The 71,497-nt window shown below is 43.8% G+C and overlaps 6 protein-coding genes and 1 pseudogene across 6 annotated transcripts; all 7 read right to left on the bottom strand.

The window, feature by feature from the left end:
• Nucleotides 1-3,154: 3,154 nt before the first annotated feature.
• On the bottom strand, nt 3,155-4,090 carry LOC132251601 (olfactory receptor 4N2-like). The gene has a single exon (XM_059731538.1). The coding sequence runs from the start codon at nt 4,088-4,090 to the stop codon at nt 3,155-3,157; it is 936 nt and encodes a 311-aa protein (XP_059587521.1).
• Nucleotides 4,091-11,299: 7,209 nt separating this feature from the next.
• Nucleotides 11,300-12,235, bottom strand: LOC132251600 (olfactory receptor 4N2-like). The gene has a single exon (XM_059731537.1). It carries the CDS (start codon nt 12,233-12,235, stop codon nt 11,300-11,302), a length of 936 nt encoding a protein of 311 aa, XP_059587520.1.
• A 9,342-nt stretch (nt 12,236-21,577) lies between these two features.
• Nucleotides 21,578-22,513, bottom strand: LOC132251496 (olfactory receptor 4N2-like). The gene has a single exon (XM_059731326.1). The coding sequence runs from the start codon at nt 22,511-22,513 to the stop codon at nt 21,578-21,580; it is 936 nt and encodes a 311-aa protein (XP_059587309.1).
• Nucleotides 22,514-28,278: 5,765 nt separating this feature from the next.
• On the bottom strand, nt 28,279-29,453 carry LOC132251495 (olfactory receptor 11A1-like). Its single transcript, XM_059731325.1, has 2 exons — nt 29,430-29,453; nt 28,279-29,274 (listed from the first exon to the last, which is right to left on the bottom strand). The coding sequence occupies exons 1-2, from the start codon at nt 29,451-29,453 to the stop codon at nt 28,279-28,281; spliced, it is 1,020 nt and encodes a 339-aa protein (XP_059587308.1).
• A 9,335-nt stretch (nt 29,454-38,788) lies between these two features.
• On the bottom strand, nt 38,789-42,013 carry LOC132251494 (olfactory receptor 10A4-like; annotated as a pseudogene).
• A 12,840-nt stretch (nt 42,014-54,853) lies between these two features.
• On the bottom strand, nt 54,854-55,858 carry LOC132251493 (olfactory receptor 10A7-like). The gene has a single exon (XM_059731324.1). It carries the CDS (start codon nt 55,856-55,858, stop codon nt 54,854-54,856), a length of 1,005 nt encoding a protein of 334 aa, XP_059587307.1.
• An 8,553-nt stretch (nt 55,859-64,411) lies between these two features.
• Nucleotides 64,412-65,407, bottom strand: LOC132251492 (olfactory receptor 8A1-like). Its single transcript, XM_059731323.1, has one exon. It carries the CDS (start codon nt 65,405-65,407, stop codon nt 64,412-64,414), a length of 996 nt encoding a protein of 331 aa, XP_059587306.1.
• Between the last annotated feature and the right edge of the window lie 6,090 nt (nt 65,408-71,497).

The raw sequence follows: 71,497 nt of genomic DNA, 5'->3' as shown, positions 1-71,497 counted from the left end.
GAATTTGGGTGAATTTGATATGGTCCTCCACAGCATTCTTGTGAACAAATTAAGGATGTCTGGGTTGTAAGATGGATAGAAAGCAGAGTGGATTGTCAGGCTCAGAGGGTAGTAATCAAAGGCTCAATGTCTAGTTGGCAGCCAGTATCAAGTGGAGTGCCCCCAGGGGTTGGTCCTGGGACTGGTGCTATTCAATATCTTCATCAGCAACCTGGGAGATGGGATGGGGAGCACCCTCAGCAAGTTTGCAGATGACAGCAAGCTGGGGGGAGTAGTAGATGCACTGGAGGGTAGGGCTAGTATTCAGAGACCTCAGCAAATTGGAGAATTGGACTAAAAAACATCTCATGAAGTTCAATAAAGACAAGTGCAAAGTCCTTTACTGAGGCTGGAACAACCCCATCCACCAGTACAGGCTGGGGAACAACTGGCTAAGCAGCAGCTCTGCAGAAAAGGCCCTGGGGGTTACAGTGGACAATAAGCTGGATATGAGCCAACAGTCAACCCATGTTGCAAACAAGGCTAATGGCATACTAGATGCATGAGTAGGAGCATAGCCGGCAGATCAAGGGATGTGATTCTTCCTCTCTATTAAGCGCTGGTGAGGCCACATCTGGAGTACTGTGTCCAGTTTTGGGCCCCCCACTACAGAAAGGATGTGGACAACTTGGAGAGAGTCCAGTGGAGGGCAGTGAAAATGGTTATGGGGTTGGGGTACATGACATATGACAAAAGGTTGAGGGAACTGGGCCTATTTAGTTAGGAGAAGAGAAGACTAGGGGAGAGATTTAATAGCAGCCTTCAACTCCCTGCAGAGGGGCTCCAAAGAGCCTGGGGCTGGACTGTTCTCAGTGGTGGCAGATTTCAGAACAAGGAGCAATGGGCTCAATTTGCAGCAAGGGACGATTAAGTTAGATATTAGGAAAAACTTTCTCACTAGGGGGGTAGTAAAGCACTGAAACAAGTTACCCAGAAACATTGTGGAGTCTCCATACTTGGAGGTTTTGAAGACCAGGCTAGACAAAGCCTTGGCTGGGATGATCTATTCAGGGATGGTCCCACTTTGGACTAGGTGACATCCTGAGGTCCCTGCCAACCCTAATTTTCTATGTTTCTAGGCTTCTAAGATAAATGACAAAAGTCCCCAAAGAGCTAGCTCAGGGTCTGGGAGCAGTAAGCTGTTGTGATCAGGATAAAGGTCCCTGGGCACAGCATCATGCTAGCATGGCTAGCCTGTTTCCAGTACATGGGCTAGCTCTTTTAGAGTAAGTTTGGCTACCACACCACAAGTATTGTGCAGAACAGGTAGGGTCAGAGTAGCATCAGACACAGTTATGTCCAGATCATATTTGGGGTTTGTACAGTGGCCAGCACAAAGAGGCACCATGTTGGCTGGGCCCTTTAGGTCATCTTATACTACAAGCACTAGTTTCAATGGAAACTGGATATTTTGCACAGCTTGAAGATTGGTGTCTATCATAATATTCCCCATGAGTGAGTTATCCAAAGGTGCCAGCCAATCGCATTTAAATTCCTAGAGGCCAAGTAGCCAAATCCATTAGGAGGTCATGAAGAACTGAGCCCAGGGGTACAGAGGGAGGATGTCCAGCTTCAGAGCCAGTCTCCTTGGACTGCGTGCACAGCTGGACAACACCTAGCGTTTTCATATCTGGGCATTGAATAATTTGCTTTCCTTCCAAATTGGAACAACTCTGACTATTTTTAAAGTTTACTAGGGGATGGAAACTCTTAATTTTGTCTTTATCAAATTCCAGGGTGACCCTGCCCTTCCACAGAGAACTCAGAGTCATTTCTTACTATAAAATACTTACATACTTGTTGGAGCGGGAACTTAAGACACATGAATTGAGGTGTCTCCATGTTTTCTGGTGAGCACCCTAGTTACAAGGCTGTAAAGTGAAGTCATATTGCTCATCAATTCTTTTTTCTCTCCCATCTAATGCCTATAGAAATATTCCCTGCAAATGAAGAGCTTCAAGAGAAAAGAATAATTTAGGTGTCTTTACACGTGCTCTGGGGTGGGGCAGAGGGCACTTTAATTAGAGCAGCTCTTGGAAGCTGCTCTAATTAAAGCACCTGCAGCCTCTCATGTATTCAGCATCTTGCACCTTGAAATGGCAGCAGGAGCATTTTAACTAAAGCTCGTTTGACAATTTTTGGTTAAAGCACCCCCACCGCCATTTTGAAGTGCAGGGACACTGAATACACATGATGCTAATTAGCATGTTCCAGAAGACTCGATTAATTGAGCCCACTTCAACGTGTGCTAATTAGCACACATTGGAGCAAGCACCAGACATATGTATAGGTGCCCAATGTAAGTCCAGGGCCAGGCCAGGGCATCATTTCACCTTGCCTTTGAAGCTTGGGCTGTGGTGAGTTCATATCCTCTGAGGTAGAGAATGAAACTAATTTCTCCCCCATCCTAAATGAGAGCTATAACTGTCAGGTCATTGAGAGACCCCTTTTTCTTCAATGTCAATCAATCGCTAGCTGGCCTTTTCCTGTGACTAACAGGCTTTTTGGTAAATGCAATAGACTCAGTGCACAGGTGGGAACAGGATCTGAAATAAGTAAGCTACACAAATGCCCCATACACAACTACTTTTAAAGGTGTAAGTAGCACTTGGGTGCCTTGGGGTAAAATCTGATTTTGACTCGCATGTCTAGTCCACAGCTATTACAGCTATTTACACCTTCCCCCGCCCCATACTGTAGATTTACTCCACAGTTACTACTGTGAAGTCACTGCATGGCTTATATAGACTTAGCATATAGCTCTACTCAATAGATACTAAAGAGTTACTGTTAGGTTCGTCATCAAATACTGTAGAGACACTGTGCATATTACAGAGATGCTCCAGAGGTACTCCAAGGAATTCTGTCAATAGGTTATACAAAATAATTATATACAAAGATACAAATCACAGCAAAATTACACTATGGATATTACCAGGTTAGTCCCCAGAAATTACCAAGTTGCTACACCATTACTCCATACATGCTCCACTGTTTTACTTCACAGACTTTACACCATAGCTAGAAGGCAACTCTGGAGCAACTCCAACCACAGCTTTTTTTTCCTGGACTTCAACAATATTCCATTCCTAACACATCGCATTCGGACACACTTCTATTTCCTTCTCCAGAGCCCGTATCTACCCAACATCCTCTTCATGGCACTGAGGATCTCCCTGTTCCTTAATGTGTAGATCGTAGGATTGACGAGGGGAAAGACCACGGTGTGGAAGACGGCCACCACCTTGTCCATGGGGAAGCTACGGAAAGGCCGGCAGTAGATGTAGATGGCTGGGCCGAACATGACAAAGACAATGATGATGTGGGTGACACAGGTGGAAGCTGCTTTGCTCTTCCCATGGGACGAGCCTGCCCTCAATCGGACCAGCAGGGCCCCATAGGAGATCAGCAGAAGTAGGAAGCACACCAATGTGATGACTCCACTGTTGACAAACATCACAAACTCGATCTGGTAGGTGTTGGTACAGGCCAGCTTAACCAACTGGGTGATATCACAGAAGAAGTTGTCCAGCTCATTAGGGCCACAAAAGGGGAGATGGACAATAAGAATGACTTGGATGATGGAGTGAATGAAGCCTCCTGCCCATGAAGCTCCCACCAGGGCCCAGCAGAACCCCTTGTTTACCATGGTGCTGTAGTGCAGGGGCTTGCAAATGGCCAAGTACCTGTCAAAGGCCATGCCCATGAGGAGGTTGATCTCAGACCCCCCTAGGAAGTGGAGGAAGAAGAGCTGGGCTATGCAACCTTTGTAGGAGATGACTTTGTGGTGCGAGAAGAAATGGACCAGCATCTTTGGAGGGGTGACAAAGCAGTAGCAGAGGTCCAGAAAGGCCAGATTGGCCAGAAAGAAATACATGGGGGAGCCCAGGTGGTGGTCCCAATGAATGGTGAGGATGATGAGGACATTCCCAGGCAGAATAACGACATAGAAGAGAAAGAAGAACATGAAGAGGGAGAGCTGGACCTCTCTGGTCTGTGCTAACCCAAGCAGTACAAACTCTGTCACCTCTGTGCTGTTCCCATCTGCCATCCGTATCAGTGCCGAGCCCTGTAACAATACAGAGAGGTTATTGCCATAATTTATTAGGCCTGAGAATGTCGAGTCAAATGTCAGGCATAGATGGGTTCCATCGTTTGAGGGTTGCACAGATCCTGACAAAGTAGAGGGTCCCTTGTATGCACGGTGCTGCACAGACCCTAACTGAGACTGGCTCTGCATTATACCAGGAGTTCCAGACTCCACCGTAATTGCATCTGGGTTGGGGGGGCGCAGAATCTGGCTGACTTCAAACACCGAGGGAGATGCAAGGTTTGTCTTACTCACCACTTGGAGATGTGTCTACACAAGTGATCCTCACTGCAGGGAAAGCACCATAGGGAAAACTGTGATTTGAATTCTTCTCTCTCATTCCCTTTTTGTGTTATGCTTTCAGTTATTATTGCCATCGGCTATTCATTTGTTATTCATTCATGTACTAAAGTAGTCATTTATGTATGCATGGATTTATCCATTAAGTAAGGAAGGGGTCTTAAACTCGGCTCATGCACTAGGCCAGATCCAGACCGCAGGGCTCCTTGCTGGCAAGATCCAGCCCAAAGCATGCGGCAGCACCTCCAGCTCCAGCCCCAGCAGCAGCCGCTCTGGTTTCTGCAATGTGCTGTCTGCCAGAGCTGCCACTGCCGCCACCACCACATACCCTGTGCTGCAGTGCCAGCTCTGGCTTTGCTACGAAGCATCAAGAGGTGATGGCTCCACCGTAGGGTAGCTGAGGAGATAGGGCCATGGCACTAGTGATGGGTAAACCAGTTGGAAAGTGACCAGGACTGTATCAGCCCTCACCTGCCCTCCTGCCACGTCCATGTCCACCAGGGCCCAAGGTCCCCGGATTCTGTGGCAGGCCATACCCCTGAAGGCTGATCCAGCCCATGGGCCCTATGTTTGACACCCCTAAAGTAAAGCCTCTTCCTTTCTTCCTTCCTGGGTGAATTTCTGCATTGGGTCCTGCATATTTAATGTCATATTTATGGCATGCAGTCTTTTAATACACCATCTTCTTCTATATTCAACTCATTCATTTGTTTTAAGTATAACATTTGTATTCCTTTGTGTATTGATTCCTTCACATATTTTTCTCTAAACCCATTACCGGGCACCGGAGGGGTTCAAGGTACTGGGGACACCCTCCATTCTCTCCTGCTCTTTTCTGGTGGCATTTTTTTGTAGATCTATGGACTGTGTACTAAAGATGCTAAGTTTGCTGTTGGATCTCATGGGTGTTCTTGTGGATATTTGAATTACATGGTTGCCTGCAACTGCAAGGAACTGGACTCTGTGTAGGTCAGTCTTTCCTTCATATACGTATGTATGTATTCTTGTATTGATTCCTAGAGATATTCATTCCTCTTGTATTCATTTCTTTGGGGATGTGCTGAATTAAGGATTTATTAATTCTGATTTAGTCCTTACCACTTGTGTTCATTCAGTCAATTATTCCCATATATACCCATTAACTTTTAAACCATTTCTCTTTCCAATCATATATCTCTCACTTATTTATATATTCATGTATTTATTTCTTCATTTATTATATTATATAATTTATTTACTTGCAATAACTGTCAGTGCACCTTTATATGTGTGTGTGTGTGTGTGTGTGTGTGTGTGTGTGTGTGTGTGTATATATATATATATATATATATATATAAAATTTATAAATGTATTCAGACAAGGTTCCTTGGGTGAATCTGATATCTTTTATTAGACCAACCCAAAGGAACCTTGTCTGCCTATGTCCTTAGACCAACACGGCTACAACCTACACCCCTATAAATTTATTCATGTATATATAATTTATGTATTATATACAATTACAGGTAAAGAAATATTCAATATTCCTTCCTCTGTAATGGTATATATTCCTTTATTTCTTAGATATATTCACCACTCCTTCATTTGCAATTATAGTATTTTGGCCATGTTTTCATTCATTCATTCATTCATTTAAACATTAATTTCAATAAATGAAATTGAAAATTAAGATTTAAAGAATTAAAGGATTCAACATGAGATAACAATGTAATGAGCCTGAGCGAGTCAGTGGAGACAGAGGCTGGAGCAGAGCTGGGAGCTGTCCTTATCCCCCAAATGGTTTAAGTTAGAGGGTATTTCTGATGTTTGCAGCATTGTGCTTGGTAGTTGTGTAGGAAGGTTGCTCATTAGGTTTTTAAAAATAGATTATACAGAGACTTTTGTAGCATGGGCAGGGGGCTGGACTAGATGACCTCCTGAGGTGCCTTCCCCCTCTACTTTTCTATGATTCTCTGAATAATAAGAATGCAGATAAACCCTTGCAGCTTCAGGCCCTTATACAACTGGAAAATTATGCACCGTGGTATAGTGCATATAATGGAGTAGAGGCAGGTGAGGAGCAGATGTTCTGGTTGTCACCATTGAAACTTAAGTAAGAAAAAATAGAGTTCTGATTCCGGATGAAAATCAAAGCCGTATCTTAACAAATACATTGGAAGGAAACTCCTTTGTGAACATTGTGGGTTTTTTTTCCCACTTGGAAAATCTTTTATTTAAAAATCGAAATAAAAGAAATCTATCAGTAAAAAGTTGTTGCAAAGTAAACTATCATGTATTTTGCTTCAGAATTATTACAGTTGGCAACTTGGATTTTGAAGACATGTTAAACCTTTTAAAGTGGCTAGTAAAACTGACCTGCAGGCATGAAACATTTTGGTATCTGAAGCTCCCTTTTTTCCAGCCAAAAAAAAAAAAAAAAAAGATAATATATTCCCTGCTTTCATTGTGATATTAGAGCTACTCCTCACTGTCACAGTCAACTTCAACCCTTTCCTGACCAAGTCTATGCATCTGTTAGAAAGTGGAGTAGCATGGAGGCTGCAAGAGGGGACGGAGTGGCACCGGGGACCAGCCAGAGGGAGGAGGATAGTGGAGAATGAAAGGAAGGAGGACAGAAAAGAACTAGAAAGAAAGAAATCCTGGGAAGGGCAGGACCAACAGAGACTTAATACCTTGTGCTGCCTTTAGCAGCATGGGGCACCCTCAAGAAGGTCCCATCTCCATCCTGGCCTGCCTTGTAGCTCCCTTCCACTGGTACCCACTGCTCTATTCTTTCTGGTATGGAGAAGATACAGGCTTGGTCTTCCTGCGCTGGTGAGGCCCCAGGGAACACAACAACAGTTCAGCACTGAAGGACTTGTTATCTATTAGGACCCAAGACCTGTAGGAGTAACCTCAGGGACATGAGAATGACAACAGGAGGAAGGGGAAGAGGCCAAGGCTGGCCATGGGACCCACAAGTCCTAACTTCCTGGCCCCCCAATCCCAATCCTTTGAGAACCAACCAGTGTTGTTTTAATTAAGGCTTTTCCAGTTACTTTAAAATCAAAGACCTTTTCTGAATTAAGTAACACAGCTCAGCGTAGCATGCTAACAAAACTGAAATGTTTCCACATACATAGTCTAATGTGCATACATTTACACACTTGACATAGTACAACAACAGGTTAGGAAATTATTAGGATAATGAATAATTGCTAAGAGTAATAGATGCCGTTATAATGGAGCATCATGTGTGGCTATCGTATTAATTTTATGATAATGTAAGACACCATTTTTGTGATACTCAAGACCCAAAGAATTAAAAGGAGTGGCTACAACTGACAACATTAAGACATCTAATAATAATTAGCATATTATTAAGATTAGTAACAAAGAGCAAGATAAAACACTCAAACATAATAAACCGCGAGTGTGATTATATCATCCACATTATAAGATTAATTAATTACTTTGATAATAAACTACCGAAAAGTGAATTACAAATAAAGATGAGAGCTAACAAATGTTAACTAAAATCATAGTGACAATGCATAATGACAAAAAACCCCTAGGCATAAATGAATCAGGAATCAATGTATTAATAGTTCAAAAGAGAATGAACTGATTAATAACGCATAGCTTTCACTTGCATACATTTTTAACATGTGCAGGATGAGGATAAATAGTTTAATGATAAAATATGATCACCATACCTTATTAAAATAGTAATGCCATTTCATTTTGGATAATTGTAATCCCCCCCCCCCCTTAACTCATTATCAGAAGCAAAGTGTCCCCACTAATTAACAAACACTAAATGGGACACAACCCTGCCTTACCAATAAATACAATACCTACCAACTCATCTCTATTGCCACAACAACTAACACTGCACCTGCAAGGAAACCATGGATCCTACACAGGTCTATAGTGTGGTATCCAGTCTACCAAATGCCTTCATGGAAGCCATGTGGATAAAACTAGATAAAAGTCAGGCCTGGGAACAGAAATTCATTAGTTTAGTGGATACTAAAATCAGGAACTTTGCACAGAAATTGGCGTCAGGACCCACTGTGACTTTCCTGATCCCAGTCTGCAGGCAATAACTACACTCTTGAGTGATCTTACTCTTCCACTTATCAGATTGTCCTTTCTACTTCAATTCTCTTGTCTGCTCTCTACCTGATAATATCATTTATATTCTGTTTTTATCTATGTATCGAGCTTTGCACAGGCCTTTTGTTCTGTCTGCTGTATAGCTCAAGCTGTGTCTGCCTTTTTCTTAGTGATCAGAGAAAGGGTAACTTTGGTATCTGAAAGCTTTCTCTATATCCCTCCCAGCTATACAGTTCATCCAGTAAAAGATACCCACAGAAATTATTAGCTTTCACATGTTTTTTGTGCCATCGCAGCTACAAAAGTACCCCAACACTACCACATTCATTTATTTCATAGATATGACATGGTGGATGCCATTCTACAGAAGGAATGCTATAGGTTTCTTTTATGGCTACAAAACAACACATCCATAGGCACTACCTCCTTAGTGAATAGCAATTCCAGAATTACTCCATGGATATTACAAAATTACCCTACAGATACTGTAAACTTCTTCCTGTGGATTTATTATGTAATTGTTCTATAGGTATTATAGACTTGCTATTGGGTTTCACCATGTGCTGCAGAGTGATTCTATATATATTATAGAGCATGGGCGACTGGTGCCTCCTGAGTCTGGGGGGGCACCAGATTGCTGGGGGGGGGTCCCCCAGTGGCCAATTGCCAATAGGGGGGGTCCCCCCCAGTGGCCAATAGCTGAGCCAGGGGCAAAACCAGGAGTGCACTTCTGGTTTCACAGCTGGCGATTCTAGGGGGTGCATGACTGATCTCAGGGGGTACACATTGCCAATGCTACAGAGTTACTACAGTGTTACTGTACTGCTCTCAATGGACGAGAAAAAATATTTTGCTGGTACTATAAAATGGGTTTTTGAACTCGAAAGCTTGCTTAATAACTATTCTCCAACTATTTGGGTTGGTCTAATAAAAGATATCAAATTCACCCAAGGAACTTTGTTTGCAGGCAGCCTGGAAGCTATTTAAAATCGCCATAGTCAAGGCTCAGCAAAAGTGCATAATGCAAATCAAAAGTTTAAGAGGCTTTCAAAGGCAAAAAGTCATCATTCCAGGGAGTCAACGCTCAAGCTTACAGAGAGGAGGTGCAGAAAGATCTCACCAACCTGTGCGGGCAAAGAAGTGGCAGACGAACTTCAGCATCAGAAAGTGCAAAGTAATGGGCACGGGGAAAAACAGCCTCCGTTATGTTTGTGCAATGCTGGCTTCTAAACTAGCTGCTGAAACTCAGGAAAGAAATCCTGGAGTCACTGTAGACAGTTCTCTAAAAATATCAGTTTAATGTTCAGCAATGGCCCAAAAAGTGAATAAGGGCATCATTAAGAAGGGGACTGAAAACAAAATGAAAAAAACATCAAGGAATTTCACCCCATAGTCAGATTGGTATAGACTGTGGGGGTTTTGCCTTCCTCTGCAGTGAGTGCCACGGCCCTCTCCTTGGATCTTTCAAGTGTATTTTAACAGTGCTCACAGCAGCAGGACACTGGCTACCTTTGTCCCCGTGCTTTACCTTTGGCAGGTTAGGTTGCTATGCCTTGCGGCTGTGTGTCAGGGCTGACTGTGTAGTTTTACTCATAGGTTAGACAAGGATTTGTATAAAATGGTTTGGATAGGGGGTTGACATGGGGTTGGACAAGATGTCCTCCAGAGGTCCTTTCTAGTCCTACTTTTCTGTGGTTCTGTGATCATGTCACTATACAAATCCACGGTGCACCAACTTTGTGCACTGTCTGTCTTTCTGGTTTCTGCATCTCAAAAAGGATGTAGTGGAATGAAAAAAGGTTCACAGAAGTTCAGCCAAGATGATCAAGTGTTTGGAGCAGGTGCCATACCAGGACAGGCTAGAAAGACTAGGATGCTTCAGTTTGGAAAGGAGAAGGCTAAGGGGGGATATTATAGAGGATTATAAAATAATGAAGGGTGTGGGCAAAGTGAGCAGGGAGCTAATCACAGAATCATACAAAGTTAGGGTTAGAAGGGACCTCAGGAGGTCATCTAGTCCAAGCTACAAGCTAGCATTTTCTGAAGGGGGCCTTGAGGATAAGGAGGGCTCCTGCCCACGGACGCTGGCTGACTTCTTTTCCCAACACAGGAGGCGTTCACTGAGTCTAAAAAGGATGAGGAGCACTGTTACAGATATTGCAGTTAATCTATAGATCAGGCATGTGGCTTTTGGTTATCTCTGTACCATGCAACTGCTCCAGGACCAAGGGCTACAGGATTTCTAGACTCCCAGGTCCGGTGGGCACAAGTCTATCCAGGCAGCATACAGAAACAGCTGCCGTGGGATCTGTAAGCTGAGGCCCTCACCTAGGCCAGCCCATATGAGAGAGCTTTCTTGAAGCTGCTAGTTTTGAAAGACTGTCCAAGGATTTACAGGATCGTGCCAAGGAGTCTAGAAGCCCGGAGACCTCTCAAAAACTTAGATTCACAACTTCCAAGTTTCCTTCAGCAGCCATAATAGCCTCCCAACACCTCCACATTTCTTGCTCTACAGCCTGAATGTTATGGTCTGGCAAGGCAGCCAAGGACAAGCTCCACAAATGTAATTGCGACTGGATGAAGCTTTCATTGAAGCCACAAAATTGAGCAGAACCTAAGAAATGAGCTTTTTCCATTTAAACTCTCTCTCTCTCTCAAGTTCATAAATCCTACAGTAATAGTACAGTACGTCTACAATGTCACTCAAATCAAAATCAGGCCCTGCATGTCAAAAATATCTCAGACCCGATAGATTTTTATTCTGACTCTATTCTATTCTTTTCTCCAGACCCCATATGTAGACAATACCCTTGCTGCGGCACTGAGGATCTCCCTGTTCCTCAGCGTGTAGATCATGGGATTCATAAGGGGGAAGACCACGGTGTGGAAGACGGCCACCACCTTGTCCATGGGGAAGCTACGGAAGGGCCGGCAGTAGATGTAGATGGCTGGGCTGAACATGACAAAGACAATGATGATGTGGGTGACACAGGTGGAGGCTGCTTTGCTCTTCCCATGGGAGGAGTCTGCCCTGAGCCGGACCAGCAGGGCCCCGTAGGAGATCAGCAGTAGGAGGAAGCATGCAAAGATGACTAGGCCACTGTTGATGAACATGACAAACTCCAGCTGGTAGGTGTCAGTGCAGGCCAGCTTGATCACCTGGGTGACATCGCAGAAGAAGTTGTCTAGTTCATTGGGGCCACAGAAAGGGAGAGGAACAATGAGGACAACCTGGATGATGGAGTGAATCAGCCCTCCTATCCAGGCAGCCACCACCAGGGCCCAGCAGACCCCCCTGTTCACCACAGTGGTATAGTGCAAGGGCTTGCAGATAGCCACATACCTATCAAAGGCCATGGAGATCAGCAGGAAGATCTCAGCCCCTCCTAAGAAATGGAGGAAGAATAGCTGGGTTATGCAAGCCCCATAGGAGATAGCCTTGTGTTGGGCAAAGAAGTCAGCCAGCATCCTCGGAGGGGTAATGGAGCAGTAGCAAATATCCAGGAAAGCCAAGTTGGCCAGGAAGAAATACATGGGGGAGTCCAGGTGGGGGTCCATCCAGATGGTGAGTATGATGAGGATGTTAGCCAGGAGGATGAATGAGTAGAAGATGAGAAACAAAATGAAGAGGAAGAGCTGGACCTCTCTGGTCTGGGCCAGCCCCAGCAGCACAAACTCTGTCACCTCCGTGCCATTCCCATACTCCATTGCACCAGCGCAAACTCCTGTAACAACAACATGTGAGTCAGTGATAGTCTTCATTAGGTGTCATAAGGAAGTATTGGAGGGCAGCTAAAAGCAGGGCACTGTTGTACCAAGTGCTGTACAGACCCTGACCAAGACTGAGTGCAGGACTGGGCTGGCACACAATTGCATACAGCTATTAAACTGGCACACCATTGCAGTAAGGCACAAACAGGATGCCTGGCAAATTTTAAAGAGTTGTCCATGGGGCACCACTATTAAATATGGCATTTTTAGTGGAGTGCCACAGGGTTTGTTGCTTAGCCTAAATATCTTTAATATTTTCATTAAGACATGCGTTTCTGTAGACCACTTTCAGGGGCCAGATCAGGGGCAAATTGTCACTTCTGTCTGCACCTGAAGAGGGTGAAGAAGACCCTTTTCAGAATGGGGAGCAGCTCAGTTGGTTCATTTTATCAAAAAGAAGAGCAATAGGTGATTTGATTACAATTCAAAGATGAAAATACAAGATGCCAAAGAGCCATTTAATGATTGGCAGAGAGGCAAGACAAAAAAAAAAATGGTAGGAAGCAAAAGCCAAGCCCATTCCAATTGAAAATAAGGATTGCATTCTCAACCATGGGGGAGATTGACCATTGAAACCAACAGCCAGGGGATGTTGTGCATCTTGTCATGTCTTCATGTTGAATAGACTTTAGTCAAACACTGGGTATTGAAATCAAGCTAGAGGAAAGGGGGCCTGTGATATGCAGGAGATCAAATTTACATGCTCTTAATATCCTTTTGGGGTGTCAGGTATGGTGGAAGACACTGTCACACTTGGTTTTCCACCGACAACAGATGAGGTAGCAATGCCATGCCGCTGGGCTCTGCAGAGAACCCAAATCAGGACAGAGGCCTCTACTGTACTGCTGAGAGCACAGACCCCAACTAAAACCAGGATGCTGCCATACGCCATCTGTTTATATTTTCTATTTTCAATGTATTTCTGAAAGGCAGGCAAGGATTTCTTAGGGTGAGATCCTTTATTGGCCCAGCTATGGAGCTGGAATAAAGTTTGACAAGCTTGTGAATGTAACACATTCTTTGTCAGGTCTTTTGTCAGGTACTTCTTATACTTCCATTTATTGGTTCTTTCATTTCCACCCCCCATCCATATCTATTTATGCCATAATTTCTCTTTATCTGTGTTGACTCCAAATACCCACTTCTCCGGTGTTTATTTAGGACCAGATTCCATTCCCGTTCACACATATAAATGACAAATATGTAGCTATATAGCTGCTGTTTTTCCATTTATGCAGAGTTTGCAATTCAGCATGGCCTACACTCGCTTACTGAGCATGCTCAGCAGGGCTGTACTCAGCTGTGTGGTTCCCCAGGCAAACAGAATCACTCAGGTACCTGCGTACGGTCAGGGCAAGTCCGGAAATTTTGCTTGGAAAAAACCACAACTAGCAGGTGTTAGTTGCCAGAGGAGGCGGAAGGTATCCCCCACCTTTCAGGTTAATAGCCTTATGGTTAGGACATTGGCCAAGGAGAAAGATGCCCTTCCTTTTGGGACTGGCCCACTGCACCTTGCATTTTATAGTCATTGGATGAAATGGTTAAACAGCTCTGGGCAAATACCTGGCCCACTGTGAGCAAGGGTCCTGGCTAGATCCCAGTAGTCCTGTGCTATGCATAGCAGCATCCAGCTCCCTGAGCTATGCTCCCTCTAGCTGGCTGCTTTCCTGCTGACCCCTGGTACCCACTTTGTTGGGTCCTCAGTAGTACTTACCCGCTTTGTAAGAAAACTGGAGAGCATCCTTCATGCTGGACGCAACAGGCACAGACAAACCCTAGGATTATGCCCGTCACATGTTTAAACTAGAAGAAAAAGGGAAAGAAAAGGAAAGGAAACAAACAGAGGAAAACCACAGCCAACCCATGCAAGGTGTATCCACATCATAACGATGAAGCTCCTTGCATACAAAGACAAGCAAAAGATCTGAAGGAGAAATTGGAGTGGGAAAAGCAGTGGAAGGGTAAGTTAAAACAGGAAGCAGCTTGTCACGGTTCCTCCGCTCCTCGTGTAGAGGAGCCCAAGGCGTGCCAGCATGCGCTCAAAAAAGGCAGAATTGCAAAGACAAGTGAGGACTCCTAAGGTAGAAACCAGGTGGTTCAAGAATATCTAAGGCACTGCAGGAAGACATGCTTGGTGTTGGAAATCAGGGAAATGCTTAAGGAAATGGGGTCCAGTGTGGGGAGGACAGGTGGCTGCATTAACTCCTGGAGCCCAGGTTAGTGCTCCCACTGCGCTGCATGTTACTGAAAGTAAGGAGGCCAGTGACCAGGAATATGATCAGACAATCATTCAAGAAACGCTTGGATGCTTATCTTGCTGGGAACCTTTGACCCTCGCTGCCTTTGGGGCAGAGGGCTGGACTTGAGGTCCTTTCCAGCCCTAACATCTACGAAATCATAGAACAGAAGCATAGAGAAGTAGGACTGGAGCCTCGGCAGGTTTTCTCGGCCATCTCCATGCCAGAGGCAGGATCATCCCTAGCCAAACCATCCCATGCAAATCATTCTCTAACCCATAAACAAGCCTGACCGGACAGCCTTGCCCCACAACTACAGGCATTGCATCCTGACCTGCCAGAGGTAAAGCAGGGGGACGGTGGTGGTCGGTGTTCTGCTGCTGCAGCGGTTGTTAAAATACATTTAAGAGATGTAACCAGGAGGGCCGTGTCCTTTGCTAGAGGAAGGAAAAGGACCCCACCGTCTGCAACCATCTGACCACCGGGTAAAATTCCTCCCTGGCCCTAAAGCATGATGAGTCTAGACTGGGGAAAGCAGAGCAAGAAAAGGCTGTCTCATGGCAGAAGACCCAAGAGAATCAAGGAAGAAACACGGAGCTCCTAAAATCCAAACTCTTCCACGTGCCGCAGATTAGCAATGCATTTATTTAGAAAAGGCAACGCTGTCACACTGTGCGACACCAGAGTTAAATCTAATGGCAAATTGCACCGTCTCAGTAAAGAGGATTTAAAACAAGCAATTGGGAACAGTCTGAAGCAACCTACCTGATGCTCACAGAGCGCGGCAACAACTTTTTAATAAATTCTCCAGATTACAAAATATTGTAACAGAGCAGAAGCCCAAGGCTTGAGGCCCCAAGATCCAAAGGAAAATTCACCGCTTGGCAAAAGTTTTAGTAAATTGGATGCCAGCACGAAAGACCGCATCAAATTAATTAGCAAGCAGAAAGGGCTTGATCAGCCAAACCTTCATCTTCAGCGGGGAAGTCCATATGACAAAATACCTCCCTCTCGCTGACAATCCTAGTAACAGATAAATGCAAAGTGGATATTAAGAGTAGTTCTTGGGGCTAATTTCATCATACTTATCACCTCCTCAAGCACCTCTCCCCAATTTAGGGAAGACCCAGTCAAGATATTCAGGACCAGCCTTAGCCTGAGGAGCTATCAAGCAGGCTGGGTTGACGAGCATGAAATGACCCATGTTGTGTCAAGAAGCTGATATTAAACGGTGCTTTAAAAAGTGCCCAGCACAACATCACAGCATGGTTTTTATATACTAAAATACAAATCTGGGTAAGGAAGGACGGAAGATCTTTTTAAGACTTCCAAGGCAAGTACAAATTAAAGTCCGAATTCAAAATACCTAAGCATAATATCCATGTCTATTGTGAGACATATCTTGTTACAGGGCTGGCATCTTATGTGCAATCCCTGGGCCAAAAAAACTGGGGATTCAGCTAACACCCAAAAACCTGACTTGATCTAGGGAGGGAGGGAGGTGGAGACTCACCCTGCACTGTTTTTAGTGAAGCAGTGGCTCTGCAGACAATCCCATTTCCATCCTGTCCCGTGCCCAGCCTCCTCCACTCTCAGCTGTCCCCAGCTATAGCCCCTCTGCCTCAATGCTGTTCTTGTGTCTGGAAAGGGTGGAGCTCTGAGGCCAGGGGAGTGCATTGCAATTTGGCACCGGGGGACTCGTTAGCAAGGCAGTGCCAAGCTGGGAAAGCCATGACTGTGACCCCTCTGGGAGGGACAAGCTAGGCTCTTGGTCACCAGGCCAGCAGGAGGAGGACTGGGTCTACTGGGGCTCCAACCAAACAAGGTCCTCCCAGCAAGGAGCATTGCAGAATCCCTTCTGCAAGCCGATGAGAACGAAAACCCTTCAGACAGGATTACTTCTGGGAAGTACGTCTCTACTGGGAATATAGTCTCACGTGCCTATCTGGACTTTTAGGAGCCAAACTATTTCTGTAACTTGGTTCTAAGTAATAAGAGAAAAGTCCATGGCTCTTTTTTTCCCATTCTGAAGTACAAACACATGCTTTGTACTTGCAGATGCTGCACAGCAGGGAGGCGGATGATCTGTGGAAGTCTTCATGGTTTTTTGATTTTTCTTAATTAAAGTGAAGTCACTTTAATACAGCTTAATCCACAGCTTATCTAGAACCAACAACCCCGGGCAAAACACTTGTTATTAGGACTGAGTGGTAATTAGCTTCAGAGGTGTGAGTCTGAAGGATTGAGGTGTCCCTTATAGACTGTGCATAAGCATGAGTGTCTTTGAGAGGGCGAGTGAGTGAGCACCATCTAGGAACTGGGATTTCTGTTTCCTGGAAAATGTTGCATTTTTTTCCCCACTTTTCGTATCAGGGCAAGACTCAAAGATGCAAAATCTTCAGAGGAGGGCAATGCTGAAAATTTTCCATTTTGGGAGAAACAAGGAAAAATATTTAGACAAATTCTGCCCATGGTGATGGCAAGCCGGAGAAGTAGCCAGCATAAATATATATATATATTTTTAAAGCTGGGTTCTCACTTATAGCCTCTCAGGACTAAGTTTTCAACAGGGATGGGCTGGGGAGGGAAGCAATAAATCCCTCCTATATTCCTTACTCTCTTAAATGAGGAAAGTTCTCTAAATGAGCATTTTCCTCACTACCAAGATGCTCAAGAGGATTGCAAGGGGCTGATCTGAGTACTAAGGCACGGAGCACAGTAAACACAGCCAGGGAGAGAGCTCTCGCTCCTAGGATATATTTTCCTCCCAGGAGGTTTCCAGCAAGGTGCAGTCACGGGAGAAACGGCTGATCATGTTGGATCTGCAGGACAGCTAACTGGTCATGATGTGATCATGGTGGGAACGAGATCTGCCAAGCAGGGGCAAATGCCCAGCTGGATGCTGGCCCTACCTCCAGAATCATCTGCACCTCAGTGGGTAAAATAGGGCCAGGTATCAGTTGCAAGACAGCTGTCAGTAGGATGAGCTTTGCAGTAAAAGGTGGAGAAGTACTGTTTGAGGCACTCAGCAAAGGAAATCGTTCCCCTTGAAAGACTTCATCTTAATGAGAGGATGGAAAGGACTGAAAGTTGCATGTTACCTGTTGCATGGGTGATGATACTAGGGCTACTAGAGCTTTTCAAAGGCATCTTTAGTAGGGTTCAAAACTGCAAGAAAAAGAAAAAGGAAGCGTGGGTGACGGCTGTGGAGGCCTCCTCAGCCTCCAGCCAAAAGCTGAAGCTGCTTTTTGCATTTTGTGCAAAGTCTTGTCCCATCAGTGCGCATTAGGCATGCTCTGTGAACGCTCATGTTAGAAAGGGCCTGGTGGGGCTCAGGTAGAGAGAGGCTTGTAGTCTGAATGCTGCCGGGTTTAGGGGAGTTGGGCGCCTGGCTGCTGATCGAGAAAGATTGGGAAACTTTTCGGCTTTTACTGAGATGCAGTTCTTGCCATGTGGGAAGCCTTCAGGTCAGAGATAGAGGTGGCTCTGATGTCTGGCCACCGCCAGGGTTCGGCAGCAGCTGAGTGAGGGTTTTTAGGTAACAATATTGGATTCAGGCTCCAGGTTTGCAACATAAGCCCCACTTTACCTGCCCAAGGTTTTTTTTTTGGCTCTGCCCTGAGTCTCAATCTGCACCTCACTTCCACGCACCAAGTGTCCCACGTAACAGGTCCCCATTATAGGGGGGTGCCGTGATGATGATCCCTTTGTTAAATACTGTATGAATGCAGACCATAGGCCCATCTTAGACTTCTCTCAGACTTATCTCACTTTACCTAACCAGCTCCCTGTGAGGGCAGGGGCCAAGGCCTGTGGAGCACCTTTGGCCTCCCCTGCTGTCTCCCTCCTGTGTCACACTGCAGTTTTTGAGGCTTTGTTTTTGGGGGTTTTTTGCACTACGGCTCTAAATTTTGATCGTCTGAGAGGGGGAGTTTAGTGGCATGTGGTGTGCCTGGAGATGAAGTGTTGCAGATGCTCTTGTGGACTCGGGGGACTGGACACAGCGAGGCAGACTGTCTCTGCTGGTCCTGGTCTGTCATTCCTGACGACCTGATGCCGTTTGGTGGTTGTTGTAGGGTTCACCTTCTCTCTGTTAATAGTTTCTGATGCATTTGATCAGAAGTATGCAGCTCGCTTCCCAGCTCCCACCCCTCAGTCCCTGCTGCCCGCAAGTGCTTGTTAGATGGCTAGCCATCTGTTTTTCCCTCTTTTCCATACTCTCCATTTTGCCCATATTCTTCATGACCAGAACATGGTTCTTCATGGCCCTGTGTTGCCATCTGGTGCCAGCACCGTTTTTATTTTCCAACCTTTCATTCCAACTCCTGGTTAAGCTGTCGTATACAGTTGCAAACGTTGCTTGACATTGTCCTTCTGCTATTCAGTCTTTCACGCTTTTATCTGAGTTTAGTGAGATGGTCTGTGGCAACTCATCAGGGATTGCAATCAGTCACTGGCTAGTTAAACAGGAGAATCCTGTTGAATTATCCCCCTTTGGCCCTTAACTATTTAAATGAGTAGACAAGTTCAGCAATCCAGTCCAGATACTATTAGTATAGACTGAATGTTGTAATCTAAGGTAGCGGCTTTCAACCTTTTTTCATTTGTGGACCCCTAAAAAAATGTGAATGGATGTGTGGCCCTTTTGGAAATTATAAATGGAGTTGTAGACCCCTTTGCATTGTAAGTGTAGGTATTCTCATACTTTTGATTAATCATGGTCATCTTTCACAGACCCATTAGACATAGTCTGTGGACCCCCAGGGGACTGTGGACTACAGGTTGAAAACCAGTGGTCTGAGGCCCCCTTTACATGTTAACAAATGAATTAATGTGTATATAGGTATTTACATGTTAACATATGAATTGCAGTGTATATAGGTAGGGTGCTATACATGCACCCATTTTAAGGTGCCATAATATGGGAAACAAGCCATTAAATGTTTCACATATAATGTAGATATTTTTCTGCCTAGTTTGTATGGCGACTTAAATTTTACTTGTGGCCAAGCCTGCTGAGTCTGTTCCTAAAGTTACTTCTTGTGTGTTTCTAACCTTTATAGCATATGTGGGATAGGCAAGAAAGTCTACAAGAGGCCTCAAGAAACTTCCTTTCCTCTGAGAACCTGTCTGAAGTAGTTCCAGGAGGATCCATGGGAGGTGTTGGTTTCTAAAGGAGTCTCATCATTGACTTGTGTCTAGCTACCAGGGGCAGATTCAGGATTGCAGTGATAAGGTGAGGTAGAGAAGTTGCGACAGCTCATTTTACATCTCTCAGCTAAGACAGCTCATTTTGCACACCACTGAAGGGGATGAGCTCACGCCACACGTGGAGCTGTCAGCAGGAGCTCACTGTGCATTGGGGGCACAGCCAGAGGTGGGGGGTCACATCTGCAGCTATGCCACCACACCATCTATGGATCTGTCCCTGCTCGCTTCCCATTGTCTGGGGGCTTCCTACTGTTACTTCCACAGACCAACATATTGAATGTATCTTCAGTAACCGAGGTTTGAGGCAAAATTAGGATGCTGGGGAAAAGGCTGACAAAAAGCTTTACAGGGCAGTGCAATTACAGTACAATAATTCCTAACCGGCACAAAATCCCATCATTCATTGATATTACTATGCCTCAACTGAAACAGTAGTGTGCTCATCCTCATTTTGGCTGGTTTGGGAAGTGTGTTGACAGTGGCTTAATAAAATGCAAACATTATTATTTTATTTTGCTCCTTGTCCAACCAGTGTCCCTGCCAATCTCACACTCAGTCCCACCTTCTTTTCCACTTTCTACAGCTCTCAGACTTTGCCTGTCTGGCCATAGAGTCACCAGAGTGTTACTCTCCGGATGCTATAGGCTTATTCCAGTTATAAAAGGAAAACAATCCAGAGGTACTAGAGTGTTGCCACACAATTATTGTGGCCCAAATCTTGTGTCCCCCCTCTCAGATGAATCCCTCCAAATAGTGGGAGCAGAGCATCCTCTATCCCTCCCCTTAAAACTAGCCCACCGAGAGGAAAGGTTTGCAAGAGTCAAGTTCCCTCTTGCAGGCTCTCCTTTTGGCTTTAGGACTCCCATCTTTTCCAGAAGTGCTCTAAGCACTTGGCTACTGGGCAAAAGGGAGTGGCAGTACTATTAGTAGGGATATTTCTACTACTATGGATCTGCAGGGCAAAATAGGATTAGTCTTTGCAGGAGCGGTAGGGGAACTACACATTTTCCAGGATGAAGTAGGATTAAGGGTCATGAGGTGACATACCTTTTCTGGAATAGCCTGAACAAGAATTAGCCCAATAGGATTTGGGGCTATATACTTACAGAGCTAACAGAATTGCCCCACAGATGATGTAGACTTACTCCATAGTTAATATAGAGTTACTGCCTGGCTTATACCAAGTTAATTTTTAGTTATTCCATAGATACTATAGAGCGGGAGGTTGTCAACTGGGGGTTGAAAAACCCTGCTTTATAGTTAGTACAGTGTTTCTACACAGCTGTTGTGGAGCCTGTCCATCTATATTATAGATCACTTCATGGATAATACATTTATTCCAAAGTTTTTCTATGGACCCAGAAAATTAGACCATAGGTTCTGCACCATTAAAACCTGCATTCATGTGTTTTTTTAATGCACATTAGGTTTAGTACCTCCAATGTCAGGTACTAAATACAAGCGCATTAAGCTGCCCTAATGTGCAGTATGCAAAGTGCACATTTTAAAGTGATGCATAATGCACAGTAGCCTACTTTATTGTGCATTAGAGTAATTGCATGGGTTTTTACATGACAAGTTAATGTGCAGTATAATAGGCTACTGTGCCTTAAAGCTCGTGTGTAATGTACCCACAGTGTAAAGAATCACTGTACTCCACAGATACCAAGTTTCTAAAAGTTTCTTTCTAGGATACTTCAGAGGAGCTCTGTGGTTAACTTGCAGAACCCATACCATGATTAAAGTACTACTCCAGTACAACTCAAACAAAACCTTGCCCAGCACAACAAAAATATTCTAATCTCTGCATTTCTATTATTCTGGCAGTCCTCTATTTTCCTTTCCAGAGGCCAGATCTGTCCAGCAGCCTCTTCATAGCACTGAGGATCTCCCTATTCCTCAGCGTGTAGATCATGGGATTCACGAGGGGGAAGACCACGGTGTGGAAGACGGCCACCACCTTGTCCATGGGGAAGCTACGGAAGGGCCGGCAGTAGACATAGATGGCTGGGCCAAACATGACAAAGACAATGATGATGTGGGTGACACAGGTGGAGGCTGCTTTGCTCTTCCCATGGGAGGAGCTTGCCCTCAGCCGGACCAGCAGGGCCCCGTAGGAGATCAGCAGAAGGAGGAAGCACATGAAGGTGGCCAGGCCACTGTTGAAGAACATGATGAATTCCAAGATGTAGGTGTCAGCGCAGGCCAGCTTGATCAACTGGGTAATGTCACAGAAGAAGTTGTCTAGCTTGTTGGGACCACAGAAGGGGAGAGGAACAATGAGGGCGACTTGGATAATGGAATGCATGAATCCCCCTGCCCAGGCGGCCACCACTAAGGCCCAGCAGACCCCTCTGTTTACCATGGTGGCATAGTGTAGTGGCTTACAGATGGCCACGTACCTGTCAAAGGCCATGCCAATGAGCAGGAAGATTTCAGCTCCTCCTAAGAAGTGGAGAAAGAACAGCTGTGCTAGGCAGGCCCCGTAGGAGATAGCTTTGCGGCGGGAGAAGAAGTCAGCTAGCATTCTAGGTGGAGTGACAGAGCAGTAACAAATATCTAGGAAGGCCAAGTTGGCCAGGAAGAAATACATGGGGGAGCCCAGGCGGGGATCTTTGTGGATGGTGAGGATGATGAGGACATTAGCTGGCAGGATCAGCGAGTAGAAGAGAAGAAACAAGCCAAGGAGGAACAGCTGGACCTCCCGGGTCTGAGACAGTCCCAGCAACACAAACTCTGTCACCTCTGTGCTGTTTCCATGCTCCATTTCATCAGTGCAGAGTCCTGTAACACATACATGAATTCTTGTTATTGTTTGTAGCTGTCTTTGTGTGACACAGCTGTCCTTGTGTGTCATCGTAGCTGTCATGAAAATGTCATGCTAAGCATGACAGCTAAGATCAGAGCACCGTTGTACCCACTGTTTCAAAGACCATGACCAAGGCTGAGCTCCCCACATTGAACAGACCTCAAACGAAACTCCGGGTCTCACTAGGTGCATCTACATACGACGTTAATTGTGCAGTAGCCTAATAACACTGCACAGTAGCGCGTCACACCACAGACAGTGCTAATACGCTACTGTGCAGTATTATTATGCAACTGCACAGTAGTGCCACTAAAAAGGCATTTGCCGGCACTACTGTGCAATAACTCTGGTTACTGTGCATTTATTTAGTACTTGGTTATACAATACTAAATTAAATGTGCAGTAACCACTGTGCATTAATGGATGTGTAGAAACGCCCACTGATTCTGAGCTCCCTGTTGTGTTTGGTAAGCAAGACTACTTAACTAGTAACTAATGTAGACTAGCAGCAAAAGGATATGAGTAAAGACAAGGCTGAGTGACAGAAAAGGAAAATTCCTCTTGGGGAGTTGCCCTTGGATAGTTTTTACTAGCATGCCTCAGACCCAGGTCACGTTCACTGTTTTCACTAGCTAACTGGGCATATTTCAAACATCTGTTGGTATAGCCGGCAGATCCTGCAATAAGCACAAAGGAGTAAATGCCAGTGAGAAGAGGGCAGTTATGCAGGTAACCTAGGTCCACACTGTGGACATCAATACATGTAACTGCAAGTTAATACTTCTGGGAACAAAGAATGTGGCCTCTACTTGCAGCATAAAGACCCGTGTTTCAGAAACTGGTGACTTCTGTATGGATTTGTGTACATAAATCACCGTGCCCTTTCACTGGCAAGAAGGACTTGGGTAAATCACGGCTGTATAAACAGAGGAGTAGTAAACAGGACTAGGAAGGGAGTTAAACCTCTGCAAGCAGCCTTGGGGACACTAGTTCTGGTACCCTTATTTTTAAAAATAATGCTGAACACATGGAAAGGTTGTAGGAGAACCATAACAATGACCTGCAGACTATGCAAGAGGAGACTATATCAGGTATCTAAGGGCTCTTCACTGCGCTCAACAAAAGCAAAGTAAAATGCAGTGGTTGGAAGTAAAAGCCAGGAACATTCAGACTGGGAATAAGCATCAAATATGAAATCATATAGGTGAATAACTATGGGGACAAATAGCTTAACAATGGGGTGAATCACTCCAGACTGCAGTTAGATGCTTGCACGTTATTGGACTCAATGTAAGGGAACATCAGTGACATTTCTGTCCTGCTGGATGCAGGAGGTCAGATTTAGATGGCTATGGACTTCCAATCTAGGCTTCTCTAAACGTGAATTTTGGAAGTGCTAAACTACGATTAGATGCTCCATAAGTCTGGATCCTCTGCAGTCGAGACCAGAACACAGCCCTTGCTGTGCTGCTCAAACTAGAGTCGTTAACTGAGACCAGGATCCCGCCGAGTCCTATTTAGTGAGACTTTTCCATGAATGCATTTATACACAGATTTATTGGTTCCTTTACTCATTTATCTCCACATTTCTTTAGTCCCTCACACCTCTAATTATATATGCACTCTTTCATCTATCCAGTTCTGCAACTGCTTCTCTTTTTACACGTATGAACAAGACACATGCATCCTATTCCTTGCAAAGACATTATAAACTCCTGACACTTCTCATCAACAGGATGGATGGACATAGGTTTCCCTGAGCTACCTGATATGTGCTTTTAAATCCTTTACTTGCCTTCCCAACTGCAGCGCCCTTTCTGAGCCTTCTTGAGCACGTTCAGTTAAACATCCACACTGCTTCTCTTTAGTCTCTTCCAAATATAATGAGGCAAAGAGCTACAACACTCTGCCTGCTGTTTTCCCTCACTATGCCACCGCTTTACTCTTCCTAATAACCTCTAGCAGGTCTTTGACTTGCCTTTGTACACAAGGTACTTAATGATGAATGGCCCACACTTGCTACGTACACACCTTGCACGGCTTAACTGTTTTCCTTATCTTTTTCTCTCTCTCATTTTTCTTCTCCTTCTAGTTTACAGACATGATCTCAGCTGTTATCTGCATGTCTTGCATCCAGGGGCAAAAACTAGTGTCATTTCCAGCCTGTGTTACAAAGCTCTCCTTTTAATTTGCCATTGCTGGAAATTGGTTCTAGCTAGTTACAAGGGTAATAACTTCTAAACTGATTATGAATGTTACAAAATGGGAATGGGAAAAGCAGTACAAAACAAATCTTGTCCCATGTTGGAAGCCAAAGGGGAGACAGTACCCCCGCACAGCACCAAAAGAATTAGCTGTGGACTTCCCCAAATACAAACTCTTATATCCCATGAATTGAACAATGCGTTGATGTAAAAAGTGGACCTGTCACATTGCAAAATAGCAGAATTATATCTAATGTCAAATCACGCTTCTTGGTAAAGAAGCGTTCAATCTTGGTATATCTTCTTGGTCAAGAAGCATTCAATCTCTTGGTAAAGAGTATTCAATCAGGTCTGTCCAGCTAACCAAGGATAACCAGCCTGAAACACCCTTCCTAATACTTACAGAGGACAAAACTCCTTTTCCCTGCATTTCAGCTGCAAAAAACAAACACAAAACCCCAGACCTGGCTAAGTATCCCAAAAGAAGAAGTCATGAGATCTGAAGGACTTAGCAAAGAGAGAGATGGGTTTAGTCCTTCAAATCTTCAACCACTGGCAGTAGACCAGGGATTATAAAAAAAACTGTTGTGACCAAATAATCATCAGCAGCAGCCTCTTGGATTCAGGAATGACCCAAGCAGTGCATCCAAGGCCAGCCTCAGCCTGAGGAGATGTCTAAGGGCTCCTCCTGGCATAATGTGTGCACAAATAACTCAGCCACTTCGTGTCCATATGCTGATATTAAAGAATTGTGTAAAAAGAGTCCAGCACAATCATAGCTTTCAGTATAAAATAGAAACCTGGTTTGTATACTTGCCTTTTATGAGCATACCTTCATGGTCAAGAGAAGGAAAGAGAGAGAGAAAGAAAGATGACAAGATAGGTGAAGTCTTACCCCGTTCTGCGTTTGAAGGAGTGGGTCCTCTCAGCATGCCCTAATGTCTGCCTGCCCTTCCCAGCTGCCCCCAGCTAGATCCATTTGGACAGGGATGGTCCTGAAGTTGCTGTCCTTGGGGCAGGGGCAGGTGGAGTTTGGAGGGCCGGGGAGTGCAGCTGCCAGTCAGACACAGGTATCTTGGTCGTGCTGATTTTGGAGAGTGCTGACTGCGAGCCCCAGAGAAAGGTGAGCTGGCACCTCAGACACCAGGGGACGGAGAAGGAAAACAACTGGGTCTTTGCAGCAGTGAAGCGATGCAAACTTGCATGTCCCGCTGCCCAGGACAATGTCCTTGCCATCAGGGTACGATCCCTCTTTTCACTCGCCCTGCTTCCCTATCCAACATGAGTCTACCCTTCTTGAATCTCCTCAGTCCTGTGCCTGTGCCTTTCTCTCTGCCATGGGGCACACCAGACAGTTCTCCTACATAAGGGCTAGGACAGCCTCAAAACTCGCATGGGGATGGCTTGGTGTTCCTCGTACCACTCGGGCAGAATTGCTGTTACGATAGGCTGAGGAGAGGGGGCGGGGTCAAGCTGAGGGGGAGGGGCCAGGGCAAAGTGACGGTGGGTAGCTGGGCGCGGAGCAGGCAGGAAAGCAAGACTCCCGAGACTCATCCAAAGTTACAGCAGTTGCTAACTGAAAGTGTTAAGGATGTCAGAGAGGGGAGTGGGTGGGTGCTGCCCTTCTGTCCCTCAAATCAGCGCCTTTAGCCCCAAATCATAGTCCTGCCACTCCAATTGACCCTCCACCCCATTCAGGCCTCCCAATTCCTGGAACAATGTTTTGCTGCCCAATGTCTTCCCCCCACCCAGATCCAGCCCCCACAACTAAAGAGGAGACAGGAAGAAGGTGGTGATAGCTGCCAGGCAACTGTGGGAGCCAGTGGGGCATGTAACCCAGTGTAAGAGGGCAGCATGGGCCACGGGAAGCCCAGGAGCAGGCACGAAGTGGGATCTCTTCTGCTCTGGTGACACAGCTGTCATGCAGATTGGGGTAGCAGTGCAGTGATCCAGGGGTAGAGGGGCCAACTTGGGGGTCCGGGAGAAATCCACAGATGGAGGGGCTGATCACAGGGTGGAGAGGAGATCAAGGTGGAGATGGGGGGCAGTGGAACAATTTGTGGGATAGAGGGAGCAATCCAAACAGCTTTCCCTCTTTCCCTGCCAGACTATACTCTGGCTAGAAAGCCTACCGATGCAGTTGAGTATGCCATATGCCATTAGCCTTCTTGGCAACAAGGGCACACTGTTGGCTCATATTCAGCTTATTGTCCAGTGTAACCACCTGGCCCTTTTCTGCAGAGCTTCTGCCCGGTCAGTTAGCCCCCAGCCTGTACTGGTGCTGGACTTTGCACTTTTCCTTATTGCACCTCATAAGATTGCTTTTGGACCAATCCTCCAATTTATCTAGATCATGCTAAATCCTAGCCCTACCATCCAGTGTATCTACTACTACCCCCCAGCTTGATGTTATTTGCAAATTTCCAGGGGGTGCATGCTATGCCATCTTCCAAGTCATTGATGAAGACCTTGAACAAAACTGGCACCAGGACCAACCCCTGGGCCTCTCCACTTGATACCTGCAGCCAGGTAGACATCAAGCCATTTATTACTACCCCCTGAGCCTGATGCTCCAGCCAGTTTTATGAACACCGTAGAGTCCATTCATCCAAGCCCATACTTCCTTAGCTTGCCTGTGAGAATATTGTGGAAGACAATATCCAAAGCCTTGCTAAAATCAAGGTACACCGTGTCCACTGGTCTTCCCACATCCACAGAGCCAGTCATCACATCATAGAAGGCAGTCAGGTTGGTCAGGTATGACTTGCCCTTGGTGAAGCTCTGCTGACTGTTCCTCATTACCTCCTTCTCCTTCAAGTGCTTAGAAATGGGTTTCTTGAGGATCTGCTCCATGACTTTGCTAGGGACTAAGCTGAGGCTGACTGGTATGTAGTTGCTAAGACCCTCCTTTTTCCCTTTCTTAAATATGGGCACTATGTTTACCCTTTTCCAATCATTGGGGATCTCTCCTGATTGATATGAGTTTTTAAAGAGGAGGGTCAATGGCTCTGCAATCACATCAGCCAACTCCTCAGCACCCTTGGGTGCATCTTATCTTGCTCCATGAACTTGTATATGTCCAGCTTTTCAAAATAGTCTCTAACCTCTTTTGCCATTGTTGGCTGCTCACCTCCTCCCCAAACTATCTGGGAGCTGACCTTTCCTGTGAAGACGGAGGCAAAACAGTCGTTCAGCACTTCAACCTTTTCTGCATCCTTTGAAAAGCAGGTCAAAGAAACATTTGTATAGGATGGTTTAGATAGGGATGATTCTTCCCTGGATCGGGGGCTGGAAAGGATGAACTCCTGAGATCCATTCAAGACATACTTTTCAATGATTTTGTGATCCCTAAGAAGAACTCTTAAAATATCCTGAAGATGAATTCATAACCTCACACAACACAAGTATCAGTGCTGTTTTGGAAGAGAATCTAGATGGCCATTGAATTCACATAGAAACAAAATGCCTAATGGTCTAGTAAAGCAGATGTCTTGAAGCAACCCAATTTTTATTACTATTTCATTTGCACTGAAAACATGAACATGGGGAAGTCTGAATTTCTTTGACAACACAGAATTTAGCAACAACTTTTGTCAGGGCCTCTTTTACCTCTTTGTTTCTCAAGCTGTATATGAAGGGGTTAATTAGGGGAGTGAGGACAGTGTAGAAGAAAGAGAAGGCTTTATCCAAGTCTCTCAGGGTGTCCTTTTTTGGTACCATATACACAATAAATAAGGTCCCGTAAAATATTGTCACTACAGTGAGGTGGGAGGAGCAGGTGGAAAAAGCCTTTTGCCTCTTGGTGGTAGAGCTGATTGTCAGGATGGTTGTGATGATACAGATGTAAGATGTTATTGTTAATAAAAATGGTGGAAAAGTCCATAAAGGAAGCAGAACGGCAGCTACAACTTCCAGCATGAATGTGTCGCTGCAGGAGAGTTTTACGATTGGGATAAAATCACAAAAGAAATGGTCCATTTCATTAGGGCCACAAAAAGTTAAGTTTAGCATTAAAACTATTGTTATACTAATAGCCAGAAAACTACTTGTCCAGGACATGGCTGCTAGCTGTAAGCAGAATCGTCCATTCATAAGGGATGCATAATGCAGTGGTTTGCATATTGCCAAATACCGGTCATAAGACATTGCTGCCAAGAGACAGCATTCTGAACCTGACAATAAACCAAAGAAAAAATACTGTGTGAAGCATCCACTGAATGAAATGGTTTCATCTCCAGTCACAAAGCTTGCCAACATCCTGGGCAGAATGGATGAAGTGTAGCAGGTCTCCAAGCAGGATAAATTCCCCAGGAAAAAGTACATGGGAGTATGAAGACGGTGATCAACTACAATCAAGACAAGGATGAGGATGTTCCCAACCATGGTCAGAATGTAGATTGTTAGAAACACTGGGAAAAGAAGAACTTGTATTTCCCAGATGTTCCCGAATCCCAGGAGGACGAATTCCCTGACTGCTGTCTGGTTTCCCCATTCTGTGCTCACTCCTGGGTGCACCTTGGAGACAGAACACAAAACCAGAAAAAAGATTATGAAGTGGGAAGATTTTATTGAAGTAGCAACCTGGGATTAGTTCTATAAACACACCACGATCCATATAATCAAAATGTTTCAGAAAGGCAACATGAATCTGGAGGAAAGATTTCAAGTACCTCATCTTTTATTTCATTGTCCATGTTCAACTTGTAACCAGAAACCCCCAGAGTGCAGTAAAGCTGGGAATTAATGCAATAAAAGAATTATCCCCAAGATTTTGCAGCTAAAGTGCCCTGTTTTTTGCAGCTAAATTTGCCCCCTCTTTTCTTTTTGTTTTGTTTTCCATCTAAAACCTCTCCAGACAGATGCCAAATGCTGAGCTGTTGCATCAGAAACTCATGCCAAATTTTTGCTGTACTTTCACTAAACAGGAAATTATTATTGATTTTTTTTTAATTGCCAATGCACAATAGAAATTAGGGAATAAGGCCAGGAATAAGTTTGAATAACTTTAACAAAGGTTTTCCAAGTGATTCAATAATATATGTATCCTGAGACAGAAGATGTGAATATTGTCCCATGTTCTAAGCTTGATGGTACCAAAGGAATTGGATAACTAAGGGGCTCTCCTATGGTATATAGTTCCTTTGTCATCTGTATATTCCATATTAATAATATGGTGCTCATGTCTCCTTTGATGTGCTCTAATGCTCAGCAGAGTACTCAACAGAAATTATTAATAAGAATGTAATAAATCATCATTTATATCAAATGATAAATTCCACTGTCTGCCTCAAACTGCATGAAGATGAGCCTGGTCTAGGTCCAATATTGGGAGCATCTGAAGTGGGAACTCGAGAAAGAGCTAAGACCTAGTGCAATAGTTTGTAACCCTTTAGAGTCATGGCACCTATCCACAATATTTTTTATTTCACAGTATGGTCGTTCAGAGCCAGCTACCTAGAGGTAGAGGGGGTAGCGTGTGTAGACGCGCCTGAAAACAGAAAGCTATACATTTAAGGATCCTGGCATAGTCTATATAATCACTGCATTTGAGCAGCACATCACCGAGCTCTATAAATGTTGGCTTTTCTATCAGTAAGGTATCTAATTAAAGCTGTCCTATAGGGTTGGGAACTAAGCTACTGTTTTTATGTGAAGAGCAAGACAATCCACTGAGTTCGGGTTACAAAAGCTAATGAGTGAATGGTAATTTCTCTTCAATTAAGAGCTTGTAACAGTTAAATTGAGTTCCTGAAATTTTATTTAATTTTATTTTTACGAATGCCTCGTTGCAACCCATCAAAGCTGTGGGTAATCTTTATGTATTCAAAGCCTTGTTTTAATTACACCCAGTGTAATTCTTCTCCTCCCCACCCAAAATAAGACTGCATTTAGTTAAGAAACCAAATGAGCTTGATGAACCAAACAAAGTGTTTCATGTCATAGTGCAACTTTTGTATTCTGAGACCTGCATGTCCAGCATCACAGATCAATGGTCTGTTATCATGCACTGCCCTTTGGCTTAAATGTACTGCCGATTCTTTGCTTTGAATAATTAATTTGTCTTATAATCAGAGAGATTTGGTTAGCTATGTTAATCTGAACTCAGGAAGAACTAGGGTGGATTTGAACCTTATAGATTGACTAAGGCAGAGATGTATAGTGTAGTCTTTTCTGAGTAGGAGATCACTTTGTCAAATGTTGATCACATGACATCTGATGAAGTGAGCTTAGACTCACAAAGAAGTAGTGTCAGAAAATGTGGCTTCGTAAAACATAAAATAGTTGGTGGAAATTCCTGGGATCCAATAAACATCACTTTGTCCTTGTCTATCAGGGATTTTTTTCCATATAGAAACCAGCCTGGTTCCCCATTTGGCTGTTTGCAGATCCTAAGGTTTTCTGTTTTCATGACCTAGATCTGGGGTACTGCACTAAGGCTAGGGACACTGCACTTCCTAGGTGCTGTGTGGGGCTTATAATGTTTAGGAAATCTGGGTTAGCTTCTAGTGTCACATTCAAGGGTGTCCTTTAGTCCTGAACCTCTCCCCACCACCTGCTGCTTGACCGCTGAGAACAAACTGAGTTTTATTTAAGAGGAAACTCGTTATTCCCATGTCCCTCAGCTCCGCCCATTTCATCCGTCCCTTGCCAGCTTCAGCAGAGAAGATGTTGACAGTTTACAGCATCAAGGTCTTGTCTAGTTTGTGTTACACTGATGTGGTCCTCACCTTCATAGGAAAGAAGAGTCTGGAACTGCCACAACAGACAATCAGTAAGATATAATAATCAGCAAAAAAAATAAAAATAAAAAAACCCAAAGATTTTTTTATATAAGTAAGAAAACAAAATTAAAAAGTGACTGTTTATTGAGGTGGAAATATAAAAAGATAAGAAATATGAAAAGAAAAAAATTAAGAACTAGGTATGACCTGACCCTGCACTTTGCCCTAAATAGGCAATTTTTTCTTCAGGCCCTTTTGTCAGCTTTTTCATTGAAAACTTCTCAATCTCCTCTATCCAGCTGCTGTCAACCGAGGGATTAAATCACCAAGTGCCCAAGGACCATTAGATAAAAACATTACTTCTATAGCATCTCTTTAGTACCAACTTTTATCTGACTATGTACATTCCTTTATTCAGTTCTTAGGGATGCATAAAACTTCCTCCTCCACAGGTAAATCTGTTTGACAGCTCAGTCATCAACCATATTCCCATTATGTCTAGGAAGTATGTGCAACCTTTCAGACATATAAATTCCTAATCCAATATTATCAGGTACTAGTCACTACTCCACCACAGCAGGAACATCACCTCAGTGCTACTAATAAATGAATTGACTTTAAATGATGACAAAGCAGTACTTACTTCTACGGTTGGTACACTCAAAGCTTGAATTGCAGCCATCTCCTCTCAATTCAGCATCACATGCAGCTGGACATGACCCCGCAGACTGTGCTCTAACCCTGATTCTGACATGGACCTTGCATCTCTATGAGAGGAGTTCAATATATATATATATATATATGGCTTGACTTCCAGACTTATAGCTTCTTTCCTTGTATCCAGTATCCAGTATCAGTATTGCTAACTATGTATTTATGCATTTCCTAATTCACCAGCTACTCTTTATACAAGCCGTACTCTTTAATACTTCTGCTGATGAGTCCATGAAATGGCTGGGAAGTGACAGTGGCCGGTGTATTTATTTTCTCCATGGAACAAACAATTGTGTTAAAATGATGAAACTGCTAAACGGCATAGTGCTATTCTCAATGGAGCATCCCCTTGCCCCCTAAAAAGCAAAATATCTCAAGTGTTAAAGAAAAACACACACACATAGCTCAAACCACAGAAGACAACTAATTGGGCGAAAAACACTTTGAATCTCAGAGGGAAACTTATTTGTTGGTGCTAATAATGTGACATAATGCATTTGTGACAGTATAGAATAAGTGGCTGGGAATTTTATTAATTGCTTTTCCTATGAACACTATGCTGTATTTCAACCTGGTTTTGAATGTCACTTTGAGGACGGCTAAATGCTTTCATTGCAGAGCAGGAACCTGGCATGTAGTGGATAAACTGTCGGCTACTTTCTGTTCCCATCTTGTGCCAGTAACTCATAGCCATAGATTCATAGATTCATAGAAGTTAGGGTCGGAAGGGACCTCAATAGATCATCGAGTCCGACCCCCTGCATAAGCAGGAAAGAGTGCTGGGTCTAGATGACCCCAGCTAGATACTCATCTAACCTCCTCTTGAAGACCCCCAGGGTAGGGGAGAGCACCACCTCCCTTGGGAGCCCGTTCCAGACCTTGGCCACTCGAACTGTGAAGAAGTTCTTCCTAATGTCCAGTCTAAATCTGCTCTCTGCTAGCTTGTGGCCATTGTTTCTTGTAACCCCCGGGGGCACCTTGGTGAATAAATCCTCACCAATTCCCTTCTGTGCCCCCATGATGAACTTATAGGCAGCCACAAGGTCGCCTGTCAGCCTTCTCTTGCGGAGGCTGAAAAGGTCCAGTTTCTCTAGTCTCTCCTTGTAGGGCTTGGTCTGCAGGCCCTTGACCATACGAGTGGCCCTTCTCTGGACCCTCTCCAGGTTATCCGCATCCTTCTTGAAGTGTGGCGCCCAGAATTGCACGCAGTACTCCAACTGCGGTCTGACCAGCGCCCGATAGAGGGGAAGTATCACCTCCCTGGACCTATTCGTCATGCATCTGCTGATGCACGATAAAGTGCCATTGGCTTTTCTGATGGCTTTGTCACACTGCCGGCTCATGTTCATCTTGGAGTCCACTAGGACTCCATGATCCCTTTCCACCTCTGTGCCACCCAGCAGGCCATTCCCTAGGCTGTAGGTGTGCTGGACATTTTTCCTCCCTAGGTGCAGCACTTTGCATTTCTCCTTGTTGAACTGCATCCTGTTGTTTTCTGCCCACTTGTCCAGCCTATCCAGGTCTGCCTGCAGCTGTTCCCTGCCCTCCAGCGTGTCCACTTCTTCCCATAGCTTTGTGTCATCTGCAAACTTGGACAGAGTACATTTGACTCCCTCGTCCAAGTCGCTGATGAAGACATTAAAGAGTATCGGTCCAAGGACCGAACCCTGCGGGACCCCACTGCCCACACCCTTCCAGGTCAAGACCGACCCATCTACCACGACTCTTTGGGTGCGACCCTCTAGTCAATTCGCCACCCACCGGACTGTGTAGTCATCCACATCACAGCCTCTTAGCTTGTTCACCAGTATGGGGTGGGATACCGTATCGAAGGCCTTCCTGAAGTCCAGGTATACAACATCCACCTCTCCTCCTGTGTCCAGGCGTTTCGTAACCTGGGCATAGAAAGACACTAGGTTGGTCAGGCACGATCTGCCCGCCACAAACCCGTGCTGGTTTCCCCTCAGCATAATCTGCCCTGCCGGGCTCTCACAAATGTGAGCCTTGATGATTTTTTCAAAGACTTTACCAAGGATGGAGGTGAGACTGACTGGCCTATAGTTGCCCGGGTCCTCCTTCCTCCCCTTCTTGAAAATGGGGACCACGTTAGCCCTTTTCCAGTCTTCTGGGACTTGGCCCATGCGCCACGAGCGTTCGAATATTCCCGCCAGTGGCTCTGCAATGATGTCGGCCAGTGCCTTCAGCACCCTCGGATGGAGCCCATCCGGGCCTGCCGATTTAAAGGCATCCAGTTCTTCCAAATGACTCTGCACCACCTCCGGATCTACGCATGGCAGTCTGGCGCCTTGCTGCTACCTCTCTACAACCCCAGTGAGAGACTTGTCGTGCCCTCGCTCAGGAACACTGAGGCAAAGAACTCATTGAGGAGTTCAGCCTTGTCCCCCCTGTCTGTCACCAATTGCTTCTGCCCATTTAGCAGAGGTCCTATTCCTCGCTGGGCCTTCCTTTTACTCCCAATATATCTAAAAAACAATTTCTTGTTGTCCTTTACTTGGGTTGCCATCCTCAGCTCCATGGTAGCTTTGGCCCGTCTAACTGCCTCCCTACAAGCATGAGCAGAGGAGGTATATTCGTCTTTAGTGATCTCACCCTGTTTCCACTTTTTATGTGCTCCCCTTTTGGCCCTTAGGCTGCCCTGGATTTCTCTGGTCAGCCATGGAAGCCTCCTGGCCCCTTTCCCTCTTTTGCCTCGCTCGGGGATCGCCTTGCTTTGTGCCCGAAGGATCGTTTCCTTTAGGCACAGCCACCCTTCTTGGGCTCCCATCCCTTCAAAACTCCTACTCTGCAGTGCGTCCTTGACTAATCACATGAGTGCAATGAGATCAGCTTTCCTAAAGTCTAGCACTTTCACCCTACTAGTTACCATACCCACTCGCCGTCTTATGTTGAAATCTATTATAAGGTGATCACTGTCTCCCAAATGACTACCGATCTGGAGGTCCCCTATCATGTCATCTCCCATTGCCAATACCAGATCCAGTATGGCATTCCCCCTAGTGGACTTGTAGTGGACCTAGTGGACCCCATGTAAGACTTGTATTGCTTAAGTTGGTGCAGAGTTGAGGAACACCACCAGTATGTGAGCACTTTTGAACATGGAAAAGCAAGTAGTTATAAGTAATTTAGGAAACTGGCAACCTCCAGTGACCTTCCAGTTCACTGTCAGCTGATCTCCCACTGGGCTTGCAATTCACAAGGTATATGGGATGCTCCAGAAGGTGCTCTGCTATCTTCAAGATCTCACTCGTGTCTTCACTCAGATGGGATTTCCCCATTGCTTCAGTACAAGCAGTTCTCTTGTTGGACCGATTTTTTGGCTTTCTACATCATAATCCCACCAACATATAGGGCTCTTTTTTCAGTTGGGTCATGGGATGTAATGGCTCATTATGTATTTCACTGATAAATGATGTGGGAAGTTATCCAACATTAGTGTCCTCCAAATATTCATTATCATCTCCCTGATGATGTTCTCATTCTTCTGCAATTTTTGCTACAAACACTAAGTTTAATAGAATGACTATACTCTGGCTGTTTCTTAGGAAACCAGCATACCTAGTCCAGCTGTTCATGTAGTGATGCACAGAAACCCAGGAAAGTATTGTGCTATCAGCTGGGCCCTTATAGGATACAGTTCCAGTATACACTTGGGAACTATTTCAGAGCAGGTGGAGGGCTCTTGTACCATGGCTGTTACCCAAGAGTTATCCAACTTTGACCTTTTTAAGATGTTGCTGGCCTATTTCCTTCTGGCTACCACCTGTGGGAGATGGTTGGTTATTACGGGTAGAATAGTTTCCTTACCAGTAGGAGTGACTTCAGTTGGCACACCCAGATAATGGTCATGTCTATACAAGATGCTGTGTCACCATAGTGACAAGCTACAGCAATGTAGTTTGTTGCTATGGCAGTGTAGCAAATGCGGGCACAAGCCGTGATGCCGCTGCTACTGCGCAGTAGCAACAAACTACTACAAGTAGCAACAAGCTACTGCACAAAAAGGTTCAGAAATTACCCTTGTGGCATTGGGGCTGTGTAGTACCGGCAGTTACTATACAGTCATTTAGTATTTGGTAAAGCAAGTACTAAGTGATTGTGCAGTAACAACTACACAGTCAGGCGCAAATGTAGACACACCCAATGATAACAGTCAGGGGAATCAAACAGGAGGCCATGAACATCTATTTTGAGCATGGATAGGTACCTGGTAGCAGCTTACCACTATGTTAGGGAAGTACATCAAGAGCTCAGTGAGCAACTATTCACTAGGACACCCGAGGGGGAAAACCAGGAGTAATGGCCACAAAATCCTGGAAGACTGATTCAGGCTCAACATTACAAAAGGCTTCTTCACAGTCAGGGTGTCCAGACTGTGCAATAAGCTCCCTCCAGAGGAGGTGCAACCGCCTACCCTGGAAATCTTCAAGAGGAGACTAGACAGGCACCTTGCTGGGGTCACCTGACCCCCTGTTATCTTTCCTGCTTGGTGCAGGGGGTGGACCCAATGACCATCCAAGGTCCCTTCTGGTCTTCCAGTCTATGAATCTATGAATTATACAAAAATAAATTATTTCTTAGGGTGATACCATTTTTTGAACCAACTGCACAGTTAAAATAGATTTTGAGAAGCTTACAAATGCCAAACACTCTTTTTTTTCAGGTTTTCTGAAACATTGTCAAGGCATTTCCATTTCCTTCATGCAAATTTACTTTTTTGTAAATTTACTCGTAGGAAATTAGATGGCATTTCCATTTCCTTCATGCAAATTTACTTTTTTGTAAATTTACTTGTAGGAAATTAGATGGCATTTCCATTTCCTTCATGCAAATTCACTTTTTTGTAGATTTACTTGTAGGAAATTAAATGGCATTTTTGAAATTTTGGGAATTATGCCTGGTAGCTGTGTGTTAGGATTATCCCTAAAGCTTTTAGAAGCATGTTAGAGAAATAATAATAATAAGAAGAAGAATGCCTTGCATTCAAAAGCTTGTTTAGGTCTATCCCAACTGTGTATTTGGTCCAATAGAAGGTATTACCCTAAGAAACCACTGCTTCTAGATATGTTAAGATGGGCAGAAATTAGAGAAGGCCCAGATGTGACACAAGTGATAAAGGGCTTGGGAGGTTAGTAATAGGCTCAGGAAGGAGTTTGACCTTGTGGTCACATTTGCATAGACTGTGCCACCTTCTCTAAAAGGGGTCATGGTCCTCTTCTGTGGATCTCCTGGGAGTATTTTAACAAACTACTTCCTATCTACTGGAAGGAAACTGTGGGGCATTGGCATTGCCCTCATCCCCCTGCTTTATTTCTAGCCAATTAAATGTTGTGTTTGATATTTTGCATATTATACCTAGTAGTTGTGTTTTAAGGTTTTTCCTGAAGCTTTGAAATGAATATTAGAGAAATACTTGTTTTAGATAGGGATGATTCTTCTCTGGATAAGGGGTTGGAAAAGATGATCGCCTGGGGTCCCTTCCCAATATGATTTTCAATGAGCCCATGACCTCTAACAAGAACCTTTAAAATATCCCTAAGGAGAATTCATAGTTTCACACAGCGCAAGTATCACCATTGCTGTGTTTTTGGTGGAGAATCTTGGTGGCCACTGACTTCACATAGAAAGAAAATGTCTAATGGTATTTGTAACACAGAAGCATTAAAGCAAACCACCTTTTATTTATAATTCATTTATAATTATAATTCATTTGCTTGGACAACATAGGGAAGTCTGAATTCCTTTGAAAACACAGAACTTTGTAACAACTTTTCTCAGTGCTACCTTAACCTCTTTGTCTCTCAAGCTGTCAATAAGGGGCTTAACTAGGGGAGTGAGGACAATGTAGAAGAAAGACAACACTGTCTAAGTCTCTAATAGACTCTTGTTTTGGTAGCATATATACAATAAATAAAGGGCCTGTAGTTGCTTAGATCCTCCTTTTTTCCTTTCTTAAATATGGGCACTATGTTTGCCCTTTTCCAGTCATTGAGGATCTCTCCTGATTGATATTGAGTTTTTAAAGACAATGGCCAATGGCTCTGTAATTACATCAGCAAAGTCCTCATCACTGTTGGGTACATCTTATCTGGCTCCATGGACTTGTATATGTCCAGCTGTTCAAAATAGTCCCTAACCTTCTCTTTCGCCACTGTTGGCTGTTGACCTCCACCCCAAACTATCCTGTCTGGTGCAGTAGTTTGGAAGCAGACCTTGCCTGTGAAGACGGAGGCAAAACAGTCATTGAGCACTTCAAACTGTTCTGCATCCTTTGAAGAGCAGGTCAAAGATACACTTGTATAGGATGGTTTAGATAGGGATGATTCTTCCCTGGATCAGGGGGTTGGAAAGGATGACCATCTGAAAGCCTTTTGAGACATACTTTTCAATGATTTTGTGATCCCTAAGAAGAACTCTTAAAATATCCTGAAGACGAATTCATAACCTCACACAACACAAGTATCAGCACTGTTTTGGTAGAGAATCTAGGTGGCCACTGACTTCACACAAAAAGAACATGTCTAGTGGTACTAGTAACACAGATGTCTTGAATCAAACCAATTTTTATTTCTACTTCACTTGCACTGAACACAAGCACATAGAGAAGTCTGAATTTCTTTGTTAACACAGAATTTAGCAACAACTTTTGTCAGGGCCACTTTTACCTCTTTGTTTCTCAAGCTGTATATGAAGGGGTTAATTAGGGGAGTGAGGACAGTGTAGAAGAAAGAGAAGGCTTTATCCAAGTCTCTCAGGGTGTCCTTTTTTGGTACCATATACACAATAAATAAGGTCCCGTAAAATATTGTCACTACAGTGAGGTGGGAGGAGCAGGTGGAAAAAGCCTTTTGCCTCTTGGTGGTAGAGCTGATTTTCAGGATGGTTGTGATGATACAGATGTAAGATGTCATTGTTAATAAAAATGGTGGAAGAGTGCAGATAACAGTTAGAACGGCAGCTACAACTTCCAGCATGAATGTGTCGCTGCAGGAGTTTTACGATTGGGATAAAATCACAAAAGAAATGGTCCATTTCATTAGGGCCACAAAAAGTTAAGTTTAGCATTAAAACTATTGTTATACTAATAGCCAGAAAACTACTTGTCCACGACATGGCTGCTAGCTGTAAGCAGAATCATCCATTCATAAGGGATGCATAATGCAGTGGTTTGCATATTGCCAAATACCGGTCATAAGACATTGCTGCCAAAAGACAGCATTCTGTGCTAGCCAGGAAACTAAAAAAATAATACTGTGTGAAGCAGCCACTGAATGAAATGGTTTCATCCCCAGTCACAAAGCTTGCCAACATCCTGGGCAGAATGGCTGAAGCGTAACAGGTCTCCAAGCAGGATAAATTCCCCAGAAAAAAGTACATGGGGGTATGAAGATGGTGATCAACTACAATCAAGACAAGGATGAGGATGTTCCCAACGATGGTCAGAATGTAGATTGTTAGAAACACTGGGAAAAGAAGAGCTTGTATTTCCGAGATGTTCCCGAATCCCAGGAGGACGAATTCCCTGACTGCTGTCTGGTTTCCCCACTCTGTGCTCACTCCTGGGTGCACCTTGGAGACAGAACACAAAACCAGAAAAATAATTTGAAGGGGGCAGATTGTAATGAAGTATCAACCTGGGATTAGTTCTATAAACACACCACAATCCACAACATTAAGATGTTTCAGAAAGGCAACATGAATCTGAAGGAAAGATTTCAAGTACCCCATCTTTTATATCATTGTATGTGTTCAGCGTGTAACCAGAAACCCCCAGAGTGCAGTAAAGCTGGGGATTCTTGCAATAAAAGATTTATCCTCAAGATTTTGCAGCTAAAGTGCTCTGGTTGCCATTTGCACCCTCTTTTCTTTTTGTTTTGTTTTCCATCTAAAACCTCTCCAGACAAATGCCAATTGCTGAGCTGTTGCATGACAAGCTCATGCCATATTTTTGCTTTACTTTCACTAAACAGAATAATTCATGGATTCATAGCTTGCCAGGGGCTGGAAGGGACCTTGCAGATGATTGGGTCCAGCTTCCCAGCTCTAGGCAGGAAGACAAGCAGGGTTAAGCAACCCCAGTGAAGTGACTGTCTACTCCCTTCTTAAAAATCTCCAGGCTAGGTGACTGCACCACCTCTGGAGGGAGTTTATTTCAGTCTGGACACCCTGTCTATGAAGGAGTTTTTCCTGGTATTAAGCCTGAAGTGGCCTTCCAAGAGTTTGTATCCATTGGTCCTGGTCTTCCCTGGGGGTGCGCTAGTGAACAGTCGTTCACTGAGCTCCTGATGCACTTCTCTGATATACCACCAAGCCCCTATCAAGTGCCCTCTCAACCTTCTCTTCTTTAGGCTAAGGAGGCCCAGGTTGCTCAGCCTATCCTCGTATGGCTTGCCTTGCATGTCCCTGATCATAGGGATGGCTCTTTTCTGGACCCTCTCAAGTTTTTCCATGTCCTTATTGAAGTGTGGTGCCCAGAACTGGACACAGTACTCCAACTGCGGTCTCACCAGCGCTGAGTACAGTGGGAGTATTACTTCCTTAGCTTTACACGAGATGCATCAGTTGATGCATGCCAGCCTGCTGACCATCACCTCACACTGACAACTCATATTCATACAATGATTGATCATTACCCCTAGGTCCCTTTCAGCTGTGGTGCAAGTCAAGCTGTTACCACCGAGCCTATATGTATGTTGAGGGGTGTTTGCCCCCAGATGGAGCACCTTACACTTGGAAGTGTTAAACTTCATCTGACGCTGGTCTGCCCAGCTCTTGATCCTGTCCAGATCTGCCTGTATCTGCAACCTATTATTTGGTGTGACCACACTGCCCCATAACTTGGGGTCATCCGCAGACTTGGCCAGTGAGCTTTTCACTCTCCCATCCAAATCAGTGATAAAGATGTTGAAAAGCACCGGTTCAATCACGGACCCCTGAGGGACACCACTGGCCTCTTTGCACCAGAATGACACAGATCCATTCATGAGAACTCTCTGGGTCCTACCGTGCAGCCAGTTTCCCATGCACTGAACCGTCAAGCAGTTGAACCCACAACCTTCCAGTTTTCCCACAAGGATTTCATTGGATACTAGATCAAAAGCCTTTTGGACATCTAGATATATAACATCTACCACGTCTCCTGTGTCCAGGTGGTGATAGACCTGATCGTAGAAGCAGATGACATTGGTAAGACAAGACCTACCCGTGACAAAGCCATGCTGGCTGTTGTTCAGAATCTTACCTTCCACGAGTGTATCGCACATAGGTCCTTTAATGAGCTTTTCGAGGATTTTTCCTGGGATGGAGGCCAGGCTGACTGGCCTATAGTTTCCTGGATCCTCACTCTTCCCCTTTTTGAAGATGGGCACAATGTTGGCCTTCTTCCAGTTGTCAGAGAGGTCCCGTGTGTCACGAATTCTGAACAAGCTTTGCCAGGGGTTCTGCAATGACCAAAGCAGCTCCTTCAACACTCTCGGATGGAGTCCACCCGGTCCTGCTGATTTACAAATGTCTACCTTTTCTATTTGGTATTGCACCCACTCAGCATCCATAATGGGGAGGCTGTCAGTCCCAGCATGTCTCCTATGAGCCTTATCTCACTTGCCATTCCCCATGGTCTGGTGAAATACCGAAGCAAAGTGGGCATGCAGGAGTTCAGTTTGTTCCTGAATGTCAGTTAGCAGCTGTCCTGAGGTGTTAAACAGGGGTCCCACACTTCCATTTGTTTTCCTTCTACTGCTTACGTACCTTAATAAGGACTTCTTATGATCCTTGACTCCCATAGCCAACCTAAACTCCATCGTCGCCTTGGCTTTCCTGATCATTTCCTTACAAGTGCTGGCCACTGTTGTATAGTACTCGTTGAGGACCATCCCTAGCTTCCAGTGTGCGTACACCTCTTTTTTTCTTTTTTTAAGAGGACTGTAATGTCCCTATTAAGCTTGGAGGGCTTGCCAGCCCTTCTGTTGCCTTTCTTCTTTGCAGGAACGGTTATCTTTTGTACTTTGAGAATTGTATCCTTGAGCAATGACCACTCTTCATGCACCGCATTTGCCTTCCCTTCCTGGCCCCACATCGCCTCCCATACTAATGCTCTGAGCCTGTCAAAAGTCAGCATTTTTTAAGTCCAGGACTTCAATCCTTCTGGTTGATTTGTTGACCTTGCAGTTGACAATGAACCTGATAATTTCTTGGTTGCTGTCGCCCAAGTTACCCTCAATGTTCAAACCACATACCAGATCAACTCCCTTGGCCAAGACCAAGTCTAGGAGAGCCTGGTTACCTCTGGGTGGCCCTTGCACTTCCTGGGTCATGAATAGCTCCTCAATCACAGTCAAGAAACTGTGTGAATGAGCTGACCTTGCCAAGTGTTCCTCCCAATCTATGTCCAGATAATTGAAGTCACCCATGATTATTGCTTTTTGAAAAAAAAAAAATTGCCAATGCACAGTTAGGGAATGAGGCCAGGAATAAGTTTGAAACAATGGTTTTCTGAGTGATTCAAGAGAGAGTGATTTCTGAGACAGAAAATGTGAGTATTGTCTCATTTTCTATGCTTGATGGTATGAAAGCAATTGGATGATTAAAGGGCTGTCCTATGGTCTATAGTTCCTTTGTCATCTGTTTACTCCATATTAATAATATGGTGCTCACAGGTCTCCTCTGATGTGCTCTAATGCTCAGCAATGTACTAAACATAAATTATTAATAAGAATGTAATAAATCAGTCCCAAATCATAAATTCCACTGCCTGCCTCAAACTATAAGAAGACGAGCCTAGTCAAGGCCCAATATTGGGAGCATATGAAATGGGAACCCTGGAAGAGCTAAGACCTAGGGCATTATTTGTCAACCCTTTAGAGTCATGGCACCTATCCACAATATTTTTTATTTCACAGTACAGTTGTGGAGAACCAGCTTCCTAGAGTAAGAGAGGGTAGAGTGTGTAGATGCACACTGCACTCACATGCAGCTGCCTGAACATAGAAATCAACCCATTTAAGGATCCTGGAATAGTCTGTATAGTCACTCCATTTGTGCATCACACCACACAGCTATATAAATAAATGTTGGCTATATAAATAAATGTTGGCATTTCCATCAGTAAGGTCTCTAATTAAAGCTGCCCCATAGTGTTGGGAATTAAGTTATTGTGTTATGTGAAGAGCAAGACAATCCACACAGTTCAGGTTACAAAAGCTAATCAGTGAATTGTATTTTCTCTTCAATTAAGAGCTTGTAATAGTTAAATTGAGTCACTGGAATTTCTAAGTTTTTTTTTTTTAAATGCCTTGTTTCACCCCATCAAAACTGTGGGTATCTTTTCATATATTCAAAGCCTTGTTTTAATTATACCCAGTGTAATTCTTCTCCTCCCCGCCCAAAATAAGACTGCATTTAGTTAAGAAACAAAACAAGCTTTGTGAATCAAGCCAAGTGTTTCACATCATAGTGCAGCTTTTGTATTCTGGGACCTGCGTGTCCAGCATCACATTTCAATGGAACCTATTACTCAGAAAGATGGTCTGTTATAATGTACCGCCCTTTGGCTTAATATTCATTCTTTGCTTTGAATAATTATTTTGTCTTATAAGCAGAGAGATTTGGTTAGCTATGTTAATCTGAAGTCAGGAAGAATTTGGGTGGATTTGAGCCTTACAGATTAAGGCAGAGATGTATAGCATAGTCTTTTCTGAGTCAGAGCTCACTTCATCAAATGCTGATAATATGAAGTGGGCACAGCATCTGATGGAGTGAGTTCAGACTCACAGAGAAGTAATGTCAGAAAGTGTGGCTTCATAATACATAAAATAGCTGGTGGAAATTCCTGGGATCCAAAAAATATCACTTTGTCCTTTTCTATCAGGCAGTTTTTCATATAGAAACCAGCCTGGTTCCCTGTTTGGCTGTTTGGAGACCCTAAAGTTTCCTGTTTTCATGACCAGACTCTGAGGTACTGCACAAAAGCTAGGGACACTGCACTTCCTAGGTGCTGTGTGGGACTTATAATGTTTACGAAATCTGGGTTAGCTTCTAGTGTCACATTCAAGGGTGTCTTTAGCCCCGAACCTCTCCCCACCACCTGCTGCTTGACCACTGAGAAAAAGCTCAGTTTTATCTAAGGGGCAACTTTTTAGTCCCATGTCCCTCAGCTCCACCTGTTTCATCCTTCCCTTGCCAGCTCCAGCAGAGAAGAATTTGACTGCTTACAGATTCAAGCTCTTGTCTAGTTTGTGTTACACTGACGTGGTCCTCACCTTCATAGGAAAGAATAATTTGAAAGTGCCACAACAGACAATCAGTACGGTATAAGAAAGAGTAAAAGAGATTTCCTATATAAGAGAAATCATAACCAAGTGACTGTTTATAGAGATGGACAGAAATGTGAAAAAAAAAATGAAGAACTAGTTATGATATTACCCTATGCTTTGCCTTAAATATGCAGCTTTTTCTTCAGATCCTTTTTCAGTTTTTTTTAATAAAAACTTATCATTAGGCTCTACCCAGCTTCAGTCAACTGAAGATTTAAATCACCAAGTGCCGAAGGATCATTAGGCAAAAACTTACTTCCATGGCATCTCTTAAGTACCAGCTATATTTTTATTCAGTTCTCAGGGATGCATAAAACTTCCTCCTACAGAGGTACTTCTGTTTGACAGCTCAGTCATCAACCCCGTTCCCATTATATCTAGGAAGCATGTATAATCCTTTCAAACATATAAGTTCCTACTGCAATATCCTCAGTTACCAGTCAGCACTCCACGAAAGCAAGAACATCATCTCAAAGCTACTAATATATGGTGAACTGACTTTAAAGCAGTACTTACTTGGTTGGTTGGTACGCTCAAAACTTGAACTGCAGTCATCTTCTCTCAATTCAGCATCACATGCAGCTGGACATGGCACTGCAGACTGTGTTTTAACCCTGATTCTGACATGGACCTTGCGTCTCTAAGAGGAGATCACTATATATGGTTGACTGCCAGAATTATAGCTTATTGCCTTGTATCCCCTGTCAATATTACTATCTATGTATTAATGTTTCTCCAGATTCACTAGCTACTCACTATACAAGCAGTACTCTTTAATACTTCTGCTGATGAGTCCATGAAATGGCTGAGAAGTGACAGTGGCCGGTGTATTTATTTTCTCCATGGAACAAACAATTGTGTTAAAGTGATGAAAATGCTAAACTGTATAGTGCTGCTCTCAATGGAATGCCCCCCCCCCCCCCAAAACCCCCCCCAAAACATCTAAAAGGTTAAAGAGAAAACATACACACAGAGATCGAATCACAGAAGACAACTAATTGGGAAACAAATCTCAAAGGAATTTGCTTTGAATCTCCATAGAAAATATAGGGAAACTTCTAGCCCTAAGGGAGTTATTTGTTGGTGCTAATAATGTGACATAATGCACTTGTGACGGTATAGGATAAGTGTCGGGGAAGCTTATTAATTGTTTTTTCTATGAACACGATGCTGTATTTCGACCTGGTTTTGAATGTCACTTTGAGGATGCCTAAGGCTTCCATTCTAGTGTGGGAACCTGGCATCTAGTGGATAAACTGTTGGCTACATTCTCTTCCCATCTTGTGCCAGTGACTCATAGCCATGTAAGACTTGTATTGCTTTAAATCTGTGCAGAATTGCAAAAGACCACCAGTATGTGAGCACTTCTAAACACAAAAAAGCAAGTAGTTATAAGTAATTAGGAAACTGGCAACCTCCAGTGCCCTTCCAGTTCACTGTTAGCTGATCTACCACTGGACTCGCAATTCACAAGGTATATGGGATGCTCCAGAAGGTGCCCCGCTGATTTTTTTTTTAGGTCCTGCAGTCTTCAAGATCTCACTGATGTCTTTACTCAGATGGGGTTTTCCCGTTGGTGCAGTATAATCAATTCTATTTTTAGACCCATTTTTAGCTTTCTGCACCATAACCCCACCAACATAGAGGGCTCTCTTTCAGTTGTGTTGTGGGGTGTCACGGATCTGTATGCATTTCAGTGCTAGATGATCTAGGAAGCTAGCCAACATTAACGTCCTCCACATATCCATTATTATCTCCCTGATGAAGTTCTCAGTCATCTGCCATTTGTGCTTCAAACACTGAGATTAATAGGATGACTAGCCCCTAGCTGATTCTCAGCAAAGCAGCACCCCACGCATGCTTTGAGAGAGAGGAGAAAGCCCACTCCCTCTCCCACAGAATGAGGAGCATGCGTGGGGAGCTCAAGCATGCGTGGTTGAGCGAATGTGAATGGTGAGAAAAATACATGTCTGTTCTCAGGTAAAGCTGAGAGAGAGAGAGTTGATTAACAGATGAATGCACCTTTGGAGAGAGTGGTCTTAGTGAAGTGATTGGATTTGGTATATTTGACAGGGAGTGACAGGACCTTTGCCTCAGAGGATTAGCTGTGGAGAGTGGGATGACTCTGGTCTAGAGGATCTTGCCTTTTTGGTGTTTGTTGTGCATGTGGTTTGTGGCTGTTGTATGTGCATGTGGTTGTGCATGTGGTTGTGCATGTGGTTTGTGGCTGTTGGATGTGCATGTGGTTGTGCATGTGGTTGTGCATGTGGTTTGTGGCTGTTGGATGTGCATGTGGTTGTGCACGTGGTTTGTGGCTGTTGGATGTGCATGTGGTTGTGCATGTGGTTTGTGGCTGTTAGATGTGCATGAGGTTGTGCATGTGGTTTGTGGGTGTTGGATGTCTTTGGTTTGAACTCTTGCTATGTGTGTGTTCTGCAAATGTTTGGAGAGTTGGCAAAGGCCGGAGGGCTCCACGGTGCAGTGCCCTGGTGACTGTGTGAGTTCATACCCCCAATCACAAGGGTTGTGTGTGCAAGGAATCTGCCAAAAAACCTGCACATAGATGTTTTGTACATGTGTTTGGGAGCTTGTGGACTGTGTTTGGTTCTTTGTGGTTTGTGTAAGTTATTTTGTGGAGCTTGGTAGAATTTGGGTGTTTTGTGATTTGGCTGTGAGTGGTAGTGGATCATGGAAAACAGTATAGCTGCTACCTCTCCTCCATGCAGGAAGAAATACACCGCTCGATGCAGCCCAATCTCCCATTACCTTCTCCTGAATTCTCTGTATCTCCACCTTGGTTCAGATTCATGTGGCTTTGACCTCAGACTGATACTGGATTCATCAACTTTTGACCTCGTTTGAGAATTGAAGTTTTGGCTATTTGGTCGAATAGAGATTGTATCCGTCTTTGTTCCCTTGTGCTTATATTGTTATGATTGTTTTTATCCCTTACCCTTTGTTTAAAACCCTCTTCTTCTTCAAATAAATCTTTGTTTTATGTTTGTATTTTAATTCATATTTTCCTGTCTGTGTCAACACACTGAGTACAAATTACACTGGCACATCCCATCTCTCAGTGTGCTGTCCATTTCTAAAATCTTTCCCCTCTACAGCACAAGATATAACACCCCAACCTACCACAGGTAAAGCAGGGGAGATAATGTCCTTCTTTTTTAAAGGCTGTTAATATAGGCTCAAGAAATCCCAGGGTGAGGCTCTGCCACACACACCCTCTCTCCTCCCACCCCACCACAGAGGAAGGCAAAAATCCCCACAGTTCATGTTAGTCTGACCATGGTGTAAAATTCCCTCTTGACCCCAAATATGTTGATCAGTCTCACCCTGAGTGAAGGGGTAAGATCCTACAGCCAGTAACCTCTGGCTTTAGTCCCAGCAGGAGCATTGGCACATCCAGACAAAAGCCCCAGCCGTGATCAAATCCAACACCGAATTTCTCTGAGGAACACTTAAAAATACCCTGACATGTGTAGCAGAAAGAGGGGAGGGGGAAACCAGAAAAGCTCAGAGGCATGGGAAATCACCATAAAAGAACATAGCATAGCTATAGCTAGATCATGCCTGAGCAGTGGGTGTCCAACTTCTTCAACACCTCCAGTGATGGAGAGTCCACAGCTTTCCTAGGCAACCTATTTCACTGCCTCACTATTCTCGCACAAGAGTTGCCATGAGCAACAGCAAAGGGATTTGCACAGAAAATGTGGCCCATGAGCCAAAAATCATGGATCACTGGCCTAAAACTTTTGCAGCTATCAAAATATACATGGAAAGAAATTGGCCACAGAGCCTTGGTTACTGTAAATCACTATATCCCCTTTAACTAGCTCAATAGCTCTATCCAGACTAAAAAAATCAGATGGGAAAACACATGAGGAGTAAAGGTAGTAGATTCAGTTCTCTGGTCTGTGTTAAGCATGAGGTCAGACTAGATGATCATACAGGTCTCTTTCTGCCTCAACTGTGAAATGAAGAACAACAACAATGGAAACATGCTGGTTTCATGCTGGTTATCATCATCATCATCATCAATGAAAAACATCCAAAAATGCATGATATAAACCCACGTGCAACTACTATGGGTAAAATGCCTTTCAAATGATATTGGGTCACTATTTCTTCATTTCAAGCACTGCTCTGCAAGGAGTAAAAGGAAAACATGCAAACCCCCGCCCTCCTAGAAAGCAGTGTATCAGCCATAGTGAATCATCTGCCCATTATTACTCAATATATGGCAGCAGATAGAAGTCTTAAACACCTGACAGTATTCTAGGGTAGGATTTCCAAAGAAACCCAAGGTATTCATAGTTACTACTCATATTGATTTTCAATGCAATTGTGGTGTTTAATCTCCTTAAAGAACTTTTAAAACCCTGCACCAAGTGGCTTACCAAAGGTTTCTTGGGAGGCCAATGGTACAGTGCAAAGTTTCAAACTGACATGTGGTCAATTGAAAATCTCAGCCTGATTTCACAAATTCATTCAGTCCCCATTTTCCCCTTGAAATTTGCCACAAGAAAAAGTCTTCCAGAACCTAGTGCAATGACTCAGAGAGACTGGTTAATACACATGTCACTGAGTTTTATGAAAGGAAATCTTGCTAAACCATACACTTCTTAGGGCTGCAATTTTATTGGAGTTCCAAAACTTTAGCTTAGTGTTAAAATGGTTACTGTCGGAGGGAAATGTGATGACTATGCTTTGTTTGCTATTTACCAGGGTGCTGTGCACAGAAATCCTGGACCAGAGGACTGGGACAGACATGCAAGTGCGGCGAAGGGGAAACCAGAGCAACCCACAGAATGGGAAGGTTTGGGTCATATAATATCTTCATCTAAAATTCCTTTTTACGTGCATAGATATGATATGGGCTATAAATATCACTCTACAATGATCACCAGGCAAACTAGCTGTACAACTAAATTGAAGATCATGGGACTGGGACATGGGTGATTGCCAAGCTAAATATTGAGTTAGGGACCCACAAAGCCATTGGAGTTCAGAGGTCTGGAACAAGGAGTCAGCAGGCAGGAACCAGAAACAAGAATGAAGCCAGGAAGCCATCAAGCTGGACCCAGAAACCAGAACACTAGAAAGAAACAGGTAGGGCCCAGGAACTGGAAAACTAAGACCCAAAGGTAGGAAACTACTAACAAGAGGTCAGAAACTCAAGGCTTTAGAGAGACATCTGTCCTTTGAGTATCTGGCTGGGCATGAAAATACCCACTGCTTACAAGCAGGCAGCCAGAAGTATGCAGGCAATTGGAGTGAGGTGGGGGCTGTTAAGTCACCGGAGCCAGTCCCGCTCATGCAACCAGGGCCAAATGAGGACAGGTTAGTCAGCCTGCTACACTGGTTCCTGACAGCCATTCCTTGTGGTCCCTGAGCTAGTTGTGTTGGGTTGGGAAGAGGGGTTGTAGATAGAAATGTGAACTTTCATGGCCTAGGAAAAATATTAATCCTACTTACTGCATGATCAGTAGGGCTGTGCGAAATTTCACCCGGTTTCCTTTTGAAGCTGTTTCAATGTGTTTTGAGCTCGAAACAGCAAAATCTAAACAAAACAATAGCTTTCAAAACAGCTTCAAAATGAAACAAGGGCACTCAAAAACATTTTGGAAGTTTTAAAACATTTTGAGTTTCGAAGCCAGGCTTCTTTGGCTTCAGTGCCAGTTCCAGCTGGCAGCAGCAGCCTCCTATCATCCAGCAGGCAGATTGGGGGCTTGCCTGCACCTTCAGGAGGGCTGCAGGGGCAGTGCTGGACTCCTCCTGGGGATGCCAGCCAGATGACAGGAGGCTGGTGCTGCTGGCTGGCTCCAGCAGCAGCACCTAACTTCCCAGCGCTGGGTGCAGAATAGCCTATGGGCAAAATGTCAAAACAGCATTGAAACAGCAAAACAGTTTTGATTAAATGAAATGGAGCAGAGCTTTCCAAATGAAACAAAACTTGAAACTAAACACTGTTCTGTTTAAATGTTGAAATGGAAGTCAGAGCAGAACAGTGCTGTTTTGCAGAGCCCTACTGATCATTACCCACAGTGACAGAGGGTCTGAAGGGGAAGCTTGTGAGGCTGGGGCTCTGTCAACATGGTCCAGGCATAGTCAGCTTTCTCATACATTATAGGATTGGGATTCACCTCCAGAGAAAACCCAGGTGTCTGCTTTCATCGTGTATGTGGTTCTGGACGAAATCCAATCTGCTCCAACTCCATGTCCCCCAGAGCCACTGAAGAGGAACTCTTTTAAATAAAGTAAATAAAGATCATGGATATGATCAAAGATATCTGGAAAATGGAAAGGAGGATGAGAATATTAAACAAAAATAAATATATAACCTTGTGGCGTGAAATAGAAATGACACAAACTTTAGTATTTTAGAGTGGAAAATCCTATACTCAGGGCCAGATTCTATTCCATTTTGAGGTATCTAAGTGAACGTAGGTGAGTGTCCAATCCTATTCCATCCCCAAAGCTGTTGGGTCTTCCTTCTCCTCCTTGCTGCTTTTTTGTGACTTAGGCTGGAAATAAAGAGTGTAGCATGTTACAATAAACATGCATTGAAGGATTTTCAGGGAGAGGGAGGGAAGTGTTAGCTTTGTTTTCAAAACCATGGCAAAAACTCCATTAAGAGTACAACTTATAGTTTCATAGTGCTTAGGGTCAGAAGGGACCTAAACAGATCATCAGATCCGACCCCCTACCCCAGGCAGGAATGTGTGCCGCAGTCATATCGCCCCAGCCAAATCATATCACCCCAGTCAAACATCTGTCCAGCCTCCTCTTGAAGACCCCCAAGGTAGGAGAGAGCATCACCTCACTTGGGAACCCATTCCAGAGCCTGTTCAGTTGTGTTTCTTTGTGTGTGTGTTTGGGGTTTTTTCAGATTAAACTGGAGTGGGTAATTGAGTTAGTAAGGTAGTAAAGAAAATGCAAACCTAGGTTATGAAACGTGACATTAATTATCTTGACCTATTTGGCTAAAATGTTCAGTAAAATGAAGGCTGGAAAGAGATATGATGATTATGTTTAAATATATCCATATGGCAACTATAATGGAGGTAGGAGAGCTATTTAAGTCAAAGGCAAATTTTGATACAAGATCAAGTAGATAGAAAATTAAACCAATAACCGTTAGACAGGACATCCCAAGTTTTTTGGGGTTTTTTACTATTAAAAGCGTTAAGCTTTTCAATGGTTTTCTAAACAAAGTAGTAAGTAAGGGCAAGGACCTTGAATCACTTCAAAATTGAGCTTGACACATTCATGGAAGGGGCACTATGATGGGATACAGGTGCTCATGGAGTGAGTGACATGTTTCAGGATTTGGTATTTGTATTAACAGGGTGGAAGGTAACTCTATCCCCATGTTGTAGGTGTCTGGTAATAGCATGATTCAGAGTTTTACCTGGTCACCTGTTTGAAGCACTGAACATCTTTCCCCTGAAATCCCCCCTTAAATGTGTTATTTGGCTTCTGCTCTATGGAGTCCGTCTCCCACACCTGGCCCTTCCCTGAAGCACTGGACATTACTTTAATTAGAGCTGGGAGCTGTCCAGTGTGTGATGATGCTCTTACTTGTATTTAGAAACCCATCAGGTCTTGCTCACATATCCAGTATCAAACTGATCGGCAGATTTGGAGTCAGCATGAAAAATTTGCCAGGACAGACTGGGAAAGACTATTAATTCATTTGCATGTCTCTGTAGCATGCGACATGGGCTTTCTCCTTGGTTTATCCTAACAAATTCCTTGCATTTACAATTTATCCATTTTCTCCAACAGCAACTGGGTGATACGGACTCTTACAGATTGGCTCCCAGTATGGAGAAGATGAAACTATAAGACATCTTATGCAAAGTCTGTCATCCATTTCAACAAACTGAGATATTCATGGACATTGGCACAACAGAAGAATCACCTGGTAAAAATAGGAAAAGTAAAGGCACACAGCCGGGAAACATTGTCTGAGTCAATTTTTAATAACCAACATGATGAAGCTGCAAAAAAAGGGCCCAACACTGGACCCAAATGGCAAATTCCAGGAATAGAAAGGTTTTCCCTGTGACAAAGTAGATGCCACCAGCTTGATCCTCTTGGTCTGAATGGCTTGCAAAATCAAGCTTGAAGTATTATCAAATAAGGTCAAAAAGAAAATTGTGGTCAATGGCATATATGGCAGGAATCATCTGGCCTAGTTCTCACCAGAAAAGGAGAAAATGCTCCTGTATGGGTAGCCTCATGCATTGTACAAATTGATTTAGCCTTTGCATATGGAGGGAGATACCTGCTCACTGATATAGTCATCAGTCCTGTAGAAGCAGCAGGCTGGTGGACTTGGATGAGCAGGGATCTTCAAAATTACATGCAAAATGGTCTTGCATGTGTCACAAGTAATCCTAATCATAAAATCATCAAGGGTCCATTAAGGCATCAAAGAATAGAAAGACTGGGTGAGCCCTAGACTGGGCTTTCAGCTCACCCCTTCTGAAGACAGCACCTGAGCTGGGAAGGTAGAGGTGCAGGGCTAGGGGAGAGTGGCTGCAGACATGCAGCTACTCGAAACCGGAGCTCGATCCCTTGGACCCAACAGCCAAAGTCTGTTTGAGTGGATGGGAATGCTGTAACTCACGGTGCTTCTTGAAAAGTGCCATGAGTTAAAGAAAGGAACTGCACCTCTGTCACTGCCCACGGTTCTCTGGTCTGTGTTAAGGAGACGGTCAGATATGATGACCATAAAGGTCTCTTAATGCCTCAAAATGTGTAAAATGAAGAATAACAAAAATGAAACATATTTCTCGTAGGTTATCATCACCATCAACATCATCAACATCATCATCATCTAAGAAATCATGATATAAACTAAGGGTGTGCGAAGCTACGGTTGCCAATTCTATTCAGAGAAGATTTGGCCCTATTTGGAGGCCGAATCACCAAATCTAAATCAAATCAGTAGGCCAAAAAAGACCTCCGAATCAATTTGGAACAGATTCAGAAAAAGATTGGAGTTTCAGAAGGCAGTCTTTCAGGCAAACAGAAACTGAGAAGATGAACGGGGAGCAGGGTGGGGGAAAAACTGACATCTGTAGCTGGCCAGTGACTATGCTCTTTCCCTTGCTCCCCTTCCAGTCACAGTGCTCTGGAGGAGGGACGTATAAACAGCACGTAAGCTTCTGTCTGCAGCCTTTCTGCCATGTTGGTCTGAGATTTCCCAGTTGGTCTAATAAAAAGTATCATTTTGGAAACAAGAGTTCTAGTCTTCTTGTCTCAGACTAATATGGCTACCAAGTACACCCCTGAAACATGGAAGATGACAAATTTTAGCTGATTTTGGATTTATAACTTCATTGCAGAACAACAAGAAAGATTTTTTTACCCCCTTGCCTGCTTTCTGACACCTCCAGGGAAGGAATTCTACCTGATCTACACATCAGAGAGCTACTCAGCACAGCTCACAAAGACACTCTCATGGACCCAGAGGGACAGCCTTCCTTCTTCAGCCCTCCCTGTGCAAAAATGAAGTTTATTTCCTACCTATGGGGGCTTTTTACCATCTTGTACCATCTATACTTTTTCCCAGAGCCTAAGAAAGAGACTTTGATCCCGAAAGCTTGCAAAAAAGGACAATTTTCTTGAGCTTTCCCAGTTGGTCTAATATAAGGTATCATTTTGGAACCAAGAGTTCTAGTTTTTTGTATGTAAACTGCCTTAACACACATGTAGACGCAGTAATGTGCACTAACACTGTGTATGTTGACTAATTTTGTACTAACTTTAGTCCCAAGTGGGTCCACACACCGTATTAATGCGCCTTAGTGCATGCATGTGTAGATGCCTGCCTAAATTGCCTTAATGAGCATTAGGCAAATGCACATTAAATTTAGGCACGTGTAAAAGCACATTTAGACATGCCCTGTTAGGAGTAAATAAAAACACAACAAAACAAAACAAAACAAAAAAACAGTATATCAACCATATAAAATCCTCTGCTCACTTGCGCACAAAATATGGCAACAGATAGAAGTCTTAAACACCTGTCAGTATTTTAGGGTAGTATTTTCAAGGGATTTATGGATTCTATGCACGTTAATATTCAATGAAATTGTTGTGTTTAATCCCTTAAAGCAGTTTGAAAACCCTCGCACCAAGTGGCTTTCCAAAGGTTTGTTGGCAGTCCAAGAATACAGTGCAATATTTTGAACACACAGGGACTCCTATGAAAATCTCAACCTAGTTTCACAGATTCTTTCAGTCCCCATTTTCCCCTTGAAATTAGCCAGAAGGGTTCATCTTCCAGAACCTGCTACAGTGAGTTAGTTAAAGAGGCTGGTTAATATCCATCTCATTAAATGTTATGAACGGAAATCTTGTGAAACCATATATTTTACTAAGGGCTCTTCTGAGGGCTTCTTTCACCTCTTTGTTTCTCAGGCTGTAGATGAGTGGGTTGAGCATGGGGGTGAGGACAGTGTAAAACACTGAAAACACTTTTCGCAAGCTCTTTGAAAGGTAGGTTTTTGGAACCACATAAACAAGGAACAGAGTCCCATAAAAGGTTGTAACGATGACAAGGTGAGAGGAGCAAGTAGAAAATGCCTTTTGCCTTCCAGTTGTGGAAGGGATTCTCAGGATGGTACTTATGATGGAAGCATAGGACGTGAGGGTTAGCAAAAATGGGATCAGTGATGCAATTGAAGACTGTGTGAAAATCACCAGTTCTAGAAGTCCAGTGTCATTACAAGAGAGTTTCACTATGGGTGAAAAATCACAAAAGAAATGGTCGATTTCATTGGAGGTACAAAACTGCAGCTTAGACATTAAAATGATTACTATGGTGGTGCTCAGTAAGCCAGCTGTCCAGGAATAAGCTGCTAGCTGGGTGCAAACCCTGCCATTCATAATAACGGCATAACGGAGTGGATTGCATATTGCTAAATACCGATCGTAAGACATCACTGCCAGCAGGAAGCATTCTGTTGCTCCTAAGACACCAAAGCAATAAAACTGTGAGAAGCAATCTCTGATAGAAATGGTTCTGTCCCCACTCAAGAGGCTGGTCAGCAACCTGGGCAGGATGGTGGAGCTGTAGCAGGTCTCCAAGCACGACAAGTTCCCCAGGAAAAAGTACATGGGAGTGTGAAGGTGCTGATCAACCACAACTAGCGTAACAATGAGGATATTCCCAGAGACGGTCACCAGGTAAACCAGTAGAAACATCAGGAAGAGGGGCACTTGCATTTCAGAGATGTTCCCGAATCCCAGGAGGATGAATTCCATGATGGAGGATTGATTACTCCATCCTATGTGTGCAACTGATTGCATCTAAGAAAGGTACAGAAAAACAGACATTTTGATTGGAGGTCAATAATTTTAACATGGAATGCAATTCAATTTGTATCTAAGTGGAAATTAAACTTTGCTATGCAGCTTGTGGAACAGAACGCTGAATGGAAGTGTCATAGATTTACCTCTGGTGTTGTGCAAAAATCCACCCACTTAATCCATGTTCCGTTTTCAAAATTCATCCCAGCCTCCCAAGTTACTTGATATTAGGACTATTGCAATGTGATATGTGAGGTGACAGATGAAAATAACCCTGGGTTTACACATATATATGACCATGTATTTATATCATTATTTTATCTACCATGATCTTGACTAGGGCTAACTAAAAATTACTTATCAAAGCATTTTAATGGAAAAATTGATTTCAGATTACATTATATTTAAAAAAAACCCTGTTTTCTCTTTCCTTCAAAAAATCTCTCTCTCTCTCTGAAAAAGCCTTTTCTTGTCTTTTGGTATTATTTGCTTATTTCTTTTCTCTTGTCACAATTTTGCAATGTTTTTTGCAATTTTGCAAAATTTTTTGCAATTTTGCTGATTTTTTTCAGTCTTACATAAGTGTTTTGGTTTTGGGTTTTTTTGGAGAAAAAAGACAACCTATTTGAAGCCTCATATATCAAAAAAGAACTGTTTTAGGCTTGCACTGCTGAAAGAAAAAATATTTTAATATCTACAGTCATATCAAATCAAAAAAAAATCTAGTCCATTTTTCAGTACTTCGATTATTTATATAAAAAGGAAATACATATTAGGTGATAGATTTCTACCATGTGCACCTTAATAGAGTAATTGCTTTTCAGATTCATAGCAAGTATTTTAGAAATGAGTATAACTAACTGTGCACATGCCTTTCCCTTTCCAAAATTCACAGAGGTTATTGCTTTCAAAGATGATACCTGAACTGAACACCATGAAGTACAAACATGTTGGATTATGCTGGTGTGACATACACTCCCCTTTGTTTACTACATTGCCTTCATGCTCTCGCACTGAAAATGAAGTACTAAAAATGTTGTGTGATTTTCTCACACTGATTTTCTCCATGGGATTTTCTCACACTGACAATCAAGTACTGTTGATCTATCAATCTATGTACAGCAATTTTAATATGGTGAGCACCTTAATGCTACCTAATCTACTTGCCCTAATGAAATTGTGAAAGAGTAAAGTAATACATTTTGATAAACATTCCAGTCAAACCATCCAAATGACTTTTCATGGGAATGGGAGCATATATGTCCCCTATCTTACACCTTGTAGAAAGGAACCCAATAATGGAGGGAGTCTTCTTTCGAGTAGGTATATTTCTACCTTATTGCACCAGAAATTGTATTTGCACTCAATTGGAAAAAGCATCTAAGGACCATAAATGTTTAAATAATTTAATGCATGGGCTAGTTTAACATAAAGGTTTTCATCATGTGCTGTTCTGGCTTCACTTACCCCAGTTTTCCCCTAGCCAATTAAAAAAAGGGAAAGAGAGAAGTGATAAATGGAAAAGAAACCCACAGCTGAAAAAGAATGAAGAAAATTTGGGGACAGGCTTCTTGGAATCATTATCTTTTTACCAAACCTTAATTTGTGTGTGGGGGGGGGGGGGGGGAAATGGAATGAATATGCCTTCAGAGTAATAAAACCCTCTACATGGGCAGTGTGAAAAGCTAAAACTTATGCATTTTTTTCTAAATATGAATATCATGAATTTAGCAAGAATTCTTGGTGGTGATATATTCCCTTGGAGAAACTGTAAATATATAACTCACAAGGATTCTTGCCTCACACTTATGTCCTGGACCATCACAGCAACATCATCACATCATCACCTTAACACTACCAATATTCATAGATTCATAGATTCATTCATAGATGTTAGGGTCGGAAGGGACCTCAATAGATCATTGAGTCCAACCCCCAATATATGATGAATTGATAGTAAAAGGTAACAAAGAAGTATTTACCTCACTCAAAGTTTGCATTGCAGCCATCTCCTCTCAATTCAGCATCATATGCACCTGGACAGAGTCCAGCAGACTGTTTTCTATACCTGATTCTTTCATCGACCTTGCATCTGTAAGGGAGGAGATCAATACACATCTGGCTGACTGCCAGAGTTATAGCTTCTTGCTTTTATCCAGTATCAATATCACTAGGTTTGTATTCATGTTTATCCTGATTCACTATCTGCTCTCTATGCAAGCAAACAGCATGCTCTTTAACACTTCTGCTGCTGAATCCATGAAATGCAAGTGAATGTGGCTGGTGTATTTATTTCCTCCATGGAACAAACAAGTGTGCTAATATGATGAAACTGCTAAATTCCATAGTGTTAATCTCTACGAAATGGCCTCAAAGAATACAAAACATCTAAAACAAGAAAACAAATGTAGATCTAACCTCAGAAGACAGCTAATTGGGAAACAAACCCTTTGAATATCAGAGGAAAAGACAGGGAAAGTTCAAACCTTCAAGGAGTTGTTGCTTGTGCTAGAAATAATGCCCTTGTGACAGATTAGGATAAGTGCCTGGGTCAGTGTGCTTTAAACTAGCTTCACTGGGGGATGGGGCCGTAGGGGGAAATGATGACATTTCCCAGCCAAGACAGGTGATGAGCACAAGAAGTATCCAGGTAAGTGGCAGGGGTCCAGACAGTCCTGGGATCAAAGGGGGCGGGGGTGCATGCACCCAAAGGAGGCCTTAAATGCCTATACATTAATACTCGTAGTATAGGGAACAAGCAGGAGGAACTTGCCCTCCTGCTAGCTAACAGAAACCCAGACCTAGTGGGGCTCACTGAAACGTGGTGGGATTCAACCCATGACTGGGCAATAAACATCAAGGGCTGCAGACTGTACAGGCGGGATAGAACAGGGAAGGAAAGGTGCAGGTGTGGTGCTGTACATCAAGGAACAATACCCGTCCTCAACAAACAGCACTGGGTCAGAGGACGGGCAGACTGAAGTGCTCTGGGTTAGAATACAAGGGAATTAGGGGGAAAGGGACTTAACGGTAGGGGTCTACTACAAACCACCCAACCAGGGGAAGAGTTGAACCGGAAATTCTCCGGTCACCTCGCGGAGGCAGTTAAGTCAAGGGTCATCATGGGTGACCTAAACTATCCGGACATCTGCTGGAAGGAGCAGTCAGCCAGGTCTGACTGCTCACGTAAGTTCCTAGTCGAGATACAGGACCTCCATCTAGCCCAGGAAGTGCATGGTTCCACCAGGGCAAATACCTTGCTAGACCTGGTCCTGGCCACGGGCAATGACTTGGTGAGGGGACTGTGGGTGCTCGACCACCTGGGTGATAGCGATCATCGCCTGCTGGGATTTACCATCCAGTGCAGGGTGTCAAAGGCCTGCAGCATGGCAGCAGCTCTTGACTTCATAAGGGCCAATTTCAATGAGTTAATGAGATTAGTGATGGAGGCACTGAAGTCCCAGAGGGGAGGGGAGTTGGGAGTCCAAGCTGAGTGGTTATTCCTTAAGAAGACGATCCTCTGAGCCCAAAGGGTGACAGTCCCAATGCAAATCAAAGTCGGCAACAGTGCTCAAAAGCCCCCATGGCTCACCAAAGGCATTCAGGAACATCTGGAAGCTAAAAAGGAGGCATACACCCAGTGGAAGGGAGAGGCCATCACCAAGGAGGATTATACCTCCATTGCTCAAGACTGTAGGCGGGGCTGTTAGGAAGGATAAGGCAGACACAGAATTTGGACTAGTGACCCAGATCAAAGACAACAAGAAGTCCTTTTTTAAATACATAGGGAGTAAAAAGGCCCCAGATAACCTGGGGCTCCTGCAGGACACGCTTGGCAATCTGGTGGTCGCACCAGACAATAGAGCTGACCTCTTTAACAAATTCTTTGCCTCCATATTTCTGAGAAGGGACTGGGACATCCCCCCACCAGGATCCCGAACAAACTCAGGAGAGGCACAGCCGGGCTCAGGGTCAGAGAGGACCTAGTCAGGGAACTTCTGGTGGGACTGGACATGTTCAAATCAGTAGGTCGAGATGATCTCCACCCAAGAGTGCTGAGGGAACTGGCAGAGGCCATTGTGGGATCCTGGGCACAGCTCTACAAGCACTCATGCTGCTCTGGCAAGGTGACAGAGGACTGGAAAAGGGCCAATGTGGTCCCCATTTTCAAAGAAGGGAGAAAGGGAACTATAGGCCCATTAGTCTTACCTCAGTCCTGGAGAAGCTCTTGGAAAAAATTATCCAAGAACACATCTATGAGGGACCAGCAAGGGAGATTATGCTTAGGGCAACCAACATGGGTTCATTAGAGGCAGGTCCTGTCAGACCAACCTGGTTGACTTCTATGACAAGGTCACAAAATCCTTGGACGCAGGTGTTGCGGTGGACGTAGTCTTTCTGGACTTTAGAAAGGCCTTCGACACTGTATCTCACCCCATTCTCATTAAAAAATTAGACAACTGTGGTGTTGATGCCTACACAGTTAGATGGGTCACAAATTGGTTGGAGGGCTGCACCCAGAGAGTGGTGGTGGATGGGTAATTATTGCCCCGGAGGGATGTGGGCAGTGGGGTTCCCCAGGGCTCGGTCCTTGGGCCCGCACTGTTCAACATCTTCATCAGAGACTTGGACGAGGGGGTGAAAAGTACCTTGTTCAAGTCTGCGGATGACACTAAGATGCGGGGAGTAGTAGGCATGTTAGAAGGGAGGGACAGGCTGCAACTAGATCTGGACAGGTTACAGGGGTGGGCGGATGAGAACAGGATGGGTTTCAACACTGACAAGTGCAGGGTGCTGCACCTGGGGAGGAAGAACCAGCAGCACACCTACAGGTGGGGAACTCCCTTCTCATCAGTGCAGAGGCAGAAAAGGATCTTGGAGTCATTATTGATTCCAAGATGAACATGGGCCGGCAATGTGGGGACATAGTCAGGAAGGCCAACTGCACCTTGTCATGCATCCACAGATGCGTCACAAGCAAGTCCAAGGAGGTGGTCCTCTCCCTCTATGCAACATTGGTCAGGCGGCAGTTGGAGCGCTGCGTCCAGTTCGGGGTGCCGCACTTCAGGAGGGATGCAGACACCATGGAGAGGGTCCAGAGGAGGCCACTCGCATGATCGGGGGGAGCAGGGCAGGCCCTATGAGGAGAGGCTACGGGACCTGTACCTGTTTAGCCTCCACAAGAGAAGGCTGAGAAGGGATCTGGTGGCCACCTATAAACTTACCAAGGGAGACCAGTGGGGAATGGGAGAGTCCCTGTTCCCCTGAGCACTACCAGGAGTAACTAGGAATAACAGCCATAAGTTGACTGAGAGTCAATAAGTTGACTGAGAGAAGCCTCCTTTTGAAGACCCTCAGGGTAGGAGTGAGCACCACTTCCCTTGGAAGATTAATTAGTTGGAATTAATTAATTAATTAGTTGGAAGATAATCACCTAGCCAGGGTCATTTGACCCCAGCACTCTTTCCTGCCCATGGCAGGGGGTCGGACTTGATGATCTGCTCAGGTCCCTTCCGACCCTACCAACTATGAATCTATAAAGCATTTAGTGCTTCACCTCACAATATATTGTTAGTTAGCTTAGGGAATATGGGAGTGAAATAACAGTCATAAAATGAAGGAGTTGGCTGAATGCGAGACAAGTACACATTGAAAGTGGTGTTAAAGGATTGAGGAGAATTTACTAGTGTTATTCCTCAGGGATCAGTCTTGTGATGCACCCCTTCTAATATTTTCATTCATAACCTTAGTTTTTCAGAAATGGCCAGGTAGCCCATAACTAGCTGTTGCCAGTAACAAGGAGGAACAGAATATGAAACAAGAATAAATATATAACCTTATGGGATGAAATAGAAATGACACAAACTTTAATAATTTAGAGATTAAAATCTTATAGACAGGGCCAGATTCTAGTCCATTTTTAGATGTGTAAGTGAACAGAGGTGACTGTCCAATCCTATTCCATCCCCAAAAGCTTTTTGGGTCTTTCTTCTCCTCCTCACTGTTTTCTGCGACTTAGGCTGGAAATAAAGATGGTTGCTGGTTACAAAAAGCATTCATTAAAGGATTTCCAGGGAGAGGGAGGGAAGTGTTAGTTTCACTTTTCCAAACAATGGCAAAAACTCATTTTAGACTATTGTATACAACTTCTTGTCATTGATGTTTTTCTTTTGTTTTTTAAAATTAAACTGGAGTAGGTATTTGGTTTAGTAAGGTATTAAAGACATCACAAACTTAGGTCTTGAAAAGGGGCATTAAATACCTTGACTTGTTTAGTTAAAATGTCAGTAGGCTGGAAAGAGATATGATGATTATGATGAAATATATCCACCTGGCAACTACCAGGGAGGAAGGAAAGCTATATAAGTCAAAGGTAAATTTTGATACAAGATCAAGTAGTTTGAAAATGGAACCAATCACATCCCAAGGGTTTTTTTACTATTAAAACAATTAAGCTTTTCAATGGTTTTCTAAACTAGACCTCGAATCACTTTAAAATTGAGCTTGACACATTCATAGAAGGGGCACTATGATAGGATACAAGTGCTCATGGAGTGTGTGATGTGTGTAACAGGATTTGGTATTTGACTTAATAGGGTAGAAGGTAACTTTACCTTCATGTGGCAGGTGTCTGGTAGTAGCATGCTTCAGAGATTTACCTGGTCACCTGTATGAAGCATTGAACATGTTTCCCCTGAAATCCCCCCTTAAATGTGTTATTTGGCTTCTGCTCTACGGATTCCCTCTCCCACACTTGGCCTTTCCCTGAAGCATTGGGCATTACTATAATTAGAGCTGGGAGCTGTCCAGTGTGTGTATTTAGAAACCCATCAGGTCTTGCTCACATATCCAGTATCAAACTGATCAGCCGATTTGGGGTCAGCATGAAACTTTTGCCCCAGAACAGACCAGAACGGACCATGAGTTCATTTGCATTTCTCTGTAGCATGCCACATAGGTTGTCTCCTTGGTTTATCCTAACAAATGCCCTGCCTTTACAATTTATCCCTTTTCTCTAACAACAACTGGGTGATGCAAACTCTTATAGATTGGCTCCCGGTATGGAGAAAATGAGAGTGTAATACATCTGATGGAAAGCCAATGATCCATCTCAATACACATGGACACTGGCACAACAGTGGAATCACCTGGTAAAATAAGGAAAAATAAAGGCTCACAATCAGGGAACATTTTCTGAGCCAAGTTTTAACAATTGAGTTGATGAAGCTGAAAATAAAGCTGCCAAAATTGAACCCAAAGGGCAAATGCTAGGCAAAAAAAAAAAGGTTTTCCCTGTGACAGAGAAGATGGCTCTTGATTCTTATGATAGGATTGGCTTGCGGAATCAAGCTTTGAGTATTGCCAAATTAGGTCAAAAAGGAAATTGCAGTCAATGGCATATATGGCAGGGACCTTCTGGCCTAGATCTAACCAGAAAAGGAGAAGATACTCTTATGTGGGTAGTCCTGGGCATTGTACAGATAGAATTAGTAGCCTCAGCCCATGAAGGGGGATACCCGAGCACTGATACATCCATCATTTTTGTAGAAGCAGCAGTTTGGTAAACTTCGATGAGGAGGGCTTCTGATAATTATGTGCAAAATGGTCTTCCATGGGTTTCAAGTAATCCTGGTTATGATCCTGATTCCAGGGCCCATTAAGGCATGAGAGAATAAAAGGAACATCAGTGCAGGCTAGCAAACCCCAGACCAGGCTCCTCCCAGTCCTTTTCCACCTGCCCATTCTCCAGGTGGCATTAGAGCTGGGAAGGCAGGGCTAGGAGAGAGTGGATGCAGACACACAGGTACTCCAAACTGTAGCTCGATCCACCAGCCCCCTGCACCCAACAGTCAATGTCTCTTTGGGTAGAGGAGCACCCTGTAACTCATGGCGCTTCTTGAGACGCTGCACTTCTGTCAGCACCCACGGTTCTCCAGTCTGTGTTAAAAAGTAGTTTGGACTAGATTAACATAAAGGTCTCTTTATGCCTCAAAATATGTGAAATGAAGAAGAACAAAAATGAAACCTATTTCATGCAGGCTATTGTCATTTAAGAAAGCATAATATAAATCGACATGCAGCTTGCCCTGGGTAGTATGCCTTTCAAATAAGATCTCTGATTGGGCCGCTGTTTAATTTCAAGCACCACGCTTTAAGAAGTTAAGAAAAAAGGCACAAGAACCAAAAAAAACCCCAAAATCAGTTTATCAACTATATAGAACCCTCTGCCCACCCATCAGGTGCCTGATTGTCAGGTCTTGCTCACACATCCAGTATCAAACTGATCAGCAGATTTAGCATCAGCATGAAAATTTTGCCTCAGGACAGACCATCAGTGTTTAATGCCCTTAAAGCGCTTTGAAAACCCTGCATTAAGCGGCTTTCCAAAGGTTTGTTGGCAGTCCAAGAATACAGTGAATTATTTTAAACACTCACGGGATCCTATGAAAATTTCAGCTTGATTTCATAGATTCATTGAGTCCCTTTTTTTCTGTTGTAATTAGCCAAAAGCTGACTCTTCCAAAACCTGCTACAGTGAGTCAGTTAAAGACACTAGTTCATATCCCTCTGGTTAAATTTTATGAATGGAAATCTTGCAAAACCATATATTTTATTGAGAGCTCTTCTCAGGGCTTTGTTCACCTCTTTGTTTCTAAGGCTGTAGACGAGTGGGTTGAGCATGGGGGTCAGGACAGTGTAAAAGACCGAGAACACTTTGTGTAAGCTCTTTGAAACATAGTCTGTTGGAACCAAATAGACAATAAACAGGGTCCCATAATAGGTTGCAACAATGACAAGGTGAGAGGAGCAGGTAGAGAAGGCCTTTTGCCTCCCAGATGTGGAACTGATTCTCAAGATAGTGCTTATGATGCAAGCATAGGATGTCAGGGTTAGCAAAAATGGGATCAGTGAAGATATTGAAGACAGTGTGATGACCAAAAATTCTACAAGTTTGGTGTCAGTACATGAGAGTTTCACTATGGGTGAGAAATCACAAAAGAAATGGTCGATTTCATTGGCGCTACAAAACTTTAGTTCTGACATTAAAATGATTACTGTGGTGCTGCCCAGAAAGCCACCTGTCCAACAATAAGCTGCTAGCCGGGTGCAAACCCTGCCATTCATAATAACGGCATAACGGAGTGGATTGCATATTGCTAAATACCGATCGCAAGACATCACTGCCAGCAGGTAGCATTCTGTTGCTACTAGATCACCAAAGCAATAAAACTGTGAGAAGCAATCTCTGACAGAAATGGTTTTGTCCCCACTCAAGAGGCTGGCCAGCATCCTGGGCAGGATGATGGAGCTGTAGCAGGTCTCCAAGCATGACAAGTTCCCCAGGAAAAAGTACATGGGAGTGTGAAGGTGCTGATCCACCATAACTAGTGTAACAATGAGGATATTCCCAGAGATGGTCACAAGATAAATCAGTAGAAACATCAGGAAGAGAGGGATTTGCATTTCAGAGAGATTCCCAAATCCCAGAAGGATGAATTCCGTGATGGACGTTTGATTACTCCATCCTATGTGTGCAACTGACTGCATCTAAGAAGGTACAGAAAAAAAAGTAAATTTAATTGGAGGGCAATAGCTTTAACCTAGAATGCAATTCAATTTGTATCTAAATAGAAATTAATAAACTGTACTATGCAGGTTGTACAACAGAACGCTGAATGGAACGGTTGTAAGTTTAACTCTGGTGCTATCCAAAACTTCTCTTACCCAATCCATATTCTGTTTTTAAGTTTCAACCCAGCCTTCCAATTTACTTAATATTAAGATGACGCAATGTGATATATGAGGTGACAGATGAAAATAACCTTTGTCTATAGGACCATAGAACCAGGCACTAATATAGTTTTTTTTTATTGGCCATGCTCTTGACTAGGGATGACTGAGAAGTATTTATCAAAGCATTTTAATTGGAAAATTAGATTTCAGATTACATTATATTTTCCAGAAAATATGCTCTTTCTAGAGAAAAAGAAATATTTATCATTACACATAGATCTATAGATATAGATCTATGTCTATACACACACACACACACACACACACACACACAGACTAAGAGAGAGAGAGAAAAAAAACCATATAGTTGTTTCAGACATTATAGATAGATAGGTTTAGATCTATATCATTATATATGTAGATCTCTTTCTGTCTTTTGGTCTTTTTTGCTTAGTTTTTTTCTTTTCCCACAATTTTGCACCTGAAATTTTTCAATCTTATATCAATTTTTATTAAGTTGCTGGAACTAAAAAGTCTTCCAATTATTTTGTTTGTTTGTTTCTGGAACAAAAGGGCAACTGAATCTATAGCTTCTTATATCAGAAAATAAGTGTGTTAGGATTGCATTGCTGGAAGAAAAAAAGTATTTGAAAACCCATATTTAAATAAAATTAAAATAGAACTTTTTTTTCAACATTTGATTTTTTACATGAAAAGGAAAGATATGTTAGGTGACATATTTCTACATCATGCCTATTAACAGAGTAATTCCTTCTCAATTTAATAGGAAGCATTTTAGAGGTGAGCATAAATGACCATGTGTGTGCCTGTCCCTGTCCAAAACTCACACAGGATTGAGACCTGGAATGAATACCATGAAGTGCAAATATGCTTGATGGTACTGAAGTGATGTATGCTCCCCTTTCTTTCATTGTCTTCATGCTCTTGCACTGAAAATCAAGGTCTAAAAAAATGCTGTCTATAAATCTCTGTACAGCAATTTTAATATGCAACTTTATGGTACCTAATTTATTTTCTTTCCAAACTGAAATCATAAAAGTAATACATTTTGATAAACATTCCAATCAAACCATCCAATCTGATTCAGCACAGGTATTGGAGGTCAAATCTCCCCAGTTTTACACCTTGTACACAGAGTTCCCAAAATGGAGGCATTCTTTTTCAAGTAGTGATATTTCCACTTTACTGCACCAGAAGCTGCATTTACATGTGTCGCGGCACACCTCGGTGCTCCTGCTCCTAGAGGGGAGAAACTGCCGCGGAGAGAGAGCCCTGGCAGGACACTAATGAGCACAGCTGCGAGTTGCCAGGACAACTAATAAGAATCAGCTGGTCAGAAGGGGGCGGGGCCTGGCCCTTATAAAGCCCAGAGCTGAAGCCAGGCTGCTAGTCCTCTGCCAGCAGCCGGAGAGGCAGGAGCTCTCTTAGTTGGGTTATAGGTAGAAGCCTGATCTCAAGTATAGCTCGTGATAGCTCTGGAGGCTTGAGCCCTGATGCTAAGTTATAGCCAGGGGGCTTATAGTTATGTTATAGCCTAGAGGCTTGTGTTTTGCTTTTGCATTGGTGCTATTACACCGGTGGTTTGGGTGAGGCTATAGGGGTTGGAGGAGGCCTCATAGGGACCCCAGAGGGGTGGGGCCCTAGCGCCAAGAGGGCGCATTAACCTCAAAAAGGGACCCACAGCGGCGTGGGGGCCCTAGCGCCAGTGAGGGCGCAGTCTAGCGCTAAAGAGGGCGCAGCGGTGCGGGGTGCAAACACCCCAGGCCCAGGGAAGGGCATTTAAAAGCCCAGTATGGGCATGGTGAGCCCTAGACAGGGGGCAGTGTGTTAAGGAGCCTGAAAGCAAGGGCAATATTGAGTATAAGGGGGCAATACTGAGAAGCCCAGGATGGCCGTGGCGGGCCCGGTGACAGGCCTACACTGCAGGAAAACCCAGGACAGGGGGCAGGGTGCTGCCGTGGACCCCACAAAAGAGGGTTAGCAGTGCAGCACCCCAGAAGAAGGGTGGTGCTGCGGTGGTCCCCAGCAAAGAGGGATAGCAGTGCGATAAGCCCGAGGGACAGGGTGCTGCGGTGGTCCCCAAGAAAAGGGGCTAGCGGCACAGCGCCCAGAAAAGGGGGAAGCAGTGCGGTGGGCCTTAGAGACCGTAGGGCCCGATAGGAAGTCCCAGAGTGGACAAGAGACCCAAGGAGGGATGATATTTTAGAGAGAGAGCCCGGAGTGGGCACACTGAGAACCCCGAGAGGGGTGACACGTTAGAGAAGGCCCGAGAGAGTGGGCACGTGTGTATTGTGACCAGACAACGTCTATCCCATCAGCGAGGCTTGGGGCGTGGTATTAGGGGTTGGTAGGAGCCACGCGTAGCCCATAAGGCTAGGGTGCCTGAGGAGCACCCATCATACCGGGAGACCCCCAGGGGGTCCGGGAACACACGGGGACAGAGCTCCCCAGCTATCCGTGCCCAGGGAGTCGTAAGGCAGCCTCCCAACATATATTAAACAGGAAAGATGTGGTGGGCGAGAATCGAGGGTGCCCTTGGGCTGAATTGGCACGGAGAGAGGGCCTTAAGGAGATCACGGCCCTCCTATAGGACCCTGCCGTGACAACATACAACTACCAAAAGTGTCTAAGGACCAGAACTATTTAATTACTTTAGGCACAGACAAGTTTAACATGATTTTTTCACTATTTGCTGTTCTGGCTTCACTTATCCCAGATCTCCTCTGGGCAATCAAAAAAAGGGAAGGAAAGAAGTAAAAAATGGAAATGAAACCAACAGTTGAAAAAGACTAAAAAAGTTGGGAACAGACTTCTTGGAATCATTATCTTTTTTTCTAGACCTTGATTTGTGGGGGAAAAAAATGGAATGAATATATCTCCAGTGTAATAAAAGTCTGTACCTAGGCAGTGTGAAAAACTGAATCTTCAGTATTCTTTTTTTCTCTAAATATGAATATCATGAATTAGGCAAGAATTCTTGTTGGTGATATTTTTCTTGGATCACCTATAAACATATAACTTCTCTCACACGTGTGTCTTGGGCCACCACACTGCAACATCATCACATCATTACCTCAACATTACCAATCTATGACGAATTGATATAAAGGTGACAAAGAAGTATTTACCTCACTCGTAGCTTGTATTTCACCCATCTCCTCTCAATTCAGCATCACATGCATCTGGACAAGGTCATGTAGATTGTTGTCTATCCCTGATTCTTGCATCTCTAAGGGAGGAGATCAATATATATTTCTCTCTCTTGGCTGACAAAGTTATAGCTTCTTGCCTTGTAACCAGTATCAGTATTCATGTTTCTCCTGATTCACTAGTTACTCTCTATACAAGCAAATGGCATGCTGTTTAATACATCTCCTGCTGAGTCCATGAAATAAATAAGTAGTGAAAGTGGCCGGTGTATTAATTTTCTCCAGGGAACACACGATCATGTTAATATGATGAGACTGCTAAACTCCATAGCACTACTCTCAATGGAATGGCCCCAAAGAATGCAAAACTTTGAAAAGGTGAAAACAAATGTAACCTCAGAAGACAATTAATTGGGAGATAAACACTATGAATCTCAGAGGAAAAGCTAGGGAAACATCAAGCCTTAAATGAGTTGTTTACTGGTGCTAGACATGGTGAACTTGTGACAGATTAGGATAAGTATCTGGCTCAGGTTATTAACTGCTTTTTCTATGAATACCATTCTGTATTTTAACCCTAATTTGAATGCTACTTTTAGAGTGGCTAAAGGCTTTCATCCTACAGCAGGAAAAGAACACCTAGTAGATAAACTGTAGACTAAATGTTGTTACCCTGATGTGTCGGTGACTCATAGCCATGCATGGAACGTATTCCTCAAGATCCATGCAGAGTTGAGACGGAACAACCACTATGTGAGCACTTTTCAACATGGAAAAGCTAGTACTGATATGTAATTTGGAACCTCTGTTGACCATCCAGTTCACTGTCAGCTGATCTACCACTGGACCTGCAATTCATGAGGTATATGGGGTGCTCCAGAATGTGCCCACCTGATTTTCTTTAGGCCCTCCAATCTTCAGGAACTCACTGATGGGTTTTTTTTAGACCCCAACTCCATGCGGCACCCAATGACTAGGGAGATGACGATCCAATTGCTCATGGGTCTGCTCATTAGCCAGAGCAAGCAGGGAGCAAACACCAGCACACGTAGCTTGCAACAGCTTTATTCAGAATGGAGACAACTTCGGGAAAAGGTGCCAAAAAACTAGCAAACCGGGGACCTACCACAAACAATAGTTTTTTATACGCTTTGCTTCATGCTTGTTAACATTCAACTCTTCTTCACCCCCTCCTTTGGTTCACCTATATCATCTCCCCTTTCAAGCTCCACCTCTGTTTACTGTTTACTTGCTTAGCATGGAATTGCCTATGCATTATATTCATTTACATGCCTTTTTGCTAAGAGCGCACATCTAAGACCTTCATCATACTTCTTCAATCACTGAGCAGACTTTGACCAAAACCTGGAAGCTTCTTCACTAATCACTATTCACCCTTTTGCATATGTTCATTTCAGATCCTGTTACCAATTACATGTTGTCTTCCACATTCCAGTCTGTTTTTTCTGTTCCATATTGTACCATCTTTTACATTTCTAAGGATTCACCTCATTCACAGCATGCAGAATCACACAGACTCACTTAAAAATGGTTGACACAGTTAGGATGGGTATTTAGCATAAGCAAATGGCTGGCTTAGCATAAGCATCCATAAGCAAAATCTGCTTGCCTAAGCATCTTGCAATGTTACTTTTAATATATAATTTTGTCTTATGGTTAGTAGGGCTGTGCGAGGCTTTGGACCCTGCTTCAGATCCGGAGCAGCTTCAGATTCTTTGGTGTCCAAAGAATTATGTCCAGATCCAAGTGCTGGCTTCATTAGGCTTTCCGAAGTGATTTGGAGCTTCTGAAGTGCTTCAGAAAAGCTTCGGAGCGCCGGCCATAGGGTATAATGGGGAGTCAATTAAATATCAATAACTTCATTGTTTTTTGTTTGATTTGGAGGAAACTTGCAAGAGTGGTAGACTCTGTAGAGAGCATGTTTTCAGCCCACTGCGCCTTAACACACACAGGGTCATCTATGCGATGTGTTTTGCCTGTCAGCAGTGTGAGGTGCAGTTCTCCCCAAACCCCTGCACCGAATTTCTTGAAACTTGGCAGGATTTGTGGCCTCACCAGGGGCTACCACCCCTGCAGTTTGCACCCCCTGTGGTGTAACACATATAACGTGACATGAGTTTTGTTTTCAAGAATTTGGGGTACAGTTCCTCCCAAACCTCTGTACCGATCTTCTTGAAATGTGGTAGACTTCATGCTCACATCAGAAGCTATCATCCCTACATGTTTCCTCTAAATCAGACAAAAAACAACAAAGTTATAGATAGTTCATTGATTCCCCATTATACCCTATGGCCGGATCTCCGAAGCAGCTCCAAAGCTTCGGAGCCACTTAAGTCCAGATCGAAGCAGAAACCTGGTCTGGAGCTCCAGATTGGATCTCTGGTATCCAAAGTGGCCGAATCCAAAGCTGGATTGAATAGGTGCCTACTCACACAGGCCGAATGGTTAGCAGCTCTGCTAGGCCACAGGTCATGCCTTTATTCAGCTGCAAATCCAGTGCCCCCCAAGATCCAAATATAGCCACCCTAACAGATTTACTCAGATGGGATTTTCCTGTTGCATCAGTATAACTAATTCTATGGTTGTCCCAGTTCCCTGGCTTTCTACACCATAACTCCACCACCATAAAGGGCTCTTTCTCAGTTGTGTTTTGGGGTATCATGGATCACTGTGCATTTCAATGCTAGGTGTTTTAGGAAACTAGCCAACATTA

The sequence above is a fragment of the Alligator mississippiensis genome, chromosome 7 (genome assembly GCF_030867095.1).
Source record: "Alligator mississippiensis isolate rAllMis1 chromosome 7, rAllMis1, whole genome shotgun sequence".
Classification (NCBI taxonomy): Eukaryota; Metazoa; Chordata; order Crocodylia; family Alligatoridae; genus Alligator; species Alligator mississippiensis.
This window is presented reverse-complemented; position numbering and strand designations above follow the sequence as displayed.

Coding starts and splice junctions, on each gene's coding strand:
- LOC132251601 (XM_059731538.1), bottom strand. CDS start 4,090: ATGGCAGATGGGAACAGCACAGAGGTGACAGAGTTTGTACTGCTTGGG.
- LOC132251600 (XM_059731537.1), bottom strand. CDS start 12,235: ATGGAGTATGGGAATGGCACGGAGGTGACAGAGTTTGTGCTGCTGGGG.
- LOC132251496 (XM_059731326.1), bottom strand. CDS start 22,513: ATGGAGCATGGAAACAGCACAGAGGTGACAGAGTTTGTGTTGCTGGGA.
- LOC132251495 (XM_059731325.1), bottom strand. CDS start 29,453: ATGGACAATGAAATAAAAGATGAG. Junction 29,275..29,429: donor ACAATGAAATAAAAGATGAG/GTACTTGAAATC, acceptor TCTGTCTCCAAG/GTGCACCCAGGAGTGAGCAC.
- LOC132251493 (XM_059731324.1), bottom strand. CDS start 55,858: ATGCAATCAGTTGCACACATAGGATGGAGTAATCAATCCTCCATCATG.
- LOC132251492 (XM_059731323.1), bottom strand. CDS start 65,407: ATGCAGTCAGTTGCACACATAGGATGGAGTAATCAAACGTCCATCACG.